The sequence below is a fragment of the Jaculus jaculus genome, chromosome 9 (assembly GCF_020740685.1).
Source record: "Jaculus jaculus isolate mJacJac1 chromosome 9, mJacJac1.mat.Y.cur, whole genome shotgun sequence".
NCBI lineage: Eukaryota > Metazoa > Chordata > Mammalia > Rodentia > Dipodidae > Jaculus > Jaculus jaculus.
The window spans coordinates 57,075,519-57,147,607 of NC_059110.1; the positions used below are offsets into that span (position 1 = coordinate 57,075,519).

Below are 72,089 nucleotides of genomic sequence, written 5' to 3' on the forward strand. Positions count from 1 at the left end.
CAGTCTATAATAACATAACATCACCTTAAAATGCATCTATGATTCTGTTGGAGGCTATTGTAATATCTCAATGTTTCTGACAGCATAATTGTACAAAGGTAAACATGTATGCCAATGCAAGTTGAGGAATGTAACTGTTCCTACCTCAAATTACATGAAATGAGTCAAATCCTAACCACAGGCCCCCATGCTTTGTTTACCATGTACAGATACCTTTCTAACAAACAAAACCATTATCAATGAAGTTCTCCCAAGACAGTCTGTATTATGTAAAAGAATTATTTGTGATGCATACATAAGTTATTTGTGACACCTGCCTGAGCCTAAGAAGATAAAACACTGTGACCAATATTCATTGCTTCTAATCCTAGTTGGGAAAGAGAGTCTCCTGGTTTCCCCACTTCTGTATGTCTAATTGAGTGTAATGAGTTTCTTTGTTTAGAATTGCTGTCCCCTTCTAGGACCTAAACCCTATGGTGCTGGCTACATTTTTAGTGGATTTAATCTCCTTGTCTAAACTGCATAACAAACAAACTTAATCCCAATAAAAATAAAAAAAAATCATGACAATCATTCTGATATACCTTGTTCAGGGTTACTTTGATGAGCATAGAGCAATTAAATCTCTCATTATTCTTGTTACCTACAACTATTTAAATCGATTAAATTATCTGATGGTTTATGTTTAAATAAAATCATTCTTAATAACAGAATTTATCATGAAAACTTGGGATTAACTCACTTTACTCAGGAATTGTTAATTAAACCCTACAAAAATTGAGAAATCACAAAGATTAAGATGTGAGGGAGATTTCCTTGCCACCAAAAGAACAAAATCCACAATGAAAGTGGCTAGATTATTTCTTTTATGAAACTTAATTTATAAGCAAAGCAATGTCAATTTAGCTTCAGAATTAGCTTTATAAAAGAAAAGTTAGCAAATAATAAAATAAATATTGGGCTGGAGAAATGGCTTAGTGGTTAAAACACTTCCCTGTGAAGCCTCAGGACACAGGTTCCCTTCCCCACCACCCATGTAAGCCAGATGTACAAGGTGGTGCATGAGTCTTGAGTTTCCTTGCAGTGGCTGGGCTGGAGACCTTGGCTCACTCATTTTCTCTCTATTTACTTCTTCCTCTCTGCCTCTCTCTCTATCTTAAATAAATAAAATATTTTTAAAAACTAAAAACTTTATTTCTTTAAAATTCACTTTATCATAGTTAAAAGTGTAGCATAGATATGGCCAACTTCATTAAACATTTTAAGCCAGTTTTTATAATTGACACCATGAGTAAAACAACATTAGTAAATTGAATTTTAACCCTGACATAAGCAAATCTATCAACCTATTCAAAGGCAATGAATCTGAATTACATTCATAATATCATGGAATAACCTGAGACTGTCTGCTCTCATGTTGTTAAATTATAAAATTAAAACTAGCTGTAAGCCCTAGTTAAATTTGGTTATCATTTGATTTTTATGTACTATTTTGTCTCATAAATGTCTGAGAACTGCATTCTAACAAAGCTTTAGTTATATTAAACAACAGAGAAATTATAGAGGGAACCAAAACTATATGCTGCTTATTCTCTTTATCCCTGTCATAGAGGCAAGTGGCCATTTTGTCTCAGGACAAGGTACATGGTAGAAATATGGAATTGGAATCAGAACAGGCACCAACTCTTCTCAGAATCTAGTTTTCCATGAATTTAAACATCACATGATAATTTACTAGTATAATTAAAACTACAGTAAGTAGAGAAGGCAAGAAAAACATACAAAATATCAATATGTTGACCCTGATTTAAATTCTCAGTAGTCTTTTGAGGCAGTTTAGTTAGAAAAAAATGTGTCCCTGGAGGCCACAGGACGATCCTCAGCCAGAGGTCAGCACACATAATCCTAGAACAGTCAAGAGGGTTGATGAACATAGCATTTTTGTGTCTTTGAGCAAGAAAATCTATATTATTATATTATTTCTAGGCTGTACTTAGATATAATCTAGGCAAGTCTATGCTGAAGATGCATGACTACCCATCTATGAAATAAAAAATGATATACTGACACATGTCCTAAACCACTTTTATTTGTTTCTCTAGAGATTTTCCCTCACTTTGTGAAAGACCACAATGAAAGACACCCCAGAGTTATTGTGGTGGTCAGTTCATATGAATGTAGTTCACTGTAAATTTGAATCTTGTTTCCCTTCATTAGTGACCATGAGAGGGAGGACAGCCTGAAAATTTATCAGCTCCATGACCATGTGACTGTATATTAATAGCCATGATCTAGATGACTTTTTAACATATCTTTGCTTGGCCCGTGATTGATCTCTTGTCAGCTACAGATTTTCACACCCAGACTTTAACTGTTTCTCAACTGCTTAAGAAGCATTGTGCAACAACACTGGAATCAATACTGAGAGCTCTATGCTACAGAAGCCAGATAGCTTCTAATGATGACACAAGACAAGGCCTCAATGCTCTTGTAGATTGAGTCTCTAATACCTTTAAAAACACATACTAATTCTTTTTAAATTAATTTTTTAAAATTTTTTTTGTTCATTTATTTATTTATTTATTTGAGAGTTACAGAGAGAGAGAGAAAGAGACAGAGAGAGAGAGAGAGAGATTGAGAACAGGCACGCCAGGGCTTCCAGCCACTGCAAACGAACTCCAGATGCGTGCACCCCCTTGTGCATCTGGCTAACGTGGGTCCTGGGTAACCGAGCCTCGAACCAGGGTCCTTAGGCTTCACAGGCAAGTGCTTAACTGCTAAGCCATTTCTCCAGCCCTTAAATTAATTTTTAACCTCAGTAGGATGCAAGCATGATAATACTCGGTTAAGTTTCTTAAAAAGTCTATCAGGATGCTTGCATTAGGAAAGTCTGAATGCATTTTACCATATATAACATATAGAATAAGACTGTCTATAGTTACAGCATCTTATTTTATCATGTAGCAGAAAATGAATCAGAGAAAAGATGGATGTGGTCATTTGCAATGGCTTATCCTTTCAGCTGCTAAAGCTTACTTTAGGACAGAGCAGATGAGGCTGTTTCAGTGTTCTGCCCAACTATGGTTCTGTTTCTGCCCCCTAACTTCTGTGAATTCAGCATTACAAAGTACCATTGTTGGACAAAGACACACACACACACACACACACACACACACACACACAAAGATCAAGGCCTGGAGAGAGAGCTTACAAGTTAAGGCACTTGCTTGTGAAGCCTAAGGACATATGTTCAACTCTCCAGATCCCACATATGCCAGATGCACAAAGTGATGTAAGTGTGGTGCTGCATGTGTCTTGAGTTCAATTACAGTGACTGGAGGACCTGGCAAAACCAATTCTGTCTCTCTCACTCTCTTACGTAAGAAAAAGGCAAGTATGTTGGGCTTGCCTCAAAAGAACAATTAAAAATATATAAAAAATGATAGACCAATATTCCTGATGGACAGACACACAAAACTTCTTAATAAAAACTTGCATATTGTATCCATGAACACATCAAAAGTATCCATCTTGTTTAAGTAGGCTTCATCCTAGAGATGCCAAAATGGCTCAGCATATGAAAATTAATAAACATAATACATCACATAAATAGACTTAAGGACAGAAATCACATGATTATTCCAATGGGTGCTAAATTATCCTTGAGAAAAAACAATATATCTTCATCTTTAAAACACCGGAAAAGATGAAGCGATCATATCTCAATTTAATGAGGACCAAATGCAACAGACCAAAAACCTATGACACATGAAATGGAGAAATACTTGAAGTATTTCCAGAAAGGTCTGGAACATGACACAGGTGTCCACTCTCCCCACTGCTTTTTTTTTTTAAATTTTTTATTTATTTATTTGAGAGCGACAGACACAGAGAGAAAGACAGGTAGAGGGAGAGGGAGAGAATGGGCGCGCCAAGGCTTCCAGCCTCTGCAAATGAACTCCAGACGCGTGCGCCCCCTTGTGCATCTGGCTAACGTGGGACCTGGGGAAACGAGCCTCAAACCGGGGTCCTTAGGCTTCACAGGCAAGCGCTTAACCGCTACACCATCTCTCCAGCCCTCCCCACTGCTTTTTAACATAGTTCTTGAACTCTTATCTCAAACAAGACAAAGGAAAGAAAAGTGATACAAATTGGAAAGGAAGTTGTTAAACTTATCTTTATTTGCAGATAGTATGAATCTATATAAAAGTGACCCAAAAGGCTGCATCAAAAACTTCTGGAGCTGATAAAATCCTTCATCAAAGTGAAAGAGTATAAAATCAACAAGGCAAAATCAGTAGCAAACATATGACAAACATATGGAGAGAGGAATCAAGGAAGCAGTCCCATTTATAATAGCGACAAAAATTAAATATCTTGAAATATTCCTAACCAGCAATGTGAACGACCTCTACAATGAAAATATTTAAATACTGAACAAAACAATTGGGACAGAAATCAGAAAATGGGAAGGCTTTGTATGCACATCCATCATATGAATTATTATTTTGAAAATGGCCATGCTAACAAAATCCATATTCACTGCAACTCATCTAGTCTTTGACAAAGAGGACAAAAAACACATACTGGGGAAAAGATAGCATGCTTAGCAAATAATGCTGAAGAAAATGTAGAGTCACATGAAAAAGAATGCATCAAGACCATCTTTTGTCATCCTAAACAGAAATAAATTTCAAATGAATTAAGGACCTCAATCTGACCTAAAATGAGTAGAAGAAAAGTAAGGGCATTTCTATTAGGTATAGGTGGTGCTATAGCTCAGAGAATTAGAGAAACGCCATACCATTGGAATTTTATGAAACTAAAAATCTATTTTAGAGGTAATCAAACCATCAGCAGATTCGATAAACAAACTACAGAATGGGAGGAAACCTATATTGATTATACATCTGACAGAAGTTAATGATTGAGCATATGCAAAGCACTTCAAAAACTAAGTAGTAAAAATTCACTCAACTCTCTCAAACAATGGGGAAGGGAAATGAAAAGATAATTTTCTTTTTTTATTAATTAATTAATTTTTTTGTAGACAGTGAGTACATTCAAGTTGGTACGATTGTTAGCCTCCGCCCTATCCTCCCCCTCCACTGGGAAATACAAATGACCAATAAACTTCAGGGAGTTTTGCTGGGGAAAGCCCTGGCTTGAAGGAGGGTCCCCAAAGAGAGATGTGAAAGGGAGAAGCACAATAATGACTGGAAGTCAAGTTCTGGTGCAAGCTGATAGGCTAATGCTGAAGGCAGCTGAGTTTTTCCATCTTTCTCTCTCTGCTTCTCTGTTTCTTTTTTTTTTTTTTTTCATTTTCTTTTTCTCTTTTTGTCTTTTTATTTTTTTCTCTTTTTTTGCCTTATTTTTCTGTTTTTCCCTGCTTCTATGCATTTATGCTTCTCTGCTGCTACAGCTAAGGCCTCTTTTATTTTCTGATCAAGTCATGCAAGAATAAACTTCAAGAAAGGAACAGTTTCACAGAATTCATAGAAACTTTTTGTTATTCCTTTACATTAAGCAATCCCATAATTATTCACCTCAAGTAAAGTCGTCAGGCTCCTATAATGATTAACTGTTTTCACATTTTCCCCATGTATGTGTGGTCAAGCACTTGTGATTTCCTGAACTTCTACTTTCAATTATTATATTAAAGGTGAGAGAAAAAACAACCACAAATGGGGGTTCTCATCATTAATCATTGATCCAATAGGTCCATTTATCCCTCAATCATTTATTTTGAATATTCCTTTTCATGTCTCTCCAATACTTAGACTTTGGTCCCCCCAATTGAACTCCTTCTGACTTCAGTTGTTTGTCTGTAAGGATTCTTGGTAAAGAGACATAGTTTGTTGCAATTGCCACCATTTAGAAAAATCAGCCAGAACAATTTTTACATTGTTCCAGGAGGTTTATTGTTTCCTCCTAAGTGTACTGTACTCCATACTTGATTTTCCTTAAGGCCTTTAAGGTAAAAAATTATCTCTGACCCATTTTCTTGTTTTTCCAAATCTGTGCCAGAACCTCTTTCAGATGCATTGACCAACACTTCACTAACACCAATTTTTACTGGACAAGTAAACTTAGAGATTGGTACACCAAGTGAAAGACAGAGAAAGACAAACATTGTACAGAAAACCACAGATATCTGTAGCATAGATAGCCAATGATTTTTCTATAGAGGGGCCACATTGGACTTCAAGGAAGAGACAGCTGGGCTGGAACTGTGGCATATATCTCTTCAGGGCTTGATTCCTCATGATCCTGAAATGGCACGCTTGCCATCTCAGGCAGAATTTTGTGGAAGATGGACCAGAAAGATTGTTAGAGCCATGAGGTGGGACACTATGCACAGAAACATTGTCTCTTCCCCATAACTGATGGCTGCCCCCACAGTCCATGACTTGCATCCCCAGTGAGGAGGGCTCCTTTGGAAAAGGTGCAGGGATGAGGAAAAGGATGGTACCAACATATGCTGTTTACATACTAAGTATGTCCATAACTAATATAATAAAATAAGATATTCAATATCTTTAGCCATCATGGAAAAGCATATTAAGACTATTTCTTATTCCATTTCAGTGAGGTCACAAGGTGATCACCAAAAGTCAAATGACAACAAATGGTGGTGAGGGTGTTTAGAAATATGAATCCTCATCTATTGTTGGTGGGAGTGCAAACTTATACAGTCACTTTTGAAATAAGTATGGAGATGATTCAAATATTTATAAATAGAACTTCCAGAGACCCACCTATACTACAATTGGGCATACTCCCTGAACACTCCACTACTTAGAGTACTTACTCAGCTGTGTTAGTTGCTACTCTATTCACAATAGGCAGGAAATTAATTAAATTCAGATGCCCAGAAATTGATGAATGATTAATAGAAATGCAGCACATACACACAATGGAATTCTATTCAGTTGCAATGAGTAATGGAATTATGAAATTTGAAAAAATTGAATGAACCTGGAAAAAATCATACTAAGTGAGGTTGTATAGGCTTTGAATGATAAATGCCACATACTTTTTTTTTTAAATATGTGGATCCTAACATGGAATAGTTAGCTTTGTTTTTAAGCTGTAGTAATCATCCATAGCACTAGTGCAGAAGATTGAATGAGGCTCAGAGAAAGGAGATACTTCACAGGCAAAAGTAGAGGAACAGAATACAGTGTATAGAAATGTCTAGGAGGAAATTTACTTTACTAAGCCTTTTCCCAGCTCCCATATGCACTTTTTAAAATTAACAGTAATCATTACTAAAAGTGGAACTATTCTGGGAGCTACTACCCCATTTATATCTTGTCAAAGGTTAATCTGGTTTGTCTTACCACTGATGTGATCTAGGAAATTGTAAATATTATAATTCATCTTCACATTCAAAACATGCAGCATATATTATGTGCCACTGATACTTCCATTTGTACTATGACATTAGGAGGCACAGATTGCTAATATAAAGTAGGATACAGGTACTATGAAGTAGGAATGAAACAAAATCAGGAATAGAGTGGGGAGAATACTGTTTGGTTATCTATTTTGAATAAGGTAACCAGTAAGGGTCTTCCTAGATCAGCCTAACTATAGAGAAGTCATGAAAGTTGTTATGTAAGGAGGAAGAACATTCTTATACATAAAATGCAATCTTTAAGCCTTTGATTCAGGAAATAACCTGGTATTGTTGACAAGCTGCAGGAAGGTCAATGAGACCAAATCAGGGCAAGGTCACTAATAGGAAGGAACTCTTGATAGAAACTCCATAATGGAGGCTAGAGGGAAGATGTTCTCAGTGTAATAACAGATCCACCCAGATGTTTTGTGAATAGCAGTGATGTAGTTTAATAACATTTAGATTTTTAATACCAAATACATAGATTTGTCAAGGTTTATCTAGTGACTATGTGAATATGGAACTAGATTAAACGTAAAGAGATTAACAAAGTTAATACTGATATTGGCTCCACTAGAGATAATGCAGTTTACTTTGTTAGGTAGAACACTGGAAACAGTGGTGAGAGTGGCAAGAAGTAAGATTATTTCAAGATTTATTTAATAATTTGTCTAAAGGAAATTATGGGTGTTTAAAAGATACATGTACTTTGATGTTCATCACAACAGAGTTTATCATATCCATATATTATATGGAAGAGATAGAGAGATGGATTAGCAGTTAAGTCATTTGCCTGAAGAGCCAAAGGATGCATGTTTTCAATTCCCCAGGACCCACATAAGCCAGATGCAGAAGGTGGTACATGTGTCTGGAGTTCATTTGCAGTGACTAGAGGCCCTGCTTTGGCCATTCTCTCTCTCTCTTTCTTTCTATCTATCAAATAAATAAATATGTGGAAGATATCACAGTCATAGTATATGGACACATAAGTATCCATCAATAGACAAACAAAGAATGGGTGTATATAGATATTAAATACTATTGATGATGAACCTAGTAGGGTGGTTTACACCTATAAACCCAGCAATCAGAGGCTGAAATAGGTTGGAAGACTGATGTGAGTCCAGTGTCAGCCTGGGATGCAAAGTGAGTTCCAGGTAGCCTTGGTTATAATGAGACTCTGCCTTTAAAAATACAAAATATAGGGCTGGATAGATGGCTTACTGGTTATGGTGCTTGCCTGCAAAGACAAAGGACCTTGGTTCGATTCCCCAGTACCCACCTAAGCCAGATGCACAAGGTGGTGCCTGCATCTAGAGTTTGTTTGCTGTGGCTGAAAGCCCTGTTGTGCCCATTCTCTCTCCCTCTCTCTCTTTCTCTCTCCCCCTCTCTCAAGTAAATAAATAAAATTATTTTTTAAAAAAATTTAAAAATACAAAAAAAAACAAAAAAACTATCCACCTCCCTGGTCCAGGTTGCTTGCTCAGACAGTGTGCAGGCAGGTGGGTGTGGTGGTCTGGAGTAGGCCAGGCCACTGTTTCCAAGCTTCTCCCACCTCCCCTATATGGGTTGCCTGTGCAGACTTTGTGTGGGCTGGCACTGCAGTCTGGAGTGAGTAGGCCAGATTTCTGTTTCCAAGGTCCTCCCACCTCCCTGTTTTGGGTTCCCTACACTTGTCTGTGTGAGGAGAGACACCATAATCTGTAGTGAGTATGCAAGACTGCTGTTTCTGGGCTCATTCCACCTCCACGGTCTGGGATCCCTACACTGATCTGTGTGTGGGCAGGCAAAATAGTCTGTAGTGAGTAAGGCAGACCACTGTTTATGGAGACTTCTGACCTCACTGGTCTGGGTTCCCTGTGCTGATAGTGTGCAGTGTGGAGTGAGTAAGCCAAACCTCTCCTTCTTAGCTCCTCCCAGTCCCCTGGTCCTGGTAGCTCCCACTGTGCCTTTCTTTGAGAGGCCTAGTCCTTGTGTAAGCTGTGGAATCAGGCCTTTTGCTCTGGTGTCCTGACTGGCAACTGAGTAACAATGTCCCTGTTCATCTGAACCAGAGGGTGCATGAGCCAAGGGACAAAAACTTGCTTTCTCCTCAGTAAAATAGAGTCTTTCTGAAATGGATAAACAACAATGCACAAAAGCTTATGAAAGTCAAACAACTGAGAGATATTCATCAAGGTTGCCTAGTCCTACAATGGAAGCTCCACTGAAATCATGGAGAAATCAACAGAAATTCATTCTCAAAATAAAAGCACAACAATCAATGAGACCCTGATTAAAAAATAATCACTGAACTGGAAGAAACCATCAAAGAACCAACAGTATTATTAATGGAATTGAACAGAATTGTCTCCTAGTGTTCAGCTTTGGCAATAGGATTAACTTGATTGAAGAAAACATAAGAACACTCCAGAGACATATGAAGTTAAGCCAAGAAATGGAAGATAACCACAACTAGTTGATTAAACTTAATGAAAACTTGATCAAATATTAGAATGAACTACAGGAAACATCAAGAAAATCAGAACTCGAATTGAAATCATATCTCAAAAAAGACATGTACATGATGCAAAATACAACAGAAAAAAAATCAAATAGAAATTATAAAATCCTCTCTAGAACCACTTACCAACAGTTATTCATGTGGAAGCAGAACCTCTCACCTGGAAGACAAGTCAGAAGAAATTGACAGAATAAATAAATTCGACCTTCTATCTACTGTCTTCAAGAAACCCATCTCACCACTGAAGATAGACACTTCCTCAGGGTGAAAGGTTGGAAGATGATATTCCAAGCAAATGGAAATAAAAAACAAGCAGGTGTTGCTATATTAATATTTGATAAAATAGACTTCAAACCAAAAGTAATAAAAAAGGACAAAGAAGGCCACTTCTTACTCATCAAAGGAATGATGCAACTTGAACACCTCACAATCATAAATATATATGCATGAAACATAGGTGTACTTCAGTTTATAAAACAAAATCTATTCAACAATAAAAGAGAAATAAACACCAACACCATTACAATCATAGACTTCAAATCTCCACTATCTAATATCTATCTAATAGACAGATTGTCCAAGCAGAAAATCAACAGGGAAATAATAGGGCTCAACAAAATCAAGGCACAAAAATCAGTAGCTTTTCTCTATGCAAATGACAAATGTACAGGGAAAGAAATCAGTGAGGCTGTCCCATTTTCAATAGCAACAAAAAAATGAAATGCCTTGGAATAAAACAAACCAAGGACGTGAAAGACCTTTACAATGAAACATAAAGCCACTCAAGAAAGAAATAGAGGAGGACTTGAGAAGATGTAAAGTCCTCCCATGATACTGGATAGATAGAATTAATATTGTGAAAATGGCAATTCTAACAAAAGCGATATAGAGTCAATGTAGTAACAATAAAAATATCAGCATCATTTTTCACAGAGATTGAAAAAACTGATTTTAAAATTCATATGGCAGAAGGCCAAAAGGCCTCAGATATGCAAACATTCTTGGGGGAGGGGGGATCCTCTGGTACTGGAATATAAACAGAAATATGGACCGATGGAACAGAATTGATAACCCAGGCCTTAGGTGAAGTAACTAAAGCTGCTTGATCTTTGTCAAGGGTGCCAGTAATTTAGACTGAAGAAAAGACAGCATCTGTCTGGGCACTGCCAGGCACAGGCTAGTCTTCAGATGAGGGGCCTGAGCTATCAGGCATGGCTAAGGACTCCCAGAATATAGAAGGCTATTCTACTCCTTCTCCAAGCCTGGCACACCTGAACTTAAGCTTTGCCCATAGCCCTGGGACCTGTGGCTAGTTGCCTAGGAAACTCCTTATCAACCAGTCCTGATCCCTATGTTCTGGAAAGAATGCCCTAGGCATAGGCTAGCAACCTTTAACCCCCCCCCCCAATTCCCTTAGGGACTTCTTCCCATCATCAACTGCTTATAAATGCATTTCCATGACAATAAACCAAGAGTGCTGTTCACCAAAAGTATCTCTTGGAAGTCTTTTACTTTCATGCACTCACCTCCCTGGTTGCCTGGGACAGCTTTGAGGGACCATGGCTGGCCCAAGAGCCCAGGGACCCACAATATTCAACAAATGGTGTTGGACAAATTGGATGACCATATGTTGAAAAATGAAATTAGACCCACTCATTTCACCCTACACAAAAATCAAGTCCAAATGAATTAAAGACGTCAATATAAGACCTGAAATTCTTTTAGTACTGGAAGAAAAAATGAGAGGCACTCTCCATGATATAGGACTGAGAAGTTACTTGCTAAACAAAACCCCAGTAGCCCAGGAAATTAAACATGTACTCAACCAATGTGATCTCATGAAGCCAGAGAGCTTTTGCACAGAGCCAATATATTCCCCACTGAATGGGAGAAAATCTTTACCAGCTATACCATGGATAGAAGCCTAATATTAAATAAACCACTCCAAAAGTGGGGCAGAGAATTAAATAGGGAGTTCTGAGAGGAAGAATTACAAATGGATAACATACAGTTAAGGAAATGTTCAACATTGCTCACCATTAGGGAAATGCAAATTTAAGCAAGTATGAGATTCTACCTTACCTCAGTAAGGATAACAAACATTAAAAAATCAAACAAAAACAAATGTTGGTGAGGATGTAGGCGAATAGAAACCTTCATTCACTGTTGGTGGGAATGTAAGCTGATATAATCACTATTTGAAATCAATATGGAGACTCCTGAAAAGGATGAATATAGTTGCTAACAGACCCTGATATTCACTTACTTGGCATTTACCCTAAAGGTTCCACATTTCAGTTCAAAGATATTTGCTCAACAATGTTTATTGCTGCTCAATTCCTAATAGCTAAAAACTGGAATCAACCTAGGTGCTCATCATTGGCAGAATGAATAAACAAGATGTGGTATACTCAGTAGTAAGAAAAAAATGACACATTGAGATTTGTAGAAAATTTGTCAAACTTGGAAGAGATCATTCTAAGTGAACTCACACAATTACAGAAAGACAACCATCCCACGGTCTCACTCATCTGTGGTTCATAACGTGGATCAGACAGAGTTGCTGACATCCCTAAATAGCATCTCATGGCTTGGACAATAGGGACGGTAGGCCTTAGGGGAAAGGTGTTTGGGGGAAACACAAAATTAAACCCAAATTTAATTGTTACCATAGAATCCTACATCCTAGAAGTCAGACTGAAAGGTGGAACCATCAATAGCTTAGTGGGATCACCAGAAAAAAAGGGCCCTGAAAGGGTCAGACAAAACCTAACCTTAAATTGCTCCTGTTTCTCATTATTCTCTGTCTTTTTCTTTTTCCTTTTCCCTTGGTGATGGCTTGGTGATGTACCAAGATATGGTCTACATCTACAAGGATCTGTTGATCAGAAAGACCTACTACAACTTCCAAAACAAACAAGACAGACTTCTGACAGAGCACTTGATTACCCACCTAAGGCTAGTGGTAAGACCCTACTACTGAAGACACCATATGCTGTTGGCATGGGCCATAGAGATACCTGATTGGAATCCAGAGGAAAGCCAGTCCCCAGATAGTTAGCCCATTTAGTGCTGGAAGGTGCTACATGAGCTACTGAGGTAAAGTAACCAAAATCTGTCCAAGTAACTCAAAGTCTAAGTGATTCAGAAGCAAACAACCTAGCATGATGCTCACACAGTGTAATAGTGGCACACAGCCATGGTGGGTAACCAACTGTTCTTGGATTGGCTAGCAAATCCACTCAGTGAAAAGGAAACCATATCTGGAACTGAGAAACAAGTCAGAATCATATCCAGATAATGATTCTGTTTTCCATTGTCAAGTTTCCACTAACCTTGTGCTATAAGAGGGGGACCCTTTAAATTCTCTGAAAATTAATAATGGTTATCCTATTTAACTGGTACTGACTTCATTGACTTCATTCTGCATTGGAGAATCTGTGTCTCTTTTTCAGATGGGAGCAAAACTTGAGAAAATAAACTACCCAGTGCACTCTGCTTGGGCCCCACCTGAAACCACTCAGTAACTGGGAAAATGAACAAGGGTACTACTTTTTTCATGAATCTGATATCAGCCCAAGTGTGATGAAGATAGACACTGAGGACACTCAACACTTACCAAACCAAAGATCCAGGGGCTCCTAAGTGCCTATTGCAGTCAAGTTCTCATTGCTCGTAGAAACCATCCAACCAAGAGCAGCTTGCAGTCAAAAGGATTTATTTTGGCTTACAGGATCCAGGGGAAGCTCCATGATGGCAGGGAAAATGACATGAACAGAGGGTGGACATCACCTCTGGCCAACATCAGGTCGACAACAGCAACAGGAGAGTATGCCAAACACTGGCATAGGGAAACTGGCTATAATGTTCGTAATCCCACCCCCAACAATGCACTCCCTCCAGGAGGTGTTAATTCCCAAATTTCCATTAACTGGTAACTTAACATTCAGAATACCTAAGTTTATGGGGGACACCTGAATCAAACTACCACAGTGCACCTCACTGAACTAGACTTAAAATGCTCCTAGTGTGGCTTAGGGAATTTTGCAGAAGAGGGGGGAAGAAAGATTGTTAGAGCCACAAGCTGGAACATTTTGCACAGAGACATTGCCTCTCCCCTCATAATGCATGACCCACAATTCCCATGAGGTTGACCTGTATCCCTAGTGAGTAAGGCCTCTTCAGAAAAGGGGTAAGAAAGAGGGATAGAATGGTACCAACTTGGGCTGGAGAGATGGCTTAGCGGTTAAGCCCTTGCCTGTGAAGCCTAAGGACCCCGGTTCGAGGCTCGACTCCCCAGGACCCACGTCAGCCAGACGCACAAGGGGGCACATGCGTCTGGAGTTCGTTTGCAGTGGCTGGAGGCCCTGGCGTGCCCATTCTCTCTCCCTCTCTTTCTCTGTCTCTCTCAAATAAATAAACAAAAATTACCAAAAAAAATTAAAAAAAAAAGAATGGTACCAACTTGTGTTGTTTACATACCAAATATGTCCATATCTAATTAAAAATACAAAAAATTAAAAATTAAAAAATCACATTGCCTTATAATACTATTCATGCTTTAAAACTGATATGCTATGAACTTATTTTAAGCATTATTTATTGAATAAATTTCTGAAATAATTTGAATAATATAAATGAATTTGGAGGGTATTATGTTAAATAAATCAAGACAGATATTGCCATGCATTTTTATATGCAATGTGAAAATTCCCAGTTCACAGAAGCAGGAAGAATAGTGGTAGTTACTATGTAGTATGGAGAAATGATGGATATTTTGGTCCAAAGACATAATATTGCAGTTAGAAGAAACATGTTCAAGAGATCTTCAGTATATCATGGACAGTATAGTTAATACAAATATATTGAATGCTTGAAAATCAGAATCAAATTTTTTCTTCTCACAAATACATACACATCATGTCTACTTTAATTTGATTGAGCCATCCCATAATATGTACCTACTTCAAAATGTGTATCTCTATTTATATCTACATATATTTATATCTACAAATATTTATATTTACATATATTTTTCTATTCATATCTACTACAAAGTCAACTACAATAAAATTGGTTTGTCAAAATCAAATGAGAATAAAAGTAAAAATTAAAATTAAAATTTCATTGGTTTTAGCAACTGCTTATATGGTGAATTCTGTCATGGTGAGGGTTGAGTGAGAGTTCATTTCCAACAGAGTTGTTTCAAATATATTCAGAACACCCAGCAGCAAATGACAGTAGGTCCCTTACTTATAAATTCTTCAGCTTAGCATGTCATGAATATCAGGCTATAAGTTTGGAATTCACTTATGTATAAATAAAGCTGGGTTGAAACTTAAAGAAGAAAAATTGAAAGATAAGTCATGAAGGAAGGGAGGGAAGAAAGAGCGAAAGAGAGAATTGGGGAACAGGAACAGAATGTTTATGCTGTGTGACACACAGAGAGCTGCAGGAAGGGAACAGAATGGATATGATGAGTGTGTTCCACTGCCCTAACAGTAATAAGAAGAGAGAAAAGAGAAAAAAAAATAAAGAACTATCTGTAGAGAGAAAGAAAGGAAAGAGGGATAGAGGGAATGAGGGAAGAAAGGAAAAATGAAAGACAAGTAAATTAATTGAAGTAATGAGAACAACATATCAGAATATATATTTAAGTGCAAAGGAAGTTCAATAAACATACCTTCAAATTTATGAGGTGGTGCAACCATGTGGTACAATAAGATGAAGCCTTTGAATGGATGGTTGGATTTGACAAAATTTTATCATTGATGAGTTAGACAATACCTAGTGACGGTGACAATATATTTTAAGTTGGGCATGCATGTATTTTTAAGTAATTTTCTATACATTTGATACCCATCAATAATAATGACCACAAAGTGTCAAGAAATATTTTTGGCTTTTCTAGAATCAGCAAGTCATTCACATTAAATAATACAAGCATTTGTCCATGATGCCAACCACAAAATCTCAAACAGAATACTAGTGCAAACATGGATGAAGTCAAAGTATGGTTCATTGCAGAACTTTTTTACCAACAGTTCCAGAGTGCTGGAGATGTGGTCTCCGTATGACATAGAACTGTCATTATATATGAGCCTTTGTAAAAACCTTAGAAATTGTGAAGTGCAAATTATAACTTGTCCTGAAGAATGCGATTAATTTATTTGAGTGTGTACTTGCATTCTAGACTTCTACCAAGTTCATGTTACTATAGGGCTGGTGTTTTGAAAAAATGTTTGTCTTGACATAAATTTAAACTATCTATGGAAATGTAGTGAAACTCTCCTGGGTAAAATAAATACCATTTGGACTTTAATTTTGAAAATGTGAAACCTAGATATTATATGCAAGAGCAGTGTGATATATGTTTGAGATTTCTAAAACCATTTCTGGAAGCTTTTGTTAGACCTAAGCCCTAAGACAATTTATTCTAGGTATTTGTTATGGATTTTAAACATTAAAATACAACAATACTCCATGGAGTCCATTTTTTGTTGTTGTTTTGTTGTTACTGATTTTGGGGGGGAATGAATGTTCTTACCTCAAAATATGCACTCTGTAGTAGAGGCAAGTTGATAAAGGATTCCATAGGGAAATTATTGACTAAAAACGTAAAAAAATATCTGTAGTTACAATGGCCATTCTCCTAACCTTATAGCCATATATATATGTGTGTGAGATAAGCCCAACAAATTGGCCTTTTTATGAGAGAAAGTAAGTGTTTGAGAGTGACAGAATTGGCAAGCCGGGGCCTTCACCCACTACAATCAAACTCCAGACATGTGTGCTACCTTGTTCACATATATGACCTTGTGCATTCATAACGTTGTGTGTCTGGCTTACCTGGGATCTGAGGTGTCCAATCTGGGTTCTTCAGCTTCACAAGCAAGTGCCTGAACTGCTAAGTCTTTTCTCCAGCCCCCTCACAGCAATTATTATTCAAATAATTCAAGTTGTGGGAAATGTGTTGCTTTTTCTTATGACATAAGGTGCATATTTGTAAATGAGATATTGCACTAATTATGTTAGTGTTCAGTTGCTCTGCATTAAAATAAAATGCAGCAGCAGAAACAATGTATGCCTCCTTTAGAATTCCAAATTTGATAAACAAAGGTCTGAATTTTTGACCTGAACAAAGCTTCTAGATAGTTTCATCATCAACCTTTGCTTGCTGAAAAGAAGAAACCTGTGACCAATTTTGAATAACGATGTGTACCTAACAAAATGAGACTTTTAAAGGTCAACTTTATAGCAAAACTCTGACTTTAAGGAAATACTAATCTTATCCTTAAGTTTTACTTGTGCAGACATCATCTTGAGTAAAATAAGATGCAATATCACTGAAGTTAAATGTTCCTAATGATAGTTCAGAGTGATTCATAATACTAGATAGTAATTAAAGAAAGTCTAATTTTTAAAGCATCAAATTGTATATTAAGACAGCATAGTCAAACCTAATTAGAAAGATAGCAGTTTTTATCTTATTAGTTTAAAAATAATATCCAAACAATCACATTACTATTAACATGTGATTACTCTCTCCTCTGTCCAGTTTTTCCAGATAAATTAATTCTAACACTTTGCTAGTAATAGGTTCTATCTTCCATGTTCTTGTGGATCTACTCAAGTCTTTCAATAAAAACCTCTATCTCTCTTAAATGAGCTTTATAAACTATACAGTGTTCTCCATATGGGTGTTTGTTTCCTACTTCCCATGTATTCATAATTCTGCTCTAGCCTGCTTCCTAGACCCCAATTATCTTTAAATAAGTTCCACAATTTGTGGTTTGTCCCTAAATAAACTTAATAATCCATAACATTTCCTTTCTAAAGATGTGCATCATGACTGGTGCCTGTAATCCTAGCATATGTGAACCACAAGCAAGAGAATCATGAGTTTGAGATAATGCGTGGCTGGCTACATAGTGAATTTCAAGCCAGCCTGGTCGACATCATCTTCTGGTTCCAAGTAACAAGAGCATTTCTGATATACTTTTTTTTACCTTTTTTAAAAAACTTTATTTTTATAATTAGAAAAATAATTTGTTCCATATAGGTTAACCTAATTTTTTCTTATATTTCTTGATTCTGTTACATATAAAATTCCATATGTAGAAACATGAAAAGGAGTATTGGAATTTTTATTACAGTTCATAGTAAAATGTAATATTTAATAATTTTGTATTATTTCCAATACCATTAAATACTGCACTTCTTGAGTGATTCTAAATTTCATAGTAAATATGTTTTTTATATTTTAAGTAATATAAGCATTGCATTTTTCTTTTTTTATTTTTTTTTATTTTTTTAAATTTTATTTATTTATTTATTTGAGAGTGACAGACACAGAGAGAAAGACAGATAGAGGGAGAGAGAGAATGGGCGCGCCAGGGCTACCAGCCTCTGCAAACGAACTCCAGATGTGTGCGCCCCCTTGTGCATTGGCTAACGTGGGACCTGGGGAACCAAGCCTCGAACCGGGGTCCTTAGGCTTCACAGGCAAGCGTTTAACCGCTAAGCCATCTCTCCAGCCCACATTTTTCTTTTAATTACAGAGGAAAAAATGTTCCTATAATAAATTTATCCCCATCTGGGTATTTAATATTTGGCCCCTGATCATATATTCCTCTTCAAGAGTTTACTTTAACATTTTAGTATGTGATTTCATCTAAAAAGTTGCATCTTGCACAAAGATGTATATGATGCATTAAAAAAATGAAAAATTCATTAATGACATTTTTAAGCCTTAACATAAATTTAGTTTCTCACAAACATTTTGATGTTCTCACTATTCTGTAAGTAGATATAATTTCTCAAAAAATGTAGTCAATTCACCAACTTTTATGTTGTTCTTCAAAAGCATTTACAATCTCCAAGTAATGAATCCTGCATTGTGTACCAAATAACTTTAATTTCAGTGTCTGAAACATAAAGCGGTGGGTCTGTATGTTTTGTTGGATCATAAGAATAAATAGACCTGACATATTGAAACCCATTTTTCATCAGGAATAGCATGACATCCACATAATGTTCGTGATCACCTAGGTTGATGGACACTAATGCTCCTCTATCCCATATCCTGTCAAATTTGCCAGTGTTTGTCCCAGGAAGATCCAAAATATTGCAACAGTACAATGACATAGTCCCTGAAGAACTCTTAAATATTTTGGCACCAGCAACTTTGATAATTGGGTCTTCTGAGTAGGAAGGTTTCCATTCTACAAAAAATTCCTGTAGTGCAAGTTCACTGATTTCCACAAATTGCATTGTGTCCCCAGTCTGCAAACCATTTCATCTCAACTGCTTTTCCACAAAGAAAAAATACCCTCAGTCCACTCTCTCCTTCAAGAAAATGACCAAAATGTTTCTTTAATAGCTGGTGTCTTGTTCTTTGGTAAGTGCAATTTGACTGGTTACCGGCTTCTCTTGCTAGTCTCCCAGGGTTAGTGGTGGATTCTTCTGTGTTTCTCTATCCAGGTACTCTTTAATATCAAGTGAAGTTCTTGTATTATTCATTGTTTTATAGACAACTATTTTACACAGGCTGATTTCTACAAAGCTTTATAAGAGTTCCAGTGTGCTCACTGGTCCTGCAAGTCCTCTGCTACTTTATTCAAACTTCTTTATTGGCTGGAGTGATGGCTTTGTGGTTAAGGTACTTGCCTGTGAATCCTAAGGACCCAGATTCATTTCTCCAGTACCCAATAAGCCAGATGGACAAGGTGGCACACGTGTCTGGATTTCCTTTACAATAGCTAGAGGACCTGGAACACCCATTTTATTTCTTTGCTTCTATGTGGCTCTTTCTCTGTTTCTCAAATGTGTAACACCTCCCCCACTGGCTCCAGAGTATTCCAGGGCAGCCTGGAATTTGTAGTATGCAGTCTGAACTTCAGATTGCTAGAACTATAACCTAGCTTCTGCTTCACACTAATTTTTAAATTTCGTTAAAGAGTGACTCCCCTAAGATCCACAGATGCTGAGTATGATTCAGTTAAGGTTTTTACACATGCACATGTTACCAGTAACACCCCACACAGCAAGTGCTATAATATTTACTACATCTCAGTTACCCTCCCAACCTGCCTCTAGACATCAATCACTTACTTGTTTTCTCTTAAGAATTGACAGTACACACGTATCAATGTTTTGAAGGACACTTATAATAACTCAGACCATTTGCAATCTGAACTTGTAATAGCTTCTGTTCCTTGAGCAGGATTTTGGGGCATGGATAACTGGGTCATCCATGCTTCTGAGGAGGCCTCATTCAAGAAAATGTTCGGTCTTAGCAAGTCATTTCTTTTCTTAGCTAGCTCTTGGTGCTCAGGGAATCTTACTGGTGACTCGCTGCATACCACTACCTTTAATGTCATTTTTATCTTGTTTCTTTTTATAGAATATCTAATAATATTTCATTTTGAGTCAGAAATCATGTTTTGAAGACTAAGAAACATAATGACAGATTTGGATTATGGATATTTCTTCAAAAGAACCTCCATCCAAACCTACCACATTTATACATTATACATTATAAATGCATCTAGGACCAACCATGATTTCTGCTTCACATGGCTTTCAAATACTGATTTTACTGCTCTCAGCAATGTCTTACTGAGAATCTGATATTTTAAGAAAAGGAAATTCTCATCAACAAACTTATGTAATCTGAAATGGTAGATTTAAAAATTAATCCATTTTTGTCAACGAGCTCCCTTTTTGTAAATTATCTCCAATGCTTCACAGTGCTAATGATTTCATGATTTCAAAACCTGTTTTTCAAAAAAAGTGTCTTCTCTCATAAACATGTTGTTCATTTTTTCTCTCTTGAATGACAAAATCTTTCTATCAAAGTATTTAAAATAAGAATATCATCAATCTTGACATAAACTTTACATTAAATTTCTTTCCCCATATTACATTGATATTTAAACCATAGGAGCTTTCTAATACTATTTTTAAAATGTCTTCTGGATTCAGTCCCTGTAGTTCTTTTCACAGCTAACATTCAGAGGTTGCCAGTCTGATACATTAAGACTTTCAGGCCTTGGAGGTCAAAAGTATATTTGGGGAAGTTTGAAGCTTGAATGCAAGTCCATACATGTTTGGGAAGTGAGTAAAACCAAACCTGTGTGGTCCCCCAAATTTAACATCTGTCTCTAAGTAGGTTCTACAAATAAAATCAGCCAGGGAGCATATCACTGATTATTTTACACAGGAACTTATGAGAGTTCAAGAGGCAATATTCCAAGAGCCCTATGTATTGAGCTTGTCAGTACTAGTTCAGTCAATAATTGTGTCAGAAGAGGTTGAGGGCAAGCCTCTCCTGCTCCAATGCCTATCCAGGAATGACACTTTCCATAATTTGTATAGATCTCTCAGGTCTTGCTGGACTTACAAATGATATTTTATATTTTTACCTGGAAGAAATGAACATTAGTGAGTAAAATGTATATAAAAACAATTAAAGCAATTCTTCACAGTGGGCTTAAGAAACATGTTAATTAAGTGATATTTAGTAGGCAGGAACTTTATAAGTACTGTATCTGATGTTTCCCTTGACCCCAAATTTCCTATGTCTCTCACATTGAAAATGTCTTAATCTCATCAATTTCTCAAACCGCATCTCATATTCTGACTACTTGCCACCCTTCAAAGGACTTACAAAGAACTCACATTTTCTTTGCCACATGGACTCCTTCAAACTCAAAATTTTTAATAAGACAATATAGTGGCTTGCTAATCCAAAATGCCATCAGTATACTGTTTTCTTTCTCAAAATAGAACCATCTCGTTCATAATTGTGTGCACAATTTTTGTGTTTCTATTCTCACATCTTCAACTTCACAGAAGCCACTGTAACATGCTCCTCTTTCATTTCACTTACAAGTTATTTTTTCCAACAAAATTTCAAGCATGAGATATTTTCCAGCTAGCGCTGTCAACACAACACATTAAAGACTAGGTCTAGTGACTGACATTTTCTAGTCTATTATTATTGTTTACCTTTAATAAGCACAAATATCCTTACTATTAGTTAAATTATATTCTGGGGTCTCTTCTATTAAAAGAAACAAATATTATTCAACATTTCTATCCCTTCAATATTCTTCCAAGGCAATGCACTTTGAATGACTTTGATTTTTACTTCTAATTTATATTTTCCATACATACATCACTTTGTGTGACTTTTTCACTCCATGCAATCTGTCTGGTACTACCAACAAGAGGAAATATGTTTTTTCTTTGGGCTCACATCAAAAATTTCTCAAATCATTTATTATTTGTCCTGTCAGCAGATTTAAGTTGGTCTTTCTCATCTTCCTGTGTTTTGTCCTGTTTGATGCAAGCTCCTCTGGTTCTCTTGTACTTTAATGAATGTTCATAGACCCTTCTACGGCCTTGTCTTCTGCTCTGTCATACAGACTTTATATATTCTAATATGTGAAGATTACCACTCTTTCTGTTGTTTTTGTTGTTTTGAAGTAGACTCTCACGCTAGCCCAGGATGACCTGGAATTCACTATGTAGTCTCAGGGTGGCCTCATACTCATGGCGACCCTCCTACTTCTGCCTCCCAAGTGCTAGCATTGAAGGCATGCACCACTATGTCTGGCCACTCTATATTTTCATGATTTTTTACAACAGTATCTTCTAAATCTATACCTATCTCGTCATTTCCTATAATTATAGTTTATGCATTTTACCTGTTACCTATAATTTATTTCATATATTTAAATAACTTTTTTTCTTGTTTAATCTCAAGCCCCATATTTTCCATGTCCATATTTTTCACTAAGTAAAATCTCTCTGTGAACACTGAGCAATTAAAAAACCTCCAAGAAAACATGCTTTCTTTCTCCTTTCAACTATCTCATAGGAAAAATCCCTATCATCATAATTACCCAGTATTTAAAATATATTAGCTCTGACCATCTGATCCTTAGAAACAGCTGAGGTCCTGTATCAGTCAACACCACTCCTCATCTGATGAAGACAAGTCCTGTAGAGCTGCTTTGCTTTCTATAAGCATGCTCATGATCTCCCAGTAAACACACAGCCCTGAAGATTATTTTAAAATGTCACTTAGAGAATACACTCTCCTGCTTATAAGTTTTCTCAATGCCCAAACTAAAAGGTAAATCATAATTATATTCTACTTTCTTGGATTTAATTATTTTAAAGATTGAATCATCTTAAATTGTTGGCATATCAAGGACACACTTTATTTTTCATTATTGTAATCCTCACATCAATCATTTATTTCAGCATAAATTGAGATTTTTTTTAAATACAGGCAAACTTTTGTGAAATAAATTTCAAAATTACCTGGTATGATTTATTTATAAAAGCAAGCATTAGTAACTTGGGTTGACAATGCCATTTACCACAGTTATTTAGGAAATCACATTAAATTTCATATTAAACTACCTGTAGCTGGGCGTGGTGGCACACACCTTTAGTTCCAGCACTTGGGAGGCAGAGATCATGGTGAGTTCAAGGCCACCCTGAGATTACATAGTGAATTTCAGGTCAGCCTTGGCTAGAGTGAGACCCTATCTCAAGAAAAAAAGAAAACTTGTTTTACTGTTCTAAAAGATGATATCATAATGATTTCTTCCAATATTGTCTTCCAAAGGTTTTATAGTCATGAAAATTGTACTTAAAGCAGAAAAGTATTTTTAAATTGATGGTGTGTAATCTGGAAGTCAAATTCTGAAGTATTCATGTTTATATCCTCATATCATCCCATCTAAGAACCTGGATGCTTTTCAGTTTGTTTCTCTTTTGTTTGATACAACAGTCTTTGGTAGTCTTCAGTGCATATATATCTTGTGCTTACTTTCTTCAGTTTGTTCCGAAGTGTGTTGCTCTTTATGCCACTGAAAATTCTTTCTAAAATTCATTTTCTTATTATGTAGTCGTAGCACTTAGAACTGCTTTTGGACTGTGTTGTACTCTGCAATCTTTCTAAACTTGTTCTCATGAAATTTTATTCAATTTTCTCTATAGTGTGTCATGACATCTGCAAACAAAGATAATCTTTTCTTTTTCCCTTTCTAATTTGGATGCTCGTCAGCATGGCTGATAATTCCAGGACAACATGGAATAAGAATGAAGGGAGAGGTGAGCTTTGTTTGATTTCTAATCTTTGTTACAAATATTCAGATACCTCCCATAAAGTGTGAAGTTAGTGGTAAGAATTTTTATAGGCTGGAGAGATGGCTTAGCAGTTAAGAAATTCACCTGAAAAGCCAAGGAACACATGTTCAATTCCCCAGGACCCAGTTAAGCCAGATGCACAAGGTGACTCAAGTGTCTGGAATTTGTTTGCAGCCAATTTTCTCTCTCTGTATCTATCTCTCTATTATCTACCTATCTAGCATCACCTTTAAATCCTACTCAAATACATAAAATTACAAAATTAAAAAATGAAAGGATTTTTCCATTTCCATTTCTACTTTTTTGATGAGGTTGAATCAACAAGAAATTTCAGATCATACTGTCTGCACATATTGTGCTAATCATCATTCTTGTCTTTAAATCTCTAGATAGGGTGTTTACATTGATTTTCATGTAAAATACAGCATTACACTTCTCCATTAAATTGCAATTGATTGTGATCCATAAACACACACATATATATAGAAATGGATTCAGTTTGTCTAAATATTCCTGAGGATGTTTTTTGTTATATTCATATGAGGTGTTTTTTTTTTCTTTTGTATTATAACTATAGTCACTTGGCATAAGTGAAATACTGATCTCTTAGAATGAGTTTGGAAGGATTCTTAGTCATATTTTTGGAAAAGCACATGGGAAATTTGTAGTAATGATTTATAAATCTATGGTAGAGGACTTCCGGTTAAGATGGCAGCGTAGGTACCACGCCAAAGCAGCCTGGGGGGAAAAAAGACCAAAAAACTCAGCAAAATACACACTTTTACTAAAAAGTGAGGTGTACAGGAAATTGAAGCAGCAGCGGAGAAGTAGGAGAGATCCAGAGCATCCAGAGCCTGCACAGGCCGGCAAAAGTGGCCCGGCAGCTCCGCCAACCGCGGCGGCAGCGGGGCACACCAGAAAGCTGCCAGACTCGGCTCAGGCACAGGAAAAGCTAGGTGTGGGAGCTTCCCCTCACACCATGCTCTCCGCAACTCAGGAAACATGAAGGGAGAGCGGCAGTGAGCAACGGAGGAGCAGACTGCAAGGTAGAGGAACATGTGGAACAGCGAGAGAACCAGAGCAGCTGCGGCTCCCTCCCTCTGCCACCGCCTGAGGCCAGCTCCGGCGAACAGAACAGTGGTCCCAGGACCCGGCCACACCAACTTGAGCCGACAGCGGGAACCAAGCAGGAGCAGAGTTCGGCAGCAACATCAGCAGCTCCAGAACGTGTACCAGTGGCACCAGCAGCAGCAGACCCAGGAACGGCAGCAGTGGCAGACCCAGCAGCAGCAGCCTCAGCAACAGAGGTGGCTCCAGAAGTGGCAGCTACAGCAGCAACAGCAACAGAGGCAACAGCAGCAGTGGGCCCAGCAGCAGCAGCTTAAGCTGCTGACAGACCCAGCAGAGGCAGTTTTCACAGCAGCAGTTCCAGCAGCGGGGGTGCTGATCTACAGGGCCACAGTTGCCAGGCTTGGCTTGCCCCACAGGAAAAGCCAGTGCCCAGCTCCAGAAATCAGAACAGCAGCCGACGACCCAGGCAGCAACTTGTCTGAGACCAAAACCATCCAAGGTAACTGGGTTTGCACCAGGGAAGGGTTTCACTTGGTCACAAGCTGACTGGGACCCCTCAAAAGACCAGAAATCTTAACCTCTATGTTGATAGAGGATCTGGTTGTTATAATAACTACTCTGGCATACATACTTGGGTCTGTTTTTGACTGAATGGGTACAGTGTTTAGTTAACTTTTAGAATCTAACTGTGTTGTATTCCACTCAGCCAACTTGAATACTCCCATAGCAGGGAAACTCAACCCCTAGGAGCACCTTTGTAGATACTCTGAGAGTCTTAAGAGCCATATCTAACACCTTAAGCTCCTACCCTGAAAATATATAACATCAAATCAACTGATATAGCTAAGAATACCCAGCTATCTAGAAAATCCAAGCATTAACTTAATCCAAGATGCAAAAATATATACATTACAACACAAGAAACACTAAAAAGCAAGATGATATAAATCCACCTAAAAGTATTAATGAATTAGAAATGACCTTGAGTGAGAACGAGTTAGAGGAAATGCCTGAAAAAGATTTCAAAAGAATGATTGTAAATATGTTCAAAGAAGTCAGAGAACAAATCAAAGGAGTCAAAGAGGAACTTAAAGAGGAAATCAAAGGAATAAAAGAAGATGCAGGACATCAATTTCATGAAATAAAGAAGGCAATTCAAAACATAAATAAGGAAATAGAAATAATAAAGAAAAACCAGTCAGAATTACTAGCAATGAAGAACACAGTTAATGAAATAAAAAAAACTCTATAGAAAATCTCACCAGTAGAATGGATGAAGGAGAGGACAGAGTATCTGAGCTAGAAGACCAGGTGGCAGATCTAATACAGGCCAACAAAGAGAAAGACAAACTTATAGAAAAGTATGAATGGGAATTTCAAGATATTCGGGACACTATGAAAAGATCAAATATTAGAATTCAGTGCATAGTAGAAGGAGAAGAATTTAACTCAAAAGGCATAGTAGGTGTCTTCAACAAAATCATAGAAGAAAATTTCCCCCAAATTGGGAAAGAGGTGCCAATACAGATACAGGAAGCCTTTAGAACCCCAGCCAGACAAAACCGGGAGAGAACCTCTCTTTGCCATATTATAATCAAACTTCCAAACACACACACCAAAGAAAAAATATTGAAAGCAGTTAGAGAGAAAAATCAAGTTATCTACAAAAGTAAGCCCATCAGGATTACAGCAGATTATTCAACACAAACTTTTAAAGCCAGAAGGGTTGGTGTAAGATATTCCAAGTTATGAAAGATAACAACTGTCAACCAAGGTTACTTTATGCTGCAAAGTTATCCATTCAAATAGACGGAGAAATAAGGACATTCCATGACAAAATCAGGTTAAAGGAGTATTTGAAGAGAAAACCAGCTCTACAGAAAATACTTGATAGAATCCTCCATGCTGAAGAAAAGGAAAAGCACCCATATAAGGAACCTAGAAAAAACAATCAATACTCAAATAGTATTTACCAGAAGAGAGCACAGTTAGAACCAGAACCCCCCCACACACACACAAAAAGGCAAACATAAATCCACACCTTTCAATAATATCTCTTAATATCAACGGCCAAAATGCCCCAACGAAAAGACATAGATTCGCAGACTGGGTTAAAAAGCAGGATCCTACAATTTTTTGTCTCCAAGAAACTCACCTTTCTACAAATGATAGACATTACCTTAGGGTGAAAGGTTGGAAGATGGTGTTTCAAGCAAATGGGCCTAGAAAAAAAGCAGTAGTTGCTATCCTAATATCGGACAGGGTAGACTTTAGTCCAACGTTAGTGAAGAAAGATAAGGAAGGTCACTTTATATTGATTAAGGGTACACTCCAACAAGAGGACATTACAATCCTAAACATATATGCACCTAAAATGGGGGCCACCAAATTCGTCAAACAAACACTATTAGAACTAAGGTCACAGATAACACCAAACACAGTGGTAGTGGGTGACTTTAACACCCCACTCTCATCAATTGACAGGTCATCCTGGGAAAAAATAAACAGAGAGGCATCTGGACTAAATGAGGTCATAGGAGGAATGGACTTAACAGATATATACAGGCAATTGCATCCAAAGGCTGCAGAATATACATTCTTTTCAGCAGCACATGGAACATTCTCTAAAATAGACCATATATTAAGACACAAAGCAAATCTTAACAAATTCAGGAAAATTGAAATAATGCCTTGCATTCTATCTGACCACAATGGAATTAAACTACAAATTAGTAGCAAGAAAGGCTATAGAGCATACACAAAATCAGGGAAACTAAACAATACACTAGTAAATGATGAATGGGTCAAAGAAGAAATCAAAAAGGAAATCAAAAAATTTATAGAGTCAGATGATAATGAGAACACAACATAACAAAATCTCTGGGACACAATGAAGGCAGTTCTAAGAGGTACATTTATATCCTTAATTGCCTATATTAAGAAATTAGAAAGGTCGCAAGTAAATGACCTAATGCTTCGCCTTAAAGCCTTTGAAAAAGAAGAACAAGGCAAACCAAAAATCAGTAGACGTGAAGAAATAATAAAGATTAGGGCAGAAATTAATGAAATAGAAACAAAAAGAACAATCCAAAGAATTAATGAAACAAAGAGTTGTTTCTTTGAAAGGATTAAACAAGATTGATAAACCCTTAGCAAATCTGAGCAAAAGAAAGAGAGAAGAGACACAAATTAATAAAATCACAGATGAACAAGGTAACATCACAACAGATTCCAGAGAAATTCAAAAAAACATAGGGACATACTATAAAAGCATATACTCCACAAAGTATGAAAATCTGAAAGAAATGGATGATTTCCTTGATCTATATGACCTACCTATATTAAATCAAAATGAGATTAATCACTTAAATAGACCTATAATGAACATGGAGAACCGAACAGTTATCAATAATCTCCCAACTAAAAAAAGCCCAGGCCCAGATGGATTCACTGCTGAATTTTACCAGACCTTTAAGGAAGAGCTAACACCATTGCTTCTTAAGCTTTTCCAGGAAATAGAAAAAGAAGGAATTCTACCAAACTCCTTCTATGAGGCCAGCATCACCCTGATACCAAAACCAGGCAAAGATAGAACAAAAAAAGAAAATTACAGACCAATCTCCCTCATGAACATAGATGCAAAAATTCTCAACAAAATATTGGCAAACAGAATACAAGAGTATATCAAAAAGATCACTCACCTTGACCAAGTAGGCTTTATCCCAGAGATGCAGGGATGGTTTAATATATGCAAATCTATAAATGTAATACATTACATAAACGGGTTGAAGGACAAAAATCACATGTTCATCTCAGTGGATGCAGAGAAGGCATTTGACAAAATCCAGCATTCCTTCATGATAAAATTCCTACAGAGACTGGGAATAGAAGGAACATACCTCAATATAATAAAAGATATTTATGACAAGCCTACAGCCAACATATTACTAAATGGGGAAAAACTGGAAGCTTTCCCACTAAAATCAGGAACAAGACAAGGGTGTCCACTGTCCCCACTTTTATTATAGTTTTGGAAATCTTAGCCATAGCAATAAGGCAAGAGACACACATAATAGGGATACAAATTGGAAAGGAAGAGATCAAGTTATCATTATTTGCAGATGACATGATTCTATACATAAAGGACCCTAAAGACTCTACTAGCAAACTGTTAGAGCTGATCAAAACCTACAGCCATGTAGCAGGATACAAAATAAATACACAGAAATCAGTAGCCTTCATATATGCTAATAACAAACACAGAGAGGATGAAATCAAAGAATCACTCCCATTCACAATTGCATCAAAAAAAAAAAATAAATAAAGTACCTTGGATTAAACCTAACCAAGGAAGTAAAGAATCTCTACAATGAGAACTTTAAAACACTCAAGCAAGAAATTGCGGGAACACACTAGAAAGTGGGGAAACATCCCTTGTTCCTGGATTGGAAGAATCAATATTGTGAAAATGGCAATCTTACCTAAAGCAATCTATACATTTAATGCAATCCCTATCAAAATCCCAAAGGCATTCTTCATGGAAATAGAAAAAACAATGCAAAAATTCATTTGGAATCACAAAAAACCTCGAATACCTAAAATAATACTGAGAAACAAAAATGAGGCTGGTGGTATCACCATATCTGATTTTAACCTTTACTACAGAGCCATAGTAACAAAAACAGCATAGTACTGGCACAAAAACAGACATGTAGATCAGTGGAACAGAATAGAGGACCCAGATGTAAGCCCAAGTAGCTATAGCCACCTGATACTCGATAAAAATGCCAAAAATACTCATTGGAGAAGAGACAGCCTCTTCAGCAAATGGTGTTTTGAAAACTGGATATATATCTGCAGAAGGATGAAAATAGATTCTTCTCTCTCACCATGCACAAGAATTAAGTCCAAATGGATTAATGACCTTAACATCAGACCTGAAACTCTGAAACTGCTAGAGGAAAAAGTAGGGGAAACCCTTCAACATATTGGTCTTGGCAAAGACTTTCTGAAAACAACCCCAATTGCTCAGGCAATAAAACCACAGATTAACCACTGGGACCTCATGAAATTACAAAGATTTTGCACTGCAAAGGACACAGTACAAAAAGCAAAGAGGCAACCCACAGAATGGGAAAAAATCTTTGCCAGCTATATATCTGTCAGAGGATTAATATCTAGGATATACAAAAAACTCAAAAAGTTAACTAATAAGGAATCAAAGAAGCCAATCAAAAAATGGGCTATGGAGCTAAATAGAGAGTTCTCAAAGGAAGAAATACGAATGGCATATAAGCATCTAAAAAAATGTTCTACGTCACTAGTCATCAGGGAAATGCAGATTCAAACTACATTGAGATTCCATCTCACTCCTGTCAGATTGGCCACCATCATGAAAACAAATGATCATAAATGTTGGCGGGGATGTGGAAAAAAAGGAACCCTTCTACACTATTGGTGGGAATGCAATCTGGTCCAGCCATTGTAGAAATCAGTGTGGAGGTTCCTAAAATCACTGAAGATTGATCTACCATGTGAACCAGCTATAGCACTCCTGGGCATATATCTGAAGGAATCATCTCATTTCCTTTGAAGTATGTGCACAACCATGTTTATTGCTGCTCAATTTATAATAGCTGGGAAATGGAACCAGCCTACATATCCCTCAACTGATGAGTGGATAATGAAGATGTGACACGTTTATAGAATGGAGTTCTACTCAGTGGTAAAGAAAAATGAAGTTATGAAATTTGGAGAAAAATGGATGGATCTGGAAAGTATTATACTAAGTGAGGTAACCCAGGCCCAGAAAGCAAAGTGCCACATGTTCTCTCTCCTATGTGGATCCTAGCTACAGATGATTGGGCTTCTGCATGAGAAGGAAAATACTTAGCAGCAGTGGCCAGGAAGGTAAATAGGAGACATAAAGTGTAGAGAAAGGAAGGGAAGAGGATACTTAATAGGTTGATATTGTATATATGTAATTACAATGATTGTAATGGGGAGGTAATATGATGGAGAATGGAATTTCAAATGGGAAAGTGTGGGGGTGGGGAGGGAGGGAATTACCATGGGATATATTTTATAATCATGGAAAATGTTAATAAAAATTTAAAAAAAAAATCTATGGTAGAATCCGCTAATGAAGCCATCTGGACCTGAGCTTTGCATTGTCCTGAGGCATAAATTATTCTGCTTTCTGATTCGGTAAATCATGGGCTCTTTCCAACATGGTTTAAGTTTTAGGACATTCTCTGTAGTTTGATTTGACCATAAGTAGAAGTTTTTAACTGCCCTCCTTCTTTTATTTTGGAAATTGGCTGGCCTGTGGGTTCTTCTGAAGATGCCCACCTGTTCTTAGTTGCTCCTATCAAGATCTTATTGTCTGAATATGTGTGAATTTCTGGAATTCTGATAGAAGTTGAGTGATTTGGGTATCTTCTGAGTTTTGAAGTGTGTCTGCAGTGTGGGAACTACCAAAGAGCTACAAGTTCAGAACTGGGAAGAAAAATGGCTCATTTTTGGAATGACAACTCTGATTTTGAAAGTTAATGGAGTAAAACTGATAGATTCCTCTAGTCTCACTTTCCTTCAACATTCCCTTCTTTCAGCAAGCAGAGAAAGAATAACCAGGGATGGAATGATCTTGTCCTGCCATACTTGGAGCAGATCCTCCACCCATTGACTGAATGCTGGGAAGAATGAGTGAACCCTGATCCCACAGTAGCAATTTAACTTCTGTTCTATTACTATAGAGGTCTGTGAGCATACCTTCTGCTCTTTCTCTTCCAAGACACATTTCTTTCCTTGATTTGGAGCTGTGTGGAGAGAGGGGCCCTGTTTTTGCATTATCACTGTCATACTTGGCAGAGCTGGGGATGGTTGCTGTTCCTATGCCTTTCATGTTCCCTATTATCACACAGAACCACAGATCATCTCCAACAGATGTTACAACATTCTTATAAGTTCAGATCACTTTGTAGGGCACTGCTTTATTTTTTTTAATTTAATTTATTAGTTCTCTTTTCAGCAAATGCAAGCAGTTTGGTACCATTGTTTAGGTTCATCCATGATCTACCCCCTCCCAATGGGCCCTCCTTATTGATGTAAATGGGTCATGCATTGTGGTGTTAGTCCACAATTATTGGTATGATAAATGTCTCTGCATATCATGAGCCAACATGTGACTCTGACATTCTTTCCACCCCTTCTTCCGCAAAATTTCCCTGAGCCATGTTGGGTTCATTTTTGGTCTGTTTCAGTGCTGAGGTGTTATTTTTATGGTGATTACAGGTTAAGTTATGATTTTTTAAGTTTGGATCCATTTTTGTATTGTGTTTTTGCTTTCATCTTTGAAGAATAACTTTGTATATAGGATGTTAGAGTCAGTAATATTTATGCAATATTTTCAACAAGTCAATCTCTTCCAAATGCCATCAATTATTTTTGTTCATAAATGGGATTAATTTTGTTCTTATTTCCAGGAATCACATATCTACATTTCTCTTATTTTCCATTGACTTTCTAATTTATAATTATTTATCTATATGGTTTAAGGATCCTTATGTTTCCCATTTATTCATTTTTGTTCCTTAAGGTTTGTAATAGTAAGCTTCACATTGCTTGAATGAATCTCCAAACAAAGCACAGTCATGGGAGAAATGGGATTTACTTGTATACAGAACCAGAGAAAGTTCCATAATGGTGGAAGAAGCTGGACCTCTTTACACAGATCTAAGCAGAGAGAAAAGGCAACCACTGGCTTAAAGCAGGAACACTCCAGGAACCCCAGGAAGAGCTTCAGAACTCTGCATATCTTTAGTTTGGAGTACCAGATCTGCCCCAGCACCTTAGGACTGAACCATAGGAACTGCCCATAGTGACACAAACTTACAAGCTTGAATAAAACTCCTGAATCTACCACATTCTGCCTGGTATCCAGTAGATTGATAACCATATTATACTGAAAATTATACTTAGTCCAACTTCGAATGCCCCCATGATATTTACCAATTTGTGATTGTTTAAAAGTCCCAAGTCTCATCTGAGGTTTTACATTGTCTCTTAGCTGTGAGTCCTGCAAAATCTAAACATTTATATACTTTCAGCATATAAAGGTACAGAGTACACATTTTTGTCTACTATAAGGCATAGCAAGAGCAGACTGAAAGAATGCAAACCCAGTAATCAAACAAGCAAACATTAAACATCTACAGTTCAAGTCCAATATCATAACCAGTGAATGACAGTCCTCAAAAATTCCAATTCTGACCTCCAGCTGGACTAAATTGGCAAGTAAAACTTCCAGCCTGAGCCAATAATGCTTCATGGTAGTGCTTGCACAATCCTTATATATCCAAATCATCTTCAGATCTCCATGCAAACCATGGTCCATCATCCAATGGTTCCACTAGCCTATCAGGGTCATCACACCCTGCCGATATGCCACATATCAACAGCGGCTCCAGGAACTATGTGAAATTCATGACTCACTCCACAGGTTTTTATGCTTCCAAAGTCAATACCAGGTGTGTACAACACAGATATATTGTTAGTTCAGGGCCAAAATAAATCATTACTTGAAGAGCAGGTTGCATGCTTTTAGTCAACTCTTTTCAAAAGAGATTGTATTTCTACCATTCAGTCTTTCCTCAGGCATCATTTCCATTGTTTCAATGTAAAGGATTTGGGCCATATTCCTGCCAAATGCTAATGTATTTGACATCAGCAGCATAACTTAAAACCAGTCTCTGTGCCAATAAATTTTGAACTTGTCTGAATTTCTCCAATTTTAGGTCATATAGCTCAGTTCCATGTCTTTAACCAAGCATATCAGTCCGTTACAAATGTAACCTTGATTAAACTCTGTGGTCACAGGCTGCAGAATGCAACCAGCCCTAGGTCAGTGGCCCAGTGCCAACAAAGTTCTCTGCAGTCTTTCCTTCCCTTTAAAAAGTTCATAAGCCAAGACTCCAAATACAATTATCTCTTCACTTCACACTTTCAAACTCTCATCATAAAATTTGGCTTACCACTCTGGAAAACATCTTCAGTTTGGAGTATCAAGTCTATGCCTATTCTTCCAAAACAAATGTTCCAAAACGAACAAAATGCACATGGTCAGATTCATCATGCAGCAACAACCCACTCTCTGATACCAATTCTGTTTTAGTCAGTTTCATCTTGTTTTACAACCCCTTTTCTGCAATATTCTCTGGCTATTGTGGGTGTGATAGAGAGATCTCATTTAGCAATGAGCACTGAATCATTACTTTTTTCAGCGTTCTTATGAGATTTTAGTCTTCTTAATAATCACTGTGGCTTCAAAAGGAATCTTTTCTTATCTATAGAGAGCATCAACCAAGTAAAGAAAAAGTATTAGTATATATTACTTTATATCATTTTATTATATTATATGTATTATTTTATTTAATGTTATTTTACTTGTTTATTAGTTATTAATTTATATCATTAATATCAGCAAATCTTAAAAAGGTAGAAATTTTCATAGATTCAGAGCTCAATAGTTTATTATGTTTATTATGTTTTAATATATAATAATATTTTACTCTGAATTATATAGTGGAACATTAGACTTCTAGTCTTACAAAGAAGCTATATTGACTCTTTGTAACAACACCTGTAGTAATTTTTATTGAATAATATAAATTAACTTTATGAACTAATTCTAAATTAGGATAACTCATGTTATTATATAAGAGAAATACTGGATCTGTGGTGTCTGAACCAGGAGAACTCTGGTCCAAACTTATAAGGGAACCAGTAGTATATTGGGGAAATGGTTATGAATTTGTAACCAGCAACCTTCAGTCATAGTTTCCACCGACTGAGAACTCACATACTAAGTATACTTGAATTTTTGTTAAAGTAGCATGGGGGTAAAAGGAAAAACAAAAAAAACCTGGCTGTATATTGGTTAAGTTTGCTTCTCAAGTTTATAGAAAACTTTGTGATTTAATTGTACATGTTTAGATCTGATTAAAATTAAGGATTTTTTTTTTCCTGATATGACTATATAAGAATCTACTCAGGTTTTTATTTTTGTTGTCCTTTCCCAGGAAAATGAATGTGTGTGCAGACACCAACACACCACACACACACAAACACACATACACATACATGCACACACACATAAATGGTGGTAGACATGAAACCATTGACCCCTGCTTTTTGTTCTGGAATATTTTGTTTATTTAAAAACAGAAACAAAATCTTTAAGGTATTGATTTAAAAAGATATTATTCAAATGTGCATTTTAAATCCAGTTGACCCAACATCCATTCAGATTTTCACTAGTGTGCAAGGCCAAGCATGATGAAAGGCCCTGACAAGGTGACTCAGTGGCACTGTCCTTGGCATTGTTGATCCAAATGACTGTAAAACTCAGTGCTCCTCTTTCACTCTCATTCTTCATAGGGAACATCCTAGATCAGATGTTTGAGCCATGATTAAAATTCAAAATAACCTCCTATGTTTAGCAATTGTCAACTTCCTTATAAAACTATTATAAATGTGCAAGGAAAAATTATTTTTTTTCTTCCTTGCTCCTTTTTCTCAGAATTTAGCTCTTAAACAACTCCATTGTAATATTGCCAATTATATGATTCATGATACATTATTTTAACTTTCTTAATTGTTATATAACAAAAACATAGAATTTTTTTTGTAAATAGAGTACATTACATTTACAATAGCCTTTACTGAGGAACTTTTTGAGACTCATCTGTCATTTAAAATAAATGAAAAACAAAATATATCCTCTATAAAGTCTAAAAAAAAGATAAGAAAACCACTGGCTCTGCAGTGATGTATGTGTGAAAGGAGTCCATGCCACTGTCTCTTATCACTAGGAAGTTAGTGTGTTAGCACACACTAGTAATTCCAGCCCTTGGGAGACAGAGACAGGATCATGGCAATTCAATTCCAGCCTCATCTACAGGGTGAGTTTCAGCATACTCAGTTATATGTAAGAATTTCTTAAAAATTGGGATAAAAGCAAAATGTGCAATGATATTTTTAAAAAGAAAAAAACCTATGATTTTTTTTTTCATGCTGACACAGGTGGAAGAGTTAAAATAAAAACAGATTTTCAACTTCAGTCCCTGGTCAAACGTATGAGGTGACAAGGAACTAACTTCCATTCAGTGACAGTTGTTCTCTCCAAGATAATAGCATCTGAGCAAAGGACTATCTGAAGTATTAATCCAGGATTAATAGAGAGATCCTGAGCTTTAAGGGTCTGAACTTTCAGCTTCTCTGCTATTCCACCCTTTGTTCTTCTAGGATCTCTTTAATAGACACTTGCTGGAGGGGCTTGCCACTCTCCTTTTCCAAGTCTATTTTTCATAGTAAGACCACATTTTCTCCTCTGACCACAGAAGCCCCTCAAGAAATAATATTGCCATACTTTTTGTTCATAGGAATAGTTCCACCATTGGATGCAGCACTATTAGCAAACTGAGCAATGCTTCTTAAAAACCCTGTAAGTGTCCTTCCATCTTGAAGTAGGACCAAATGGATTTTCTCAATATCATCAATGAGGCTAGCTCTCCCAGGCATATAATTCATTCTGAGCTAAAGCAAGTCTAAGTTAGGGCCATCAGCCATCTTGTCCAACAGTCCGTCCACCCCTGAAGATGCCAGAAGTTTTTTTGTTTTTATTTTTGTTTTTCCCCTAAGAAATCTTTTAAACAAGGTCAAACAAATTTAAACAAGAGCTACTTATATGGCTTCTAGAAAAACTGTCATGGATAATCTAACCTCAATCTTATCTTCCATTTATCTTTAAATAAACCCAAGGGAAGTAAAGATAATTACTTTCTGCTTTTATGCATGTGTCTTTCTTTCAAAAATCATCATGCACATAGCTGAATTTCAAAATGTAATTGGAATTTAAGAGTATTTACAGCTGTAAGATGAATAGTGCTCCTATTTCTTCAATTTTTTTGGATAGCATATGATTTTTTCTTAGTTTTGTTGTTTAAAAATGTAAATGTGAATAGAATTTTTCAAATACCAATACCAGATCTCAAAACAATTGTTTTTATTGTAATTTTGAAGTACATATTAATGAATTATTCATACCTATCTTCCTCCTACCCTTCTGTCACTAACTTTATGTTTTACAAATCTGAATCAAGTAGATATATTCCAAACCCTGATTGATCAACAGAGATAGAGCTCATAATATCATCCAGAAGTTTCCTTTAGCTGAATATGAAAGCAAAACTGTACTAACAAATATGGATTATTCATTTTTCCATCTCAAAAACTTTTTTACCAAGTTGAGATCACTTCTTTATGAAAAATATACCAAATAGCTCAGTAATGTTTCTGTCATAGTATACTTTGTCTTTATAATAGAATGCCACAAATTGGCTAATTTATTTGCTTACAGTTGCTGTGATGAATCCAATATCAAGGAAATACTATGAAGTAAGGGTTGTCTTGCTGTTTCATTCAATGACAGAAAGCAAATTGTAAAGAGCAAATGAGATAAGAGAAAGATGAATATAAAAAAGGGAGGAAGAATATGAATATAAAAATGGATCAAATGTCCTTCTTATTAACTATGTACTCTAATGTAACAGTATAACAGTGTTAGTCTACTTATCATGGTGGATATAACCCCATGATAAAATATATATTAGGCCATATGTTCCAATATTCTTACATTGAGGATCAGTGTTTCAACAAGTGGACTTTGGGGAACACACTCAAGTTTTCAGATTATAATAAGGAATAACACTTTTGCTCAAAATTATGACAGAATAGATATCAAACTGTTCCCATTCTTTCCCCAAGATGGATTCTAAGTGAGAAAAATCTATCAATAATAATTCACTTTATTACACAAAGTCATTCATCCCACAGATTTTTAATAAGTTGTACCAGGATTCGGTGCAATTACAATTCCTCTAAAATGTTGATTACACCAAGGCAGAAAGCTATATTCTCACAAACATTGAGCCATAGAGTTGTAGAATAAAGATCAAGACCAGTGTCACAAACTGCTTCTGACAGTGCAGTCCAGTCCCCAGGTATACATGAGATTGAATGACATTCTCAAGGAACTTGATGCCCATGCCTGTGTTCTGTCTCAGAAAGTTGTGGGAAGTTATAAATCTTCTCATGGTAGCTGTGCATATATGCTATAGCCCAATGCTTTTGGCAACATAAGTACAGCATATATTCTCATTCTACATGATTTCTCAACTCCAAATTATCAATGAAAGATAATTTGTTTTAAAGTTTAATTTCTGGTTTATATTGTTTATTTTAGAACAAGGTATTTATAGCAGTCTATAGGAAAAAAATTCCGTGAGACCAAACCCTTATTAGTTATGTCATAGCATAGCACCATTGCCTGAGTAGTAAAAATGGAAATGAAGGGCTGGAGAGATGACTTAGCATTGAGGTGTTTGCTTGCAATTGTAAATGATCACACACAATATACCCTAAGTATGTCCTCACTTACACACATCTATATAAAAATACATGGATTTGTAATAAGGATTCAGAATTTTAAAATTTAGTTGCTTTAAACAACTAGGTTCACTTTGAAATAATTTTATATTAGTTTAAATTAGTTTAGATTAGTAAAAATCAGTATCACATTCATTTCCATGATATCACTAACATTGGATATATACAAGAGTATCAGAAATTACTTACACTATTTACTTGTATATCAGAGGAATGAATGTTTTTTTTTAATGTTAGGAAATTTAAGCCTTGGTCACGCATATAGCTTGTAGATGCATAAACAGATTTGACTTTGGCCACTGTTTTGAACCATCACCTACTCTTTGAAAAAATATATTACACTAGAAGAAACTGTTCTGAAAATATGTGCAAATGCTTAATAGCAACAAAGTATCAAATAGATGTAAAGCAACTTTAGAATATGAGAAGGTGGCCATCTATAAAGCATATCACTTGACTAGATAATCTTCCTCTGACTTTGCAAATAGTTTCCAAGTTGGTTCAAGTGAATACATCTATTATGGGTCTGGTTTTAGTTATCTGTGATGCAAAGGCTTTGTCTCACTCTTTTCTAGATGGATCCTTGAACATGGCTTTCTTCTTTCTTGGCACCAAACATTAAAATCTTCTGTAATCACAATGCAGATGTGCAACAAGACCATTTCAGCTGTAGATTCATGCATCATGTATCATAAAGTAGAGCTCAATTTTCATGAAAATGTTTAGGAAGAAAATATTTGGTTATATAACTATTTGTGTTTTAATAGGATATGAGTCCGAGGCTATGCTTTTTATTATATAGAACTAGTTTCCTAAGCAAAGTATTGTGAATCCTGCTGACATTTTGCTTTAGTGATTCTCACTCATGTAAATAAAACACTTGTGCTTACATAATCTTCCAACATGTTTATTTTTGGTTTGAAGCTCAAGAATTAACTCTTAAAGTATAAGAACAACATGGAAACACATGTTTTATGAAAGGCCTGAAAGAAAGCAAACATGCCTACAGAAACAGGAGTTAGTTAAACAATGTCCCTAAATTCAATCATACCTGCTGGACTATGATCCTTGAGCCTGAGATTATTATTCAGAATAACTCAGAGTGATGAATTCTCAAGAGGTATTCTTTGGGCTGGAGAGATGGCTTAGCGGTTAAGCACTTGCCTGTGAAGCCTAAGGACCCCGGTTCGAGGCTCGGTTCCCCAGATCCCACGTTAGCCAGATGCACAAGGGGGCGCACGTGTCTGGAGTTCGTTTGCAGAGGCTGGAAGCCCTGGCGCGCCCATTCTCTCTCTCTCCCTCTATCTGTCTTTCTTTCTGTGTCTGTCGCTCTCAAATAAATAAAAAAAATAAAAAAAAAAAGGTTTTCTTTAATATGCTCCACTTTAGTTAAAGTTTTTGTGTGTGTGTGTTCTTCAAAGTGATGTGATCCTATAAACTCTTTCATTCATCCAACCTTTCTCCCCCTTATCTATCTAACACCTTTGAATTTTAAAAAATAACTTATTCAATATGTATCTGTATCTGAGGTTGTTCCTCATCCCTTTCTCCCTTCAGGAGAAATTTACAACCAACATTCAGTGCTTATAATTACCAGTGAGTCTTCTACTTTACCCACTTGTCTTATCATTTGATTATTTTCATGGGCTGATAACTCATTCTCCAGCGGATCAGCGGATGGTACTGTTTGTGAAGGTTGTTGAACACTTGGGACATAGATTCTTGCTGAAGAAAGTATGTCATTTGTGGATGATCTTGACTGATACAGCTCAGCTCACTCTTGCTAACTTCCTTTATGCTTATGTAAAGATGTGTCTGGCTATCTGAATTGCAATGCTTTCTCCCAGCATTATGAACTTCTTCTCAAAATTGTAAGCTGAAAATAAACTATGTCCTGCCACAAACTGCTTCTGGTCAAATATTTTGTTCCAGCAATAAGAAAGGAACTACTAAAATAGAATAATTGCTCATAGACAATACTTAGTATTAGAAACAGAAGGGAAATCAATATATTTTAAATGTAATTTCAGTACAGGAAATGCTTTCTAAAATATTCTTGAGTTTTATAAAAATAATTATCTGTCTTTATCCGATTAAACATTTAATTAAACATAAGTTTCATGTGAGTTGTCTTAAAATTATAATATTTGTAATAGGCTATATTTTTATTAGATTTATTAGCTGTAGTTTGTAACTTTTCTACTATTACAAGTTATACATATTAGTTAACTTTTTATTGGAGGTTTCCGTAATTACAGAAAATAAAGCCACACTAATTCTCTCCCTCCACTTCCATTTCTCCTCTCAGATCCATCCTTCCCCTTCTCCTTCCAATTTGTCTTTTTTTTTTTTTTGTTTTGATATTATCAACTTTTCCTCCTGTTATGAAGGTCTTGTGTAAGTAATGTCAGGCATTGTGAGATCATGAATAACAAAGCCATTATATGCCTGGAAGATTGCATTGTAAACAGTCCTACCTTCTCTTTGGCTCTTGTATTCTTTAGAAGTTGTAAATTTTAAATTTATATTTTACAAATATTTCTTAATAATGAATAGGATAAATTTTAATATGTCAACAATTAATTTATATCTTGTGTGGCTTTAAAGTTATATTAATAAATTGCCTAATCTTGAGTTTTCTACTTGGAAAACCATGTCACCTATGAAAAATAACACTTCTGTACCTTTATATTACTTCTCCCTTTTGTTATTTTATTGGTTTGATTATGCAGAGTAGATCTCCAGGAAAAATTTAAATAAGTGCTGGAATAATGGGCAATTTATTCATGTTCCTATTTTCACATGACCAATTGTATCATTTATTGCTCAAGGAATGTCATAGGAATTTTAACAATTATGTTTCAAAAAGATAGTATTATCTTCTATTCTGAGTATGCTTTTAAATTTTATAGTACATATTAAATTGTATTAAATATTTTATTTAATAAACTCACTTATAAATTACTTCTATTGTGTTTGTATTTAAAACTATGTTATTTGTTTATTTACTTGAGAGAGAGAGAGAGAGAGAGAGAGTGAGAGAGAGAGAGTGAGAGAGAGAGAGAGAGAGAGAATGGTCATACCAGAGCCTCTAGTCATTGCAAATACAACACAAGATGTATGTGCAACCTTGTGCATCTGACTTTCATGGGTACTGCAAAATCAAATCTTGGTTCTTAACCTTTCCAGGCAAGCACCTTAACTGCTCTGCCATCTCAACAGCCAATGTTTGTATTTTGATGAAAATACATTTTTTTTCACCTTAACATATTGTAATTGTCATGTGTTCATTTTATATACATTATTGGATTATATTCCATATCCCAGGATATCTGCATATATTCATACATAAAACTGATCTATTATTTTCTTTCTAATACTTTTAGTACCTAGTGTTCACTTTTCATATAATTTTTTTCTGGAACCTATATATACAATAGAAATAATTTCTCCTTGAATATTTTCTATGTATTTTTTTTCTGTTTTTGTTTTTCAAGGTAGGGTCTCACTCTAGCCCAGGCTGACTTGGAATTCACTATGGAGTCTCAGTGGCCTCAAACGCATAGCAATCCTCCTACCTCTGCCTCCCGAGTGTTGGGATTAAAGGTGTGCACCACCACTCCTGGCTTTTCTTTGTATGTTTTTATATATGAGGAGGAAATATTACTGATCTGGAATATTTTATCAGATAAAATATGCTAGATATTACATTTTTAGGAGTTGTAAATTGCATTAAATATTTCTCCCTCAAATACGTATTTTTTATCATTTTTACACACTTGTTTATAGATGAATCTATATATGAAGAATGGAAAAAACCCTGTATAGTGAAACTAGTTTCTCAAATTATTGTATATCTACACAGAGAAAGAGAGAGGGATATAGATTGAAAGTGTATTTTAATCGTGAGAATCTATTATTATTTCATCTTATATTACAGAGAACAAATTGATCAAGTAAGTAGCAAAGGGTATCTGGGTGAGTGAACTATAATCAGATCATTTTCTACAAGGACTTTTTGGGAATCATGGCTAGAGATATTACAATAGAAACCAGAGATGCAGAGATGGTGTGATATGGCCAGAAAAGTAGGAATGCCAGCTTTCTCTGGTAAAGCAACCAAAACAGGTGATGTCCAGCCTCTGCTCATGCCATGATTTCCCCTGCCATCATGGAGCTTCATCTCAATACTGTAAGCCAAGATAAAATAAACAATTTCCTTTAATCAGCTTCTTTTGGTTGGTTGACTAAAATTCAACTCATAGAAAGATTCTTTAATTGGTTTCTGAGTGTGATAACTGGATGTTCACCATGACATATGCCTCCCACAAAACTTTTTGCACTGTCAGCACATTGCCATCTGACATAAAAAAAAAAGGACATACCTACATACATCTTACTATTAATCTTCAATATAAGAACAAGAAGCTAGGCAAACACTATGTATTTGGTAGGCAGTAGCACTAGAGGCTAACAGATGTAACTCTGAGTGCCCTACTGATTCCTCTTATTCCTGCTTTGAGAGTTAAATTAATAATATCTGAATGTTCCAGATTTTTTTTTAATTTTTATTAACATATTCCATCATTATAAAATGTATCCCATGGTAATTCCCTCCCTTCCCACCCCCACACTTTCCCATTTGAAATTCCATTCTCCATCATATTACCTCCCCATTACAATCATTGTAATTACATATATACAATATTAACCTATTAAGTATCCTCTTCCCTTCCTTTCTCTACCCTTTATGTCTCCTTTTTACATTACTGGCCTCTGCTACTAAATACTTTCCTTCTCATGCAGAGCTCATTCATTTGTAGCTAGGCTCCACATATGAGAGAGAACATGTGGCACTTGGTTTTCTGGGCCTGGGTTACCTCACTTAGTATAATACTTTCCAGATCCATCCATTCTTCTGCAAATTTCATAACTTCATTTTATTTTACCGCTGAGTAGAACTCCATTGTATAAATGTGCCACAACATCATTATCCACTCATATATTGAGGGACATCTAGGCTGGTTCCATTTCCCAGCTATTATAATTGAGCAGCAATAAACATGGTTGAGCATGTATTTCTAAGGAAATGAGATGAGTCCTTAGGATATATGCCTAGGAGTGCTATGGCTGGGTCACATGGTAGATCAATATTTAGCTGTTTTAGGAACCTCCACACTGTTTCCCACAATGGGGAGACCAGATTGCATTCCCATCAATGGTGTAGAAGGGTTCCTTTTTTTCCACATCCCCGCCAACATTTATGATCATTTGTTTTCATGATGGTGGCCAATCTGACAGGAGTGAGATGGAATCTCAATGTAGTTTGAATCTGCATTTCCCTGATGACTACTGACATAGAACATTTTTTTTAGATGCTTATATGCCATTCGTATTTCTTCCTTTGAGAACTCTCTATTTAGCTCCATAGCCTATTTTTTGATTGGCTTGTTTGATTCCTTATTAGTTAACTTTTTGAGTTCTTTGCATATCCTAGATATTAATCCTCTATCAGATATATAGCTGGCAAAGATTTTTTCCCATTCTGTGGGTTGCCTCTTTGCTTTATTCACTGTGTCCTTTGCAGTGCAAAATCTTTGTAATTTCATGAGGTCCCAGTGATTAATCTGTGGTTTTATTGCCTGAGCAATTGGGGTTGTTTTCAGAAAGTCTTTGCGAAGACCAATATGTTGAAGGGTTTCCCATATTTTTTCCTCTAGCAGTTTCAGAGTTTCTGGTCTGATGTTAAGGTCTTTAATCCATTTGGACTTAATTCTTGTGCATGGTGAGAGAGAAGAATCTATTTTCATCCTTCTGCAGATATATATCCAGTTTTCAAAACACCATTTGCTGAAGAGGCTGTCTCTTCTCCAATGAGTATTTTTGGCATTTTTATCGAGTATCAGGTGGCTATAGCTACTTGGGCTTACATCTGGGTCCTCTATTCTGTTCCACTGATCTACATGTCTGTTTTTGTGCCAGTACCATGCTGTTTTTGTTACTATGGCTCTGTAGTATAGGTTAAAAATCAAGTATGGTGATACCACCAGCCTCATTTTTGCTTCTCAGTATTATTTTAGATATTTGAGGTTTTTTGTGATTCCAAATGAATTTTTGGATTGTTTTTTCTATTTCCATGAAGAACACCTTTGGGATTTTAATAGGGATTGCATTAAATGTATAGATTGCTTTAGGTAAGATTGCCATTTTCACAATATTGATTCTTCCAATCCAGGAACAAGGGATGTTTCCCCACTTTCTAGTGTGTTCCCGCAATTTCTTGCTTCACTGTTTTAAAGTTCTCATTGTAGAGATTCTTTACTTCCTTGGTTAGGTTTATTCCAAGGTACTTTATTTTTTTGATGCAATTGTGAACAGGAGTGATTCTCTGATTTCATCCTCTGTGTGTTTGTTGTTAGCATAAATGAAGGCTACTGAATTCTGTGTATTTATTTTGTATCCTGCTACATTGCTGTAGGTTTTGATCAGCTCTAACAGTTTGCTAGTAGAGTCTTTAGGGTCCTTTATGTATAGAATAATGTCATCTGCAAATAAGGATAACTTGATCTCTTCTTTTCCAATTTATATCCCTTTTATGTGTGTCTCTTGCTTTATTGCTATGGCTAAGACTTCCAAAACTGTAATAAAAGTGGGGACAGTGGACACCCTTGTCTTGTTCCTGATTTTAGTGAGAAAGCATCCAGTTTTTCCCCATTTAGTAATATGTTGGCCGTAGGCTTGTCATAAATAGCCTTTATTATATTGAGATATGTTCCTTCTATTCCCAGTCTCTGTAGGACTTTTATCATGAAGGGGTGTTGGATTTTGTCAAATGCTTTCTCTGTGTCTAATGAGATGATCATGTGATTTTTGTCCTTCAACCCGTTTATGTAATGTATTACATTTATAGATTTGCTTATGTTGAACCATCCCTGCATCTCTTGGATAAAGCCTACTTGGTCAGGGTGAATGATCTTTTTGATATACTCTTGTGTTCTGTTTGTTAATATTTTGTTGAGAATTTTTGCATCTATGTTCATGAGGGAGATTGGTCTGTAATTTTCTTTTTTTGTTCTATCTTTGCCTGGTTTTGGTATCAGGGTGATGCTGGCCTCATAGAAGGAGTTTGGTAGAATTCCTTCTTTTTCTATTTCCTGGAAAAGCTTAAGAAGCAATGGTGTTAGCTCTTCCTTAGAAGTCTCGTGAAATTCAGCAGTGAATCCATCTGGGCCTGGGCTCTTTTTAGTTGGGAGATTATTGATAACTGTTTGGATCTCCATGTTAGTTATAGGTCTATTTAAGTGATTAACCTCATTTTGATTTACTATAGGTAGGTCATATAGATCAAGGAAATCATCCATTTCTTTCAGATTTTCATACTTTGTGGAGTTTATCCCTATGTTTTTTTGAATTTCTCTGGAATCTGTTGTGATGTTACCTTGTTCATCTCTGATTTTATTAATTTGTGTCTCTTTTCTCTTTCTTTTGCTCAGATTTGCTAAGGGTTTATCAATCTTGTTTATCCTTTCAAAGAACCAACTCTTTGTTTCATTAATTCTTTGGATTGTTCTTTTTGTTTCTATTTCATTAATTTCTGCCCTAAACTTTATTATTTCTTCCCATCTACTGATTTTTGGTTTGCCTTGTTCTTCTTTTTCAAAGGCTTTAAGGCGAAGCATTAGGTCGTTTACTTGCGACCTTTCTAATTTCTTAATATAGGCAATTAAGGCTATAAATGTACCTCTTAGAACTGCCTCATTGTGTCCCAGAGATTTTGGTATGTTGTGTTCTCATTATCATTTGACTCTATAAATTTTTTGGTTTCCTTTTGATTTCTTCTTTGACCCATTCATCATTTACTAGTGTATTATTTAGTTTCCCTGATTTTGTGTATGCTCTATAGCCTTTCCTGCTACTGATTTGTAGTTTAATTCCATTGTGGTCAGATAGAATGCAAGGCATTATTTCAATTTTCCTGAATTTGTTAAGGTTTGCTTTGTGTCCTAATATATGGTCTATTTTAGAGAATGTTCCATGTGCTGCTGAAAAGAATGTATATTCTGCAGCCTTTGGATGAAATGTCCTGTGTATATCTGTTAAGTCCATTGCTTCTATGACCTCATTTAGTCCAGATGCCTCTCTGTTTATTTTTTTCCAGGATGACCTGTCAATTGATGAGAGTGGGGTGTTAAAGTCACCCACCACCACTCTGTTTGGTGTTATCTGTGACCTTAGTTCTAATAGTGTTTGTTTGACAAATTTGGGGCCCCCATGTTAGGTGCATATATGTTTAGGATTGTAATGTCCTCCTGTTGGAGTGTACCCTTAATCAGTATAAAGTGACCTTCCTTATCTTTCTTGACTAACGTTGGACTAAATTCTACCCTGTTCGATATTAGGATAGCAACCTCTGCTGATTTTCTAGGCCCATTTGCTTGAAACACCGTCTTCCAACCTTTCACCCTAAGGTAATGTCTGTCCTTTGTAGAAAGGTGAGTTTCTTGGAGACAACAAATTGTAGGATCCTGCTTTTTAACCCATTCTGCAAATCTATGTCTTTTCGTTGGGGCACTGAGGCCGTTGATATTAAGAGATATTATTGAAAGGTGTGGATTTATGTTTGCCATTTTTTTTGTGTGTGTGTTTGGTTCTGGTTCTACCTGTGCTCTCTTCTGTTAACTAGTATTTGAGTATTGACTGTTTTGTCTAGGTTCCTTACATGTGTGCTTTTCCTTTTCTTCAGCATGGAGGATTCTATCAAGTACTTTCTGTAGAGCTGGTTTTGTCTTCAAATACTCCTTTAACCTGCTTTTCTCATGGAATGACCTTATTTCTCTGTCTATTTGAATGGATAACTTTGAAGGATAAAGTAACCTTGGTTGACATTTGTTATCTTTCATAACTTGGAATATCTTACCCCAACCCTTCTGGCTTTAAAAGTTTGTGTTGAATAATCTGCTGTAATCCTGATGGGCTTACTTTTGTAGGTAACTTGATTTTTTTTCTCTAACTGCTTTCAATAATTTTTCTTTGGTGTGTGTGTTTGGAAGTTTGATTATAATATGGCGAGGAGAGTTTCTTTCCAGGTTTTGTCTGGCTGGGGTTCTAAAGGCTTCCTGTATCTGTATTGGTACCTCTTTCCCAATTTGGGGAAAATTTTCTTCTATGATTTTGTTGAAGACACCTACTATGCCTTTGGAGTGGAATTCTTCTCCTTCTACTATGCCCTGAATTCTAATATTTGATCTTTTCCTAGTGTCCTGAATATCTTGAAATTCCCACTCATACTTTTCTATAAGTTTGTCTTTCTCTTTGTTGGCCTGTAGTAGATCTGCCACTTGGTCTTCTAGCTTAGATATTCTCTCCTCTCCTTCATCCATTCTACTGGTGAGATTTTCTATAGAGTTTTTTATTTCATTAACTGTGTTTTTCATTGCTAGTAATTCTGACTGGTTTTTCTTTATTATTTCTATTTCCTTATTTATGTCTTGTATTGCCTTCTTCATTTCATGAAATTGATGTCCTGCATCTTCTTTGATTCCTTTGATTTCCTCTTTAAGTTTCTCTTTGACTCCTTTGATTTGTTCTCTGACTTCTTTGAACATATTTACAATCATTCTTTTGAAATCTTTTTCAGGCATTTCCTCTAACTCGTTCTCACTCGAGGTCATTTCTGATGTATTAATATTTTTCAGTGGATTTATATCATCTTGCTTTTTAATGTTTCTTGTGTTATAATGTATATATTTTTGCATCTTGGATTAAGTTAATGCTTAGATTTTCTAGCTAGCTGGGTATTCTTAGCTGTATCAATGGATTTGATGTTATATATTTTCAGGGTAGGAGCTTAAGGTGTTAGATGTGGCTCTTAAGACTCTGAGAGTATCTACAAAAGTCCTCCTATGGGTTGAATTTCCCTGCTATGGGAGTATTCAAGTAGGCTGAGTGGAATAAAACACCTGTAGACTCTAAAATTTAACTAATCACTGTACCCATTCAGTTCGCGGTGTGAGGGGAAGCTCCTGCACCTTTTCCTGCAGCTGGAGCTGAGTCTGGCGGCTTTCTGGTGCGCCCCGCCGCCGCCACGTTTGGCGGAGCTGCTGGGGCTGCTTTTGCTGGCCTGGGTGGCCTCTGGATGCTCTGGATCTCTCCTACTTCTCCGCTGCCACTTCAGTTTCCTATACACCTCAGTTTTTAGTAAAAGTGTGTATTTTGCTGAGGTGTTTTGGTCTTTTTTCCCCCCAGGCTGCTTTGGCGTGGTACCTACTCTGCCATCTTAAACGGAAGTCTTCATGTTCCAGATTTTTAAATACAGCTTGTAGAATATTTTTGGACAAAAATGGAAATTTTCTTTCTAACATATATAAACTGGGTGCATACACCTATCAAATGCCTTTTTTCAGCTCACGTTTTCAGTCATCTTTAGCTGAAATATTTCTTTAATGTGAGTCAATAAAAATAATTGCATCTTAATCAGATGAGAACATGTTGGTAAAAGAATAGTGGTGGGTTGCTAACAATAATAAACCATTTTGAATAAAAATTTGTTTTATAAACAACTTTGTATTTTGTTTTATTATGATTGCATACATCTAGGGCTACAAAAGAATAATCCATCAGACATGGTCTGTTGCACAATGTAATTCTAAATGTTCAGCAAACGGGTAAATTTGAGTTCCTAAGTTGCTATTTGATACTAGGAACTATTTCCTCAAATTTAAATATTAAATCCTGAGCTTGGTGTCTATTACCAAATACCTCACTGAGTGGTAAAGGGTTACTAAAAGTTGCTGTGTAAACACTGACATTTTGACATCAATAATGTCTCCTAATAGCTTTCCTTTGAGCTCTACAAACACAACTGGTTGCCATACAGTGTGTGACAAGTTGGGGAGTCCACATTTGTGCATATACTCAAACAATAGAAATGCCAAGATCTTTAGTTTGCTATTTGAGTTATAGGAAGCAATATCTTAAAATTTATTTGACAGCATTCTTGAATTACAGTTTGTGTACGTACTCTAGTGTATTCAAGTGGTAATCACATCCTCTACCTTTCAACTTTCTAGTCCTAGAAATTCACATTTCATTCTAAGAATTTTCAGGTTAGTTTCATTTTATGGGAGAGTGTAGTAGACAGCTTCAGGTCACTGAGATGAACTTCCAGACCAGGCACAGTTTGGGAGGAAGGAATTTATTGAGGCTAGCAGATCCATGGGAAACTCCATAATGATAGAATAAGTTGTCCCCCTCTTAAAGGTATAGAGCAAAAAAAAAAAAAAAAAAAAAAAAAACACCTGAGAACACCTCTTCTACTCATGTGGCTGAAAATATAAATTACAAACTGTAATGAAATACTAAATATATTGGGGGATATCTATTCATAGACAGATATAATCAATTACAAGGAATCTAAATTAAAATTACACAGGAAACATTTGTCAATAAGTCGCCTTATATGATGTTGTGAGTATTGACTGGTGGTGAAGTTAAATGTTGGCAAGATAGAAATGTTAAAAGAATAGTTAAAAGATTATAAATTTTGATGTCACAAACATATGATGTAAAACCCTGGCTCTGCCAGGTGTGGTAGTGTACGCCATTAGGGAGGCAGAGGTAGGAGGATCACTGTGAGTTTGAGGCCACCCTAAGATTACATAGGTCAGTCTGAGCTAGAGTGAAAACCTACCTCAAAAAACCAAAATAAATAAATAAATAAACAAACAAATAAGTAAAACCCTGGCTTTGTCATTTGTAATCTGAGATGTTTGGCATCAGTATTCTAACATTTCTTTTAGTTATTTATTTGTAGTGTGTGCCTGTGTGTGTGTAAGTACTCCAGAGCCTCTTGATGCTGCAAACAAATGCCTTTCAAGCTGGGGAATTGAATCCTGGACCAGTTGGCTCTAACCACTTAGCAATATCCCCAGACCCGTTATCTTAACATCTCTAAACAACAGGTTTGTGACATGAAAATCTAAGCTGCAAGGTTGTAATATATAAGTGCAGATGAAAATCAATAACTTTTAAAGTTTTAGAGTTAAAGGTGAGAAGCCATGTAGAACACAGCACTATAATGGAAGAACAAATGGTTGACATTATAAGAATGGGCCCATTTATCCATGGCATGCTTAAAGTTCTCAGGCAGCTATTTGTTAAAAGTTTTGAAAATTCTGTGAAAATAAGCTGTTTACCACATCTCTTCTGAAGAATGATTCACATTCTTGTTTAATTACTTACTTGTGTTTTGAAACAGTCTTTCAAGGTAGCCCAGGATGGTCTTGAGGTATCAGCAATCCTTTTGCTACAGCATCCTGGGTGCTGAGTAACAGGTATGAGCTATCACACTTGACTTTTCCTTACATTTTTAAAACAGAGATCTTCTGGCTCAGAAGCTTGATAGGATAGTTACTTACATAAATTTTCCTCAAGGTAAAAATGATGCCTCTGTACCAATGGATGGCACTGCCTCTCTTGCCTGTGCCATGGTAAACTGCTGCAGCAGGTTTCACTAATACTAAAAGGTAAATATGGAAATTTATGGAGCATGAAGGAAATAAACATTCTTTTTTTATATTAATGGAAAGCCTGGCATGTATTTTATTTGGTGAATGAAAGAAGCAGAAGCAAAAGGTTTTATTTTCTTCCAAAATTTACTTACTTGAAACAGAAAGAGAAAAGGATCACCAGCACCTCTTGCTACTGCACATGAATTCCCGATGCATGCAGTACTTTCTGCAGAAGCATGACTATCCATTGAACATTGATTTATTCAATTTCCATTAAAGAATCAAGGCAGAATAGGCCAGGCTAATGTTTTACAAATAGCCTCACATGGCAGGAAATGCCCCGACCAGCGGGACCTAGTTATTCGTGAGGGCACCAGGAGGACCTTAGCCTGCAAAGAAAATGGGCGAGAGAGGGGAATGGACTCAGGCAAACCAACGCTTGTCGAGAGTCGTTTATTCAGCCAGAAGGCTCATCTTTTAAAGTCAGTTTTAGGTAGGGGAGGGGTAAGGGGAGTAGAGGGTGAGACAGTACAGAATCTTCTTGCACAAGGCATGAATCATATGGCAGACATGAATCATATGGAAGGGGGTCAGGGTGACCTAGGTGGTGGAAGGTTACAAACTCTTCTTGGCCTCAGGCCAGAGACATTGTGGTTGTTCTGGGACGTCATAACTCAGGGGCCTTGATACTGCAGGCGCAGAGCAGAATGTTTGTTCTTTAGCCAGAATGCAGCAGGGGTGGAGACCTACCTCAAAACAACAACAACAACAACAACAAAAGAGTCATGAATATCCAAACAGGAGAAAGAATCTCTGCTCTTGGACAAATAAAAACAAATTTCACTATCTAATAGCTCATAACTTCAGAAACAGTAGAAGTTAATTGGTTAGCCTTCAATTACAAACAGGTGTGGTTATCAACTTCATGGTATGAAGATGGATGAAATGGGAGACAAAATCTGAAAGAAAAATATAAATGAGAATCACACATTTAGTTATAAAGGTTATTTAATAGTTTTTAAATGATTAAAAGATCCAAAGTATTTCTGTCACTCAATTTAATAAATTCAAGAAATGCTGTGCAATTTATTTTTAATTAGTCACTTATCTCTTTGCCTAATAAAGGCATATATTCTTTTGAAGTAAATCACAAAGTATATTTGTGAGAAAGAGCATCAAAAATTATTTACAAATTTTATCAAAGACAAAGGCTTATTCAATGAAACTTTTCAGTGGAAGTCCATTTATGCCTTTTTCTCTAGGTCCATTGCAATTACATAAAATACTCATATGGAAGGGCCTTTGATCAATATAAGTTTGTAAACTGAGAGCTGGGTATTGAAATATGTGTTAGAAGTGGCTTACCTTGGAGACTTCATACCACTTATTCACATCCCCTTCAACTACAACCTGATATTGATCTAATGATAAACATTTCAGTTAAAACAAATGACAAATCATTAGTACTATTAAATTATTAGGGTTAGAAAGCTGGCAAGCTGCATTATTGAATTATATCAGGCCTTAAACACCTCTTTATCAGGTTATTATTGAGTAAAATAGATGGTGTATTGCCATCAATCATGAAAGAGTGAATAGCCTTCAAATAGGTAAAATATTAATCTTCTCATTTTAATCCAGGCCAGGAGGGTCAAAAGGATTAATAAATTCAAACCTTCCGGGCTGTGGGGCTCCATGATGTTCTCAGCCACAGTGACCAGGTTAATCAAGCAGATTTTTCAAACTATGGCAGCATGAGGTGAGAGAATTCAATAGGTACACATAAACTGAGGGAGCCTCGTGTAAAATATTCATTTATCTATATTTATTCTCAAATTTAAAGCAACAAAAGGGAAATACTACTGTGATAGCTTTCAGGAGTCATAGTTGCAAATTAATTGAAGTTAGAAAGAGACTCTGAGTTCTATGACATATGTGCATTCTGTATTTACTAGCAAAGAGTAAATCGAACAGAATCAGAAACCAATGTGTTCTTTTTGTTTGTTTGCTTGCTTTTTAAAATGCCTGTCCTGTATGGTGATTACTTTTCATTTCCTTAGGAATAACACTTCAAAATTCGCACAGCATTGGCATTGTTTTCACTCATAACTGAATTACAGATGCTTCTGGATATGGAGGGCAGGATGTTGGAGGAGAAAGAAGATCAGAAAGATCAGAAGAGAGAAACTACAAATGAACACAAAATAATAAGACAGAGAACACAGGGAGGGAAAATTTAAAAAATAGGTGATAGAATGTAAAGTTTGAGTGATATTTCAAAACCTCGGATTAGAGAAATAGTTTTTAACAATCAGGGAGGCAAATGCAAAAAGCCAAAATGCAATTTCTAGTCATTTGAAGAGTATCGTGTTTCTACATCTGATGCTTCCCCTTGATAAATCTTGTGTTAAAACAGATGAGACAAGGCAGGTAAGTGCTCAGAAGGTTGCCTGAAACCTAGATCCCACTCTGTCCTGGCTTTCTTTCATTGGTCCTTATTTTCTGGTTTACAAATTTGCTGACTGTAAAGAACCAATGCATAATATGTTTGAACTCAAATGGATTTTGGACCCTAATATGCAAAACATACAGGCTTTTCAATGATCTTGTAATCTATGAGGTTTGAATATATATATTTAAAATCATCCCACAATTTTATGTAGGGAATTATACCTTAAGTTAAATTTTTCTATTGTTAGAAAGTATATAAATTTACTTAGTAAAACGAATATAACAAAATTCAATGACATCCTTAAACAAACATTTAAAACCTTTATAAGAGGTTACTAAAATCTATAAGTATGCCTCTGTACTTCCCTACATATCTGTAATAGAAGATCTATGTTTTCTTTGCGTTTTGATTTCATATGTATATATATATATATATATATATATATATATATATATATATGTAAAGAAATTAAAAATGTAGTAAAATATATTTTTAAAAATCTAAAATGACACATTGTTTTTTGATTCTATTTGATTTATGCTTTGCCAGTAAATATAAAACGCCCACATGTAGCTGGGCATGGTGGTGCACACCTTTAATCACAGCACTTGGGAGGCAGAAATAGGAGGATGGCCATGAGTTCAAGGTCATCCTGAGACTACATAATGAATTCTGAGTTCTATGACATATGTGCATTCTGTATTTACTAGCAAAGAGTAAATCGAACAGAATCAGAAACCAATGTGTTCTTTTTGTTTGTTTGCTTGCTTTTTAAAATGCCTGTCCTGTATGGTGATTACTTTTCATTTCCTTAGGAATAACACTTCAAAATTCGCACAGCAGGTCAGCCTGGGCTACAGCAAAACCCTGCCTCAAAAAAAAAAAAAAAAAAAAAAAAAAAAAAAAAAAGAGAGAGAGAGAGAGAAAGAAAGAAAGAAAAAGAAAAAAAGAAAGGAAAAGCACACATGTCATAGAAAACAGAAATTCTGGACACCAGAGTTTCATTGTATTCCTCCTCATGCTCCATATCTTACTTTCTTTCCATACCATCTTTCAGGATATTCACTGAAGCCTCAAGAGAATGATGCATATGTTTCATTTAGGGGCAAGAAATTCATTCATTGATTTTGAGTTTATTCAAGGACATCAAATAGTTTTTATTAAATAAACATTTGTTGATGACACTGGTAGAGTTTGAACTGTTTTTCCATTACAATTGAATGGAAATCTAAATTTAGGACTTACATAGGTTTTTTAATGACATTATTTTCAACAGTATCCTTTACATTTTGTGCATATCAAGGCAAAGACACAGGTAAGATGAATGATTAACAGTCAGTGGGAGCCTCAGCTAGACCCATTTACTTGAAGTATTTGGGAAATAGGCAAAGTAGAAATAACTGAGAAATACTGTTTTCTTATAGTTAATTCTAAGACAATTAAACATGATGAACTCTAATTCATAATTTTGTCACCAAGTAAAATTTAAGCCAGCCTACAATGGAAAATCACATTTTATTGTACCTGTCCCCAAATCTTAGTCTTAAATGACTATTGAAACATATTGTCTTAATTCTTGTAATAACTCCAGATTATAAAAGTTTGGATTTTACTTGAATTAGTAGAACTGCTAAGTTTCATTCTCTTTCATTATCTGACATACTGGATAGGAACCACTGCTTCCTCCATGGTTACACTTAATGTGGGTTCTGAATTACCAGGTTATATATCCACTTTGTGTATGCAACAGAAAACCCTTTGTTTTTAATGAAACTCACATTGGAATAATTTCCAATTATACAGACATACTTATACTTTATGAAGCAATTTACTGACTAAAGGATTCCTTATCTCTCTCACTTCACTGCAGCTGAAGTTTTCTAGTTGTGAGGACAGAATGCAGTAACATCTGTGCTCCAAGACTGAACAGCATCAGATTTCAGGAAGTAAAGAAAAGAGCTTTCAGATATTTCAACTATTTGAAGGATTAAATGAATATTTGTTACTGATGTCTCCTCAAGTCATCCTTTGGGAGGCTTGGGAGATAATTTGAATGTGTATAACACAGTAGAAATTTAATAAAACAGAAGAAAAGAAGCACTTATTGTATAATTATTTTTACCAGCAGTTTATAGCACCCCAAATTAGCTTTAATACGGTGTTAGAGGCAACAGGATTCCTATGTTAACTTTTGTGGCCTTAGCATAAAAATATGGAAAAGAAAAGGTGTTAGAATTAAATCATATCAATGAATCATAACTTGGTGAAGATGTATGAATCTCAATGTTCTCAACATAAACAACTCATCTCTTCCAATCACTACACTTCTCATTACTTCAAAGAAGTCCTAAACTCTTGTGTGATACACAAACCCTAATGATTAGCCTGGCTCCACCCTCTGTTTGTTGCTGTTAATGTATTGATGTCTTGCCTTAAAATTGGAACTCTAGCAATTTTTGTACTGATCCTTAGTATAAAGTTGTATGTAAAAAAATGAAATGCAAAGGACAAAGGAATCCTTTCTCTGGCAAAATGGCTAGATTAAGTGAAGTTATCATGAGCCATTCTACCTTTCTCTGTCATTCACAGATGTGTTTTGTGAAAGAGCAATAGAGCAGGTAGTTAATTATACTACCAAAGTTCTCCCAAATGGCTCAACCCACAATTGCAAAAGATTTCTTCTGCATTTTTTTCACTATCACTCCTCCAAAATGAAGATAAGTGTTCTATACATATTCATCCTGACTACCATTACCAATTAAACTAGATACAAAATTCAATGCATTTACCGTTCTTTTTTACAATGAATTTTAAATTTTTACTTTCCCTTAAGAAAGATAAAGGTTTATCATTCTAGCCGGGCATGGTGGCACATGCGTCTAATCACAGCACTAGGAGGATCACCACCCTGAGACTACATAGTGAAATCCAGGTCAGCCTGTGCCAGAGTGAGGCAGATATTATGAGGATTCCCAGTTCATATCCTGTAAGCTAAAGCAAAAACACCTTTTATAATTCAAATTTCTTCTATCTTTTTAGTTCTCTACAAAAGCACAAGTAATGCATGGCCATAAAAATTTTACTTGATATCCCAATACTGATATGATAATTGTAATTATTATTGTGTTTGGCTTCTATCTATACTTTAATCTAATCATATGCATAGATGAAACTATTCACATTTTTCAAAGCAGTAATTTAACCCTTTTTAAAAGACAGGCTTGATATAAAAAAGCTGGTCTGAGCTCTTTCTGTGAAGAGACATGCAGAAGAAATACGCCAAAGCAATTTTAGAAAGAGTGTCATGCCAGGGGGCATATGTACTGTGTGCTTGTGCTCAGGAGGCATCACTTTCCTTCCTGAAGTTTCCATTGTTTCCTCTCTAAGATACACATAAATAATTACCCTCCTTTTAATATTTAATATAAAATTGCATATGTCAAAATGCTATGGTATTTGAAATAGTTATCAGAAACTTTCCCATTACTAGAACAAAATAAATAACCAGAAGAAGGTTACAGAAGGAAGTGTACTTTGGCTTACAGCTGCAGACGGTGGGGATCATCATGGTTGGGAAGCTGTGCAGGAGCAGTGTCACATCACCACATTAGCAGGGAAGAAAACAGAGCAAAGAAAGGCTGATGCTCAGGCAGCTCACTCTTTTATTCAGTCCAGGAATCCCAGACTATAAAATGACACCACCCAAAGATAGGGTGAGACTTCCCCTCTCAATTAGCCTACAAAATCACTAAACTACATGTCAAGAGGTGTGTTGACAAAGTAACTCTATATTTTGGCAAATGGTCAACCAGAGATCAAAAGATTAATGTTGCATAATAAATGAATAATAGGCATTATTTCTATTGTATTATCCAATCTCAGTATATCTTCAAAAGATTCAGGATAAAGCAGAGTACCTATAAATAGTGTGTTATATCAGATTAATTTTAAATGACTAGAAATAGTAAATACATTAATTTTAAGTGACTGGAAATAATACCTAGTAGATACTGGGCTCAACATGTTGTAAGTGTGGTCTTATTCAACTCATTGAAAATCTTTTTTTTTTTTTTTTAATATTTTTGTTCATTTTTATTTATTTATTGGAGAGTGACAAAGAGAGAAAGAGGCAGAGAGAGAGAGAAAGAGAGAGAGAAAGGGTGCACCAGGGCATCCAAACGAACTCCAGATGCATGCGCCCCCTTGTGCATCTGGCTAACGTGGGTCTAGGAGAATCGAGCCTCGAACCAGGGTCCTTAGGTTCACAGACAAATGCTTAACCGCTAAGCCATCTCTCCAGCCCCTCATTGACAATCATTAAGGAAAGTGTTAAGACTGCATTTCCATCAAGAAACCCAAGTCACAGCTAACTTAAGTAATTCAGTGAAATGCTGGAACTTACATGTTTAAATGAATAAAATATTTTTAATATAAGCAACAATGCCAAAATCCTTTGATAGGCCAGGCAAAGGAAAAATAATCTATTGAGAGAAACAATCGACTTCCGGTTTAGATGGCAGCGTAGGTAACACGACAAAGCAGTCTGGGGGAAAAAAAAAAAAAAAAAAAACCAGAAAATACACACTTTTACTAAAAAGAGAGGTGTATAGGAAATTGAAGCAGCAGTGGAGAGTTAGAAGAGATCCAGAGCATCCAGAGCCCACACAGGCCAGAAAAAGCAGCCCGGGCAGCTGCGGCAGCTGCGGCAACTGCGGCAGTGGCAGCGGCACACAGGAAACCCACCAGGCTTGGCTCCATCCACAGGAAAAGCCAGGGGTGGAAATTTTCAACTCACACCGGCGCTCTCTGCAACTCAGGAAGCGTGAGGGGAGAGTGGCAGTGAGCAACGGAGGAGCAGACCACAAGGTAGTGTGGAAAGGTCGCAAGTAAATGACCTAATACTTCACCTTAAAGCCTTGGAAAAAGGAGAACAAGGCAAACCAAAAATCAGTACATGGGAAAAATAATAAAGATTAGGGCAGAAATTAATGAAATAGAAACAAAAAGAACAATCCAAAGAATTAATGAAACAAAGAGTTGGTTCTTTGAAAGGATAAACAAGATTGATAAACCCTTAGCAAATCTGACCAAAAGAAAGAGAGAAGAGACACAAATTAATAAAATCAGAGATGAACAAGGTAACATCACAACAGATTCCAGAGAAATTCAAAAAATCATAGGGACATACTATAAAAGCAAATACTCCACAAAGTATGAAAATCTAAAAGAAATGAAAGATTTCCTTGATTTATATGACCTACCTAAATTAAATTCAAATGAGATTAATCACTTAAATAGACCTATAACAAACATGGAGATCCGAACAGTTATCAATAATCTCCCAACTAAAAAGAGCCAAGGCCCAGATGGATTCACTGCTTAATTTTACCAGACCTTTAAGGAAGAGCTAACACCATTGCTTCTTAAGCTTTTCCAGGAAATAGAAAAAGAAGGAATTCTACCAAACTCCTTCTATGAGGCCAGCATCACCCTGATACCAAAACCAGGCAAAGATAGAACAAAAAAAGAAAATTACAGGCCAATCTCCCTCATGAACATAGATGCAAAAATTCTCAACAAAATATTGGCAAACAGAATACAAGAGTATATCAAAAAGATCATTCACCTTGACCAAGTAGGCTTTATCCCAGAGATGCAGGGATGGTTTAATATATGCAAATCTATAAATGTAATACATTACATAAACGGGTTGAAGGACAAAAATCACATGATCATCTCAGTGGACGCAGAGAAGGCATTTGACAAAATCCAGCATTCCTTCATTATAAAATTCCTACAGAGACTGGGAATAGAAGGAACATACCTCAATATAATAAAAGATATTTATGACAAGCCTACAGCCAACATATTACTAAATGGGGAAAAACTGGAAGCTTTTCCACTAAAAGCAGGAACAAGACAAGGGTGTCCACTGTCCCCACTTTTATTTAATATAGTTTTGGAAGTCTTAGCCATAGCTATAAGGCAAGAGACACACATAAAAGGATACAAATTGGAAAGGAAGAGATCAAGTTATTATTTGCAGATGACATGATTCTACACATAAAGAACCCTAAAAACTCTACTAGCAAACTGTTAGAGCTGATCAAAACCTACAGCAATGTAGCAGGATGCAAAATAAATACACACAAATCAGTACCCTTCATATGCTGACAACGAACACACAGCAGATGAAATCAGAGAATCACTCCCATTCACAATTGCATCAAAAAAAATAAAGTACCTTGGAATAAACCTAACCAAGGAAGTAAAGAATCTCTACAATGAGAACTTTAAAACACTCAAGTGAGAAGTTGCAGAAGACACTAGAAAGTGGAGAAACGTTCCCTGTTCCTGGATTGGAAGAATCAATATTGTGAAAATGGCAATCTTACCAAAAGCAATCTACACACTTGATGCAATCCCTATCAAAATTCCAAAGGCATTCTTCATGGAAATAGAAGAAATAATTCAAAAATTCATTTGGAATCACAAAATTGATAGAGGCCTTATCTCTAGAATTTACAAAGAACTCAAAAGTCTAAACAATAAGAAGACAAATACTCCACTCACAAAATGGGGCACAGAGTTAAACAGGCAATTCACAGAGGAAGAGATACAAATGGCAAACACACACCTAAGAAAATGTTCATCATCCCTAATCATCAGAGAAATGCAAATTAAAACAACTATGAGATTCTACCTTACCCCAATAAGGATAGCCAACATCAAAAGGTCAAATGAAAATAAATGCTGGCGAGGATGTGGAGAAGCAGGGACACTCATTCACTGTTGGTGGGAATGCAGGATGGTACAACCACTTTGGAAAGCAATATGGAGACTCCTGAAAAAGCTGGCTATAGAAATACCAACATACCCAGTTATACCATTACTGGGCATCTACTCTAAAACCTTCAAACCAAAAGCCAAAGAGATTTGCTCAACCATGTTTGTAGCAGCTCAATTCATAATAGCTAAAAGCTGGAATCAACCCAGATGTCCATCATTAGAAGAATGGATAACAAAGATATGGTATATCTACACAATGGAATTCTATACAGCAGTAAGAAAAAATGACAGAAAGAAATTTGAGGAAAAATGGTTGAACCTGGAACAGATCATTCTCAGCGAAATTACCCAGTCACCGAAAAAAAATCCACACATAGTCTCACTCATCTGCAACACCTAACCTGAAAAACCTCGAATATCTAAAATAATACTGAGCAACAAAAATAAGGCTGGTGGTATCACCATACCTGATTTTAACCTATACAGAGCCATAGTAACAAAAACAGCATGGTACTGGCACAAAAACAGACCTGTAGATCAGTGGAACAGAATAGAGGACCCAGATGTAAGCCCAAGTAGCTAGAGCCACCTGATATTCAATAAAAATGCCAAAAATACTCATTGGAGAAAAGACAGCCTGTTCAGCAAATGGTGTTGGGAAAACTGGATATATATCTGCAGAAGGATGAAAGTAGATTCTTCTCTCTCGCCAGGCACAAGAATTAAGTCCAAAAGCATTAAAGACCTTAACATCAGACCTGAAACTCTGAAACTGCTAGATAAAAATGTAGGGGAAACCCTCCAACATATTGGTCTTGGCAAAGACTTTCTGAATACAACCCCAATTGCTCAGGCAATAAAACCACAGATTAATCACTGCGACCTCAAGAAATTACAAAGATTTTGCACTGCAAAGGACACAGTGAAAAAAGCAAAGAGACAACCTATAGAATGGGAAAAAAATCTTCGCCAGCTATATATCTGATAGAGGATTATTATCTAGGATATATAAAGAACTCAAAAAGTTAAGTAATAGGGAATCAAAGAAGCCAATCAAAAAATGGGCTATGGAGCTAAATAGAGAGTTCTCAAAGGAAGAAATACGAATGGCATATAAGCATCTAAAAAAATGTTCTACATCATTAGTCATTAGGGAAATGCAGATTAAAACTACATTGAGATTCCATCTCACTCCTGTCAGATTGGCCACCATCATGTAAACTAATGATCATAAATGTTGGCGGGGATGTGGAAAAAGAGGAACTCTTCTACACTGCTGGTGGGAATGCAATCTGGTCCCTCCATTGTGGAAATCAGTGTGGAGGTTCCTAAAACAGCTAAAGGTTGATCTACCATATGACCCAGCTATAGCACTCCTAGGCATATATCCTAAGGACTCATCTCATTTCCTTAGAAGTATGGGCTCAACCCTATTTATTGCTGCTCAATTTATAATAGCTGGGAAATGGAACCAGCCTAGATGTTCCTCACCACACAATCAGAGAATGTGTTGTTTTTGTCCTTTCTGCAGATTATTGAAGGATCTACATAACTTGCAGTAACTGGGTGGTCTAACTAGGACACCATTTCTACGACCACAAATGAGATTCATTTAAAGTTACTCTCTTAATATTTTCTCATCACAGTTGAAACACTCACTAAAAGGTTGTGCCATTCCCATTCAGCTCTTGCCTCATTTTTTGTTGCAAGTAATATCTTTTTTTTTTTTTCTATAATAGCATGCAAAATGGGCCTTGAAGGAAGCAAGAAATAGTTAAACCTTAGAGGCTTCTTCAAATGTTCCTACGAATTACACAGGGAGACAACCACAAATAAGTATTGAGAATCATGAGTGACTTTTTTTTTTTCTAACCTGATAAATGAACTGAAAGATGTGTCAGAAAATATTTCCTTTTAGTTAACAGACAAGAGGGTTCAAATTAGATGCTAGTACGTTTTGAATTATGATAGGTCTACTGGATAGGAAATTTGTGATGCCCTGATTCTAATAATAAACCAACTATATGTTTGAATGAAAACATTTTCATTACTACTCTGGCAGGAATCTATAATCTAAATGGTTGGACTTGTACAGATGTGCACACGCCTATACATGCACACATTACGTATTTTCTGCACAAGTGCCAACTCACAGCTGTACAGATTCATTTTTCATTATATTACCAGTACTGGCACTGGCTGAGAGGAACAGCCAAATATTAATGATTTACTTAGGACATTATTATAGACATGATTTCTAAGCAATTAAAGGATTATCATCCAAAATACAAATAGACATTAGTTTGATAATTTTAAAAGCAGTTCAACCCAGATAATATGAATGGCATGAAGTTACCAAATCTGGTTTTTATAAATAATATGATCAGCCGGGTGTGGTGGCACACGCTTTTAATCCCAGCACTCGGGAGGCAGAGGTAGGATTGCTGTGAGTTCGAGGCCACCCTGAGATTTCATAGTGAATTCCAGGCCAGTCTGGGCTAGAGTGAAATGCTACATTGATAAACCAACAATAATAATAATAATAATAATAAATATGATCATTAAAATAAAGAATTTATAGCTCTCATTTATTTTTTGAATTCTGTATTCTTAAAATTTCATTGTAGAATGGATAGCTAAGATAGTGCTTTTTATTTTTTAAATAATTCACTCACATATGAAGTTCAGTATCAGAGATATGGTTCCCATAATTTCTTCTTCATAGAAATAAGGAAATCTATCTCATGATGAAATAAATATGTTCAATTCCCCAATGAAGCATTATTCACATTTAGTTCTTTCTCAAAATACACAACTTATGTATTTCATAACCATAACATAGCACTTGTTCAATAAGATAGATTAAAATGTATCTACAAGAATCCAAGTCTTCAGTATCATGAAACAGAAGACACATGCCTGTGAGTTTTAGCCATCGATATGGAAAAGAACTTTGCAAACTTGTTATAAGTTATATTCAACATATCAAAAAAAATGTTGAATTCCTAATACACAGTGCCTCTGAATATTATTTCATTTAAAAAGAGGATGTTTACAGACATAATGAACTGAAATGAGATTGTACTGGAATAGAGTGAGCTATGAATTTGATATCATTATGTCCTTATAAGAATATTATGTGAAGATATAGGGAAACGTGAATACACGTAAGAGATTGGAGTTGTATAGCTTTAAACTAAGGAAGCACAAAGAGTGTTGGTACAAGGCATGGACCATATTCCACTGTAGAGACTTCAAGAGATTAAAGGGTTCTGCCAACTCATTGATCTTGGTCTTCTATAGTCAGTAGCTATGAGATCAGACCATATAGTTTATCTTGTTTTGTGATCATGCCCATAGGAAACACATGCATTTCAAAGTAATAGAAGTTATTTTTTTTTCAACAAAGCTGGAGGTTAAAGTCTAAAGCAAAGGAACAAAGGACTTATCAGGATTATTCTTCTAAAAGCTTCTGGGTAAGGATGTTTCCTTTATGCTTCCCGTTTCTGGCTTTCTAGGACATTTCTTGGGTTGAGCCTCATTATCTCCAAGCTCTGGCTCCATTTCTACTTGACATGCATTCATGTGGTGTTCTCCTTATCTCTGCTTTCGCTTCTAATAAGGACACTGGTCATGTTGGAATAGAGCACATCCTCCCTGTGGATCAACCTTATGGTCATTGGAATACACCTGAGAAGACTCTAAGGCCCTGTGAAAAGATGTGGTGGCAGAACTGTGACACTGATTTAAAGTGGGCTGTAATTCACTCCAGAGCACTAAGCAGAATAAATTAAGGGTAAAAAATATTAAAGTGTTGGGTGTGGTGGCACACACCTTTAATCCCAGCACTCGGGAGGCAGAGGTAGGAGGATCACTGTGAATTTGAGGCCACTCTGAGAACATAGTGAATTCCAGGTCAGCCTGTGCTAGAGTGAGATCCTACCTCAAAATCTATGTATATATATTAAAGTGTCCTAAGCTAATTGTGAATTAATTCTGATGTGTTTTTTTTTTCTAATGCTCTTTTACAATGGTAGCATTCTCAGTGTATAACCGAAATTATACATCTTACAATATCAGAACTGATTGCTAAGCATGCATTATTTTATTTATCATTTCAAACAAAAAATTAACAAGTCATTTTTCTTTTTTATTTATTTAATTATTTGGGGAGGGGGAAGAAAGAATGGATGTATCAGGGCCCCTAGCCACTGCAAAGAAACTCCAGGCGCATGCACCACCTTGTGCATCTTCCTTGCCTGGGTATTGGGGAATCAATCAAACATGGGTCCGTTTGCTTCTCAATCAAGTGCCTTAACTACTAAGTCATCTCTCCAGCCCTCAAAGTATTTATCTAGCATTTAGGTTATAAGCATATGAGAGCTCTATTTCAAAGTTAATTGAACATAAATTTTTTCACATATTAGTTTTTTATAAACATCAAAAACAATGAGAGCAAATACTTTGCAAAAGAGTTTTAAAGTTTTATCCACCTAAAACATTAACTTTTTAAGTAAACTGAATTAAAATTCTTAATTTTGTACAAGGTCATCCTCTTTAAATCATTACTAAGACAAATCTAAACTACTTGCTAGTCAAGTGAGGGAATGATAGTAAGTATCTGGTCACCTCCTCTTCTTTTCACAGAGCTGTTTGATTTCTAGATTAAAGAAAAAAAACTGATCTTTGCATCTAGGGACAAACATGTCTCAAATATAATAGTGATATCATCTAATGATTAGGGTCAGGAGAAAAAATACCATATAGTATCACAGAAGGATAGCTTCTCATTTCACAGATACTATAATGTGAGAATAAAATGCTTTAAGAAATAAGGTTTGTGAACATTTTTGTGGCAAAAAGTAATCGGTATTTGACTTAGAAAATGCTCTCTATTGTTGAGCTATACTGTGAGCCAAAAACTTCCAACTTTTCTTTATCTGTTTCTGCTACTTGCTCTCTAACCAGAACAACTTAACAGATCATCTCAGAAGAGGCACTCCAAATGTTCAATTTCTCCCTCTTTGTGCCTTTCTTGGTTTAAGCACTTTTACTTCTTTCAAGACATTCCTTTGTCAGTTACTGAACAAGCATTTGCAATACTAGTCACACAGTGAAAAATATTTTATATGTTGAACAAGCAAGTTTTGACAGAAATTTCCATGTGTATGTGTGTACATTTGCATATACGTCTTGTGTGTGTATATATATATATAAGCCAGCATGTGTGCATGCAGGTGTGTGTATGTGAGTATGTTTACATGCACCATTACTTCTCTTTAGAACTTATCTGCTGGCTATACTGAAGGCCATGTAAAAAACATAAAATATTCAAGGAGAATGAGAGTGAATTAGCATTCCTGATACAGTAAGACACTTAATGTGCTGGTGACCCAGTAGAATATTACATAGCACATTTTTCTGGTTTAACATTTAATTCTAAGACAAGCAGGATGTTGGCCTCTTTTGATAGACAGTAAACATGTGTCATATCTTTAAATCACCTGTTTCCATGCTGTGAAATGTCTTTAGCTATCAATACTGTTTACAGACATGTGGCATGGATGTCTAGATGCAGCAGGATCAGGCTTTTTCTGCAAGAGAAGACATAAAGGGAGTCTTAACTATCTTATACTTTCAATGCTGAAATGTATGATAAATCTCATTTTTTCAGCCTATCTTTGTTTGTCATGCCAGGCACTGAGATAATTTTGGATCTGACTCATATTACAAAACCAAAACACTTACTTTCACCCATCAGCTTCCCACCACATGTCCATATCTCACATTGACATTGACTTCAAACTCTAAAATTGAATGTGATATAATTAAGGACAATGTTTATTGATGTTACTTAGAAGTTTCCTATATTCTAAAAATAATAAGTTATTCAATAAACTAAAGGGATAGCCATTCAAATTTTCATGTAATTAAGAATTGGTACTACAACAATAATCAACCTACTTCGTTATTTAAAAAAAAAAATACTTAGAAGGAAATCTTATAAGAGTAACCCCATTGCATAATTTTATGGTTTTATTATCTTAGTTTGTCATTATTAAATATAAATATGTGATTAAAAATCAAAGAAATAGATTATAAAGATTTCTTTAAAATCTATGGCTGGTATGATTTATTCTAGGTGCAATGTGTATAGTCTCAGAAATATCTTCAGTAGCACATTCCCTAAACTCAATTTATATAGTCTGCCAGCACTAGAACAAAGAGTTCCCTGTGACAATCCCTGGGGATTGCTCCTTCAAGAGTCCCCACACATTGTGAGATTTTACTGCCACAGACAGAGCTGTGCTCCCAGCTTTAACTGACCATGGCAGGATCCAAAACTCTAATCTTCTACTCAAGAGAGGACTCCTGGTTTTTGCTCTCTTGTCTTGAAGGTTCCTTATCTTGAGGTCCATCGTGGACTCAGGGTGTCCTTCAGTGTGAATTTCTCTGCATACAAATGACTTTCCTTCATTTTCTTCATAGGCATCAGATATTCTTTGAGTTTTATAGGACCATCATGTTTACTGGCTTCTTGCTTACCTATTTATACCTCAAAAGTATGTTCTTGTAAGATAGTCTTTTCTAACTAGTTCTCTCTTGAGCTGTGTTTCCCAGAGGACTCATTAATGCAATCAGATATCTAAATGACACCTGATACAAAATATAACTAAAGCCTAAGACTGTCGGGATTGAATCCTCTACACTTTCCAGGGTTTTTTTAGTCTAACATTTGTTGGATGGTTCAGAATTGTCTTCATTCAATTCCTTTCAGATCTCAATCTTTCCTGTTGATTTTACCAAATACTTCATACTAGCAGGTCATTCCTTCAGGTGCTTTCCAGTGTGCATTCTGTGTCTTGGAGCAATGGGCATTTGCCTTCACCTCAGCACAGACTCGCTATGAATTGAACTTTTGGTCAAGCTGCAGACACAGCTTGCTTTCTCTGCCAGCCCCTACACTTCTGGCTATATTTCTTCACATAAATTAATTGGGTATCTTTATTTCCCATCCATCAATTGTATTAAAGACATCCAACCTTCTACCATCCTTCAAAATTAAAAATAAATAAATAAACAAAGCTGCCTGTCCATCCATCTACAGTCTTCAAAGATTCAATGGGGAGCTCTACTGATTTTATGAACACCAAGCTAGTTCACACTTACTTTCTCTATGGACAATAATAATGCTTTCTAAAGCCATAAACATCATTATGAGTGATCTCCCTAGTATTGTGCCTTGAGCTTATTCACATGCTATCCTCAGTGACCAGTCCTGTCTCTTTCCCTCTCTCTAACACATATGCTTACACCATTAATTCTAAGAATATTTTATTGAAAATTTATCATCACCAAGTTCTAACTAATATCAAATTCTTAAATAGCAATACCTTCTTCTATCACAATTCCTTGCCCTTCCACTCTATTTAAGTCTTACTATGAAAATATTTTTCACATATAAATCCTTTATTTGTGTCCCTTATTTACCAATGCCATTTTAAGTTTCTGTTTTATTCAAATCTGACTGATTCATCAGCTCATCCACAATAAAAGCATGCAATGTGGCTGATTACATATATTTCAAATTAGAATTCAAATGTTATACCCAGGTTTGGTTGCTTAGTTCTGTATTTTATGAAGGATTTTAACATTTTCTTTCAGACTTCCCAAAGTATCTCACTTTCTACTACTATTATTATATCAAATGTTAACATAATCCATGTTTTGTGAGATTAATATATACAATAGGTAAACTTTAGTTTTATTCCTAATTAAAAACCTTAGTTCTGCCTATCTTTACATCACTCACATATTTATGTCCATGAATTGTTTATTCAATTAATATCTCACATTATCTATCCATGCTTGTTATTGCAATTATTTTGATTCATAATTTTATCAATCATTTAGTCTTTTGATACTTTGAATATTTTAATCTAGCTCTCAAAAAGGAAATAAAAACAGTAGAAACAAAGGACAAAATGTCATATTTTGGTAAATATCTACTTCCAGTTAACATAGTGAGGCAGGAAAAGACATGGAACGGCTTAGCCCCTGAGACACTGCTTGGCTTAAGCAGAAAACATACCCTTTTGCTCACAGTGTATTTGAGCACCTATTAGCAATCTGGGACCCTCATCTAACACCGGCTGCAAATATGTTTGTCCTCTTTGAAGACCATTATTTGTGATTTATTTCTGTTTGAAGGATTTAATAAATTTCAGGAATTCAACATACTATTGCTGAACACTAAGATGTCCAAAGACTGCCACCATGCTATCTTGAAAACCTTAGGGGAGCCAGATACTCTGCCTGGCTCTTTCTGGAGAAAGAAGTTTACTTCTTTCACACTTGCTAATCTTTCTTCCTCCCTGCTCTCCTTGGACATAACCCCTCCACCCCTGCCCAGTGGTAGACAGATACCGTGCATTTTCAGTCTCCACTGTTGATATGTAAAGTGTCCTTCTAGACTCTCCTCCAATAAAGTCCAACTTCTCTTTTGTAGATATTCCTACTTGTCTCAGAAATTTTCTAACACCATTCAAATATGTTCTTAGAAAAACTCAGGATTAAAATATCCAAGGGTTATGCAACCTGGATGGATTTTGGATGCACATACAATAAGACAAACAATATCCTCTAAGTGAATTTTTGGGAAACTCTCCTTTTGCCTGCCTATGCATAAGTGGGGTACATATGCATATCAGGTGCATCAGGGAAAAGAAATACACAATAGATAATAGGTTATATAAACTGAAATGCATCAATAAAGCCAGTATACCACCCAAACTAGGCCCCTTATAAATGGCCCTTCCTTCTTGTGGATGTCTTACAACAAAGTCTCAACTAATGTGTATGGCTTTTGAGAACTCTTCCTCTCAGGTGACTGCTGTCTCTTTCACAGTGGACTATTTTGTTGCTGTGAGTAAAACTCCTTGTTGCTTTATTTTGTGTTAATGAATTCTAAATCTTTGAATAAGGTGCCAGGAAACAGGAAACATGCTGACAGAGACCACTTGTAACAATTCCACAGTTTCAGTCATCTTCATAGTAAAAGAAAGATTAATGCTCATAGTAAAAGAAAGATTAATGATCAGAGTCTCATACTTTTAAGGTTTTAATATATCTTCTCAAAATGATATGCTAGGAAATTTACCCACAAAGGAATGGCATGAAGAAATAAGACCTAGGAAAATAGTCCAGTGATTGAGTGCTTGCTTACATTACTCAGGGCTTTGAGTTCAATCTCAAGTACTGCAAAAATAAATAAATCCATAACTAACTAAATAAATAATAAAACACATGGAAATTAAATAAAGCCAACATCTAATTTTTTTAAAGTGTAACATTTAAGAGGTATTTAGGCAATGATGGTTCCAAGCTGATAAATCTAGTTGATGAATCCTGATTATAAAAGGATTTGAGGCTTTTATTTAATGTGTCTCTTATAAGAATCTATCCTTGTGACCCACTATCCTCAGGACCTTAAGATATTTTTAGAACTATTTTGTCTTGACTACTTCCATTACTTCGTCCATTAATGGGGATACTTCTTTTACTCTTGATAGCTCCCTTTCTTTAGAAATACATCCAAAACCAAATATAAAATCTCACACATCACTTGTCCAACCAACTTTTATTAACCTGTCTTCCACATAATACCTACTTTTATCATCCTCAGACTTGACTCACCTGCTCAGAGGGGGGAGAGAGGGTGTGTGTGAGCATGCTTGTGGCAGTGGTGGGACAATGAGGGGCACATAACAGAGTGGTTTGGGAGATTAAGCATTGAGCTGGAGACAGCATGTAAATTATAACAGCCCAGTGGCTGAGAAAACACAGCAGAGAGGAGGACAAGAGGAAAAAAGGAAAGAAGGGAGTGGCAAGTTGGATCATCTTTGAGCATGGCTGATAAAGTTCTATTAATAGTGGGGGGAGAGGCAAGGAGCTGCCTTCTCCTCTCAAGGCAGAGGGAGTTTGGCAGGAAAAGGAGGAGAAAGTCTCTTTACCCCAGCAAATTGATCCAAAAGACACCCCTCATGGCTCCATGGGCCTGACAGAGAGAGTCCAGAGGCATTGAGAGTGTATCTTTCTCAAGATCTGGGGACCCCAAAATGGGTGAGGGGTATGGCCTGATGTAAGGTAAGGTTTAGACAAGAATACCAGGGAGTATGCCTCAGACAGAACAAGAGCTGGAAAACTCATGTAGTGAGAGACACTCTTGAGGGGGAAAGGGTGAGAGAAGGTTTGGAAAAGAGAGGGGAGAGAGAGAGAGAAGAGTGAAGAAGGGATGGAGAGTACTTCCGAGAACAAGTCAATTTGTGGAAGACACTTTCTGAGGGTAGAGGATAAGGGAAGTTGGAGTGAAGCAGAATAGTGGTGAGTGGGACAGCCTGCACCTGGCAGATGGTCTGAGGCCATGAGAGGGCCAGTGGCAGCTCAGCCTGGTCAGGGGAATGGAGGTCTGGCTGCCCAAGAGGGCAACTGGGCACCTCCTATCAGAGTCACTGCACCAGATGTATGGTTCCTGAAAGACCAAAGATTACACAGGACCACTTTAAAGCAGGGAAAAAGCTATCTATTGGGGCCCAAGCTGCTGGGCTGTTTTATGGATTAAGAGAGAGAGAACAGCTGGCATGACTGTGGGTAGTTTGGGTTCTTACAGAGTTTTTCCTTTAAGTAGGGCAATACAGAAGACAAAGGAGTCGTGAATGCAGAGGACAGCAGGGACCAGCTAATTCGTGAGAGGGACAGAGATCAAAGGGAGGAGGTGCCACAATGAGAGGAGACTGGCTGTCTCAAAGACAAGATCAGCAGGAAAATATGGCCAAGGTTAAGGGGAGTAGGGGCAAACATCTAAATTGTATCAATAAGACTTCTATTCCTTCATTTTTACTCCATCTTGGGACTCTAGCCTAACACTTTGGACCAGGTTTTCAAGAGCAATGTGGATGAATTTGGACCTTTGGGTAAGAGAACCCAATGATATAGGCGAAGCTTAAAGACACATTTTGGTGAGAGTTGGATAATAAGAATGCTATAGTAAGCACAGACAATGGAGGCTCAGCTCATGAGATTTCAGGAATGACTACGACTCCCCTGGGACCTGAGATAGAGGTATGCTACTGACATTCTAGCCAAGAATCTGGTTGGATTCTGTCCCTGTTCTGAGAATTTAAATGAGGCCGAATTTAAAACAAACAGACTACATTTGACCACTGTCTGTGGAGGGGGCTACAAAAGACGGCAATGGGAAGGGATTCAATCAAATCACATGTTCACATATGAAAATTGTCAGGAAAAAAGTGAGAGCAGTTTAGGATAGTTAATGTGATGTTAAATATATTTTGTTATAGTTTCCTTCACATTGTTGGTAAAAATAAAAGAAAAAAAAAACACCAAATCAAAAGCAGCTGATGGGAAGAAAAAGGTTTATTTTAATTGACATTCCCCAGGGAAGTTCAAATCATGGCAGGGAAATGGTGATAGACTCAAAGACAGGACATCACATTATACCATATCAGGTGGAAGGCAGAAGCAAGAGAGTGAGCTGTACTCTGATTGAGTGGGGAAGCTAGACTATAGTACCCCAAGGACAACCCCCAGTCACAAGCCTTCTTTAGCTAGGTTCCACTTTCAAAATTGCCACCAGGTGGGTACTAAGCATTCAAAACACATGAGTTC

The 72,089-nt window shown here is 36.2% G+C and overlaps 3 pseudogenes; 1 reads left to right on the forward strand and 2 right to left on the reverse strand.

The window, feature by feature from the left end:
- Positions 1-18,699: 18,699 nt before the first annotated feature.
- LOC101594685 lies at positions 18,700-19,427 on the reverse strand (annotated as a pseudogene).
- A 16,834-nt stretch (positions 19,428-36,261) lies between these two features.
- Positions 36,262-36,734, reverse strand: LOC101608233 (annotated as a pseudogene).
- A 6,187-nt stretch (positions 36,735-42,921) lies between these two features.
- On the forward strand, positions 42,922-43,017 carry LOC123463897 (annotated as a pseudogene).
- Positions 43,018-72,089: the final 29,072 nt, after the last annotated feature.